Raw genomic sequence first — 60,948 nt, 5'->3', positions numbered from 1 at the left:
TACAGGTCTCTAGTCATCCAAGGCTTTCTCATTTTTCTTTTTACATTTCACTCTACGTTCCTGAAGAGGAAAAGCTGCATTATTGTACTGTCGGACTTTCATCGGGAATATTTTATAGGTATATCTAGGGTTGCACTCAGGCGTAAACGTCATCCCACGTTTCTTTTTCCATAAGACAGCCGAAAGTTCTTAGCGTTCCCTCATTAATAGTGCGATGCCAAAATGCATCTATGTCGTTGTTATTTTCTCGAGCAGGCGAGGACTCTAGGCAGAAGTATTCGTTTCGTATAACAGAGCAGAATTACCCTGGAAGGACTGTCGAAAAGAATGTTTCGAAAAATAAATGTTAAAAGTTAAAATATCCGCTTCGGTTGTCTACGTCAGTGGTTTTTTCCTCTACATTAAAATATTTTTTTGTAATCTTGAGAGCGCGAATTTAAAAAAAAAAAATACTAATAACTTTCGGCTCATGATTTATTGAGCAGGGGCAGATTTTAAGTGAGCCTAACTGAAATATGAAACTCCCTGTGCGACGCATTTGGTGTTACGCAAGGCTACGAGGGTGGGTCGAAGGATGATATTAAGCCTTACAATGTAAAATCTGAATTGTAGACAATGTCTCCAGTCTCTATAAATGTATTGTAAGTGCACCGATTCAGTTTCATTGCCGCATCGGGGTTTCTGCCGTGGGTGTCAAGCCTTGACCGGACGCAGTACAATGATTGTCCAAATGCTGCTGTATGGCTTCATTCTACTTACTGCAGCTTTCGTAAGTCGAATCAACAACTTTTATGCTGCATTCATAATGGTGTTCGAATCGCAACCGCGAAGCGGATTCACTGGTCGTCATCATCAAATGCCCGTAAATTTGTACAGCTTCTTTAAGCAACCGGGTTCGTAGCCGCTTTGCGAATGCGGCTCAGTCGCCAGTGTGAATGCGGCCTTAAAGGCGCCTCAGTAGGTCATTGTAAAGCCTTCGTGCGCGAAACGTGCTAGAAAAATTGTATTCGGTACTCGGTCAGTAGCGCCCGGAAGATATGGAGTGTGAAGGGGAGTAGCGTTTTAATATTTTTTTAATGCTTAAGATGCTAGAGCGTTGTTATACTTTAGTTATTGCGAGCATTTGGGTGCATATCATAGAGGGGAAAAAAATAAAAGTATTTGATAATCCACAACTTCAGTGGCAGACATTTTAAAATAAAATTGCATTCTTGGAATGAAGATCGTGCTGCCCTTACAAAAATCTGTAGTTAAATTCTTTTGAATTTTTGTTGAAAATTTTCTGGAGTCCTATTGAATTTCTTTTTAAACTTTTTTGATTTTTTTTAGACTTCGTTTTGACAACTTATTTAACTCCTAGTTAAAATTGGCCACTTAAATTTTTTAGAATCCCTTCTTACATACATTCTTTTGAATTCCTTCTTACATACATTCTTTTGAATTCCTTCTTACATAAATTTTGTTGAATTCCTTTTGACAAAACCGCAGATTAACGTTTAAAAAAAACACTAAATTTTTTAATACATTTTTTAATTTCGTTAGGAAATAGTGTCTTTTTGATACATACCATCCCACAAATAAGCAATGTAAACAAACACAAACACCATCAAGCACTCAACACCAGAAACACAGTCCTGTGGACAGCACCAGAGCCTTATATAGCCTACATATTGAAGGTAACCATTTGGCCGGTGACCACCTCAGCACTTACTAAGGTTCCAGGTCTCCGGTCTCCTTCTCGAAAGTCTGTCCAAGGAAAGACAGTGTTTCGAAGTTCGTGGACTCTATCTCTTACTAAAAAGCATTGGTACAACTAATAATAATTTCGTGTAGTCGCTAAAACAACATCCACAAAAACGGGTTATAGAACAAATGTTTATCGCTTCTCTGAATAGCACCACTCGGGACGAAGCCAGTCAAGGCGGTTGCTCCACTTTAATATAGTTATTTTGCTCTTCTTTACTAGTTGAATAGGGTCAATAATGCAACGATTGTCATTTACAAAGTGAGAACGGCAGGGCGTGTTTTTCGAACGCCTGCCCTCCAGCACGCGCCGCATGCCTTCCGTCGTGCTTTCACTGCGCAGTCGAGCTCGAGGGGCGCGAGACGTCGAAGAGTTGTCAAGGATAGAAGGCTCGCGCTGGAGGCAGGAGAACGGAAGCTCCTCCCTATGGTTCTCAACTTGTCAGAGACTATTGAGAAACTTAGTGACTTTTGACATTGAGTCAAGATGTATTATGTTCAATAAAAAGTCAACAGAAAGTCTGTAGCTTTTCTTTTGACACTGGCTACAGAAAGTCAACTGAATAATTTAAACACGAAGTAAATAGAACGTCTGCAGTATTTCTGATAACACATTCAACAGGAAGTCAACAAAAAAAAGATCCAACGTAGAGTTAATAGAAAGTCAATAGAAAATCATAAAAAAAGTTTCAACACAAAATCAACAAACTTTTTGTTGACCATGTCAACAGGAAGTCAGTCGAAATAAAGTAATCAGAGTGAACAAGAAGTCAACACATTTTCAATTAAAAGTAGAAAAAAAAAAACATCCGTCATATCGGACCCCGCACACGACCGCAGACCAAATAAAATAATAAAAAAATGTCTCTTTTTATAAAATATTATAAAGAAATAATGTCAATAGGTTTTCTTTTTATTTTTTAAAAAATAAGCCACAGAAAACGTTGTTACAACTTCTTTTTATTTTTTTATAAATAAGTCTACAAAGCAAAATCTATTGTTTTTCCTTTTGAATTTTTTTAGAAAATAATCTACAGAAAAACGTCTTTACAAGTTCTTTTTAATTTTTTTATAAATAAGTCTACAAAACAAAATCTATTGTTTTTCCTTTTGAATTTTTTTAGAAAATATCCTATAGAAAAACGTCTTTACAAGTTCTTTTTAATTTTTTTATAAATAAGTCTACAAAAAAATTCAATATTTTTTCTTTTGAAAGTTTTTTGACAATAGTCAAAACAAAGTGCTTTTATAAAGGAATTCAGTAGGATCGCGGAAAGTCAATAAGAAGTCTAAAAAAATTAAAAAGAATGTTGAGACCCGTTTTTGTAAGGGTGGTAGGGGTAAAATATAAAGAAGGGAAGAACATAAAATAAGTCGTCTCTGTCCTCGTTTTTTATGTTCTTCCCTTATTTAAACAAAATTGCATTCTTTTCGCACCGCTAGTTGATTTGATTTTAAACTTAAATATTCGCACAACCATAGGTTCCAATCATCTTGCCTAGGTGAATAAAATAGAACGACCCGCTTCCATTGAATCTTTCATAAGATTCCAGAATGAGACAAATATTAGACCATGAATACAATGAAGAAGACGATGCGAAGGAATGTTAAGGTATCGCGTTTTAATGTTTAATATAGGGCGACAATGAGTCCATCATGCAGTGCGCAGGAAAGGGCCGTTTCTGGTCACGGACAACGGACACTTTTCAAAAGTGTAGCGTATTCGCGTAGCTGCTTCGCTAATTGGGTCATTCTTCCGAAAAGTCAAACATTGGTGTAACTGATCTTTGGCTTTAATAATTGTTCGCTGTGATCATTTTGTATTCATTGTTGGGACAACATGACGCTCTAGGTTCATAAGAACAAATATTTTCGATTATTTCTAGTTGGCACATATTTGGAGCACATTGATTTTGGAATCTCTCCTGTGGGTAATGACGGAAATTAGGCTGAATCTGTTAACTATCACACAAGTTTCAAAGCCTTCTAATTCAGTTCTAGCAAACTGATTTCTTAGCAACCTGATTTTAAAAAAAAAGACGTAGAAATTGTGAGTCATCGTTTATGAAATGAGCACTTTGTTCAGTGTTGCCAAAGTATTTATGTTCTCATAATTAGTAACAAGAAACGGCTGCAACCGACTACAATATCAACGGTGAAACGAAGATATGAATAATATAAGCGGCTTTGTCCACGGTATTCAGAACGTAACCAAGCCCACTATTGAACCCCCTTTCATGGCGGCCTTACCAAAACCGATGATCGCTTCGGCCAAAACGTTTCGTTTTTATAGGTCAAAGACTAAGTAGGAACAATTTCATACGCTCTGAAGTTTCAGTGGTGTCACGCATAACTAATGTCCCACTTTCTTTAATTTATTGATATGAAACAAGGAGGATTGACGAAATAAATATGCCTTCCTACAGTTTTAAAACTATTCAATTGCAGCGGAGAGTTCAGTTAAACATTTTTAATTTTGCTCGAAATGTCAGTAGTGTCACGAGTCCGTCGAGTCACGAGTCACTCGCTTCACGGGTCAGTCGTGTGACGGGTCAGCCACGAGGCGTGTCAGTCGGGTTAAGGGATGATCAGTGGCACCTGCCGATGGCGCGCGCCGCCACTGCTAGTTTTAAACGACATAGTTCCGTGCGCGCTCGGAATCAATAAGCAAGGTCGTATGAGAACGGTAAGTGCTAACTGTCTTTTAAAGTGCACTATGTAATACAGAGCTGCGATTATAATTAAAGGATGGTGTAAACACTCGGGCATACTGCGCTCGGCTTTATTTCTAGAAAAAGATGCCGCTACAAATTTTTTTGTATTTTTCTCCAAAATATTTTTTTTATTTGGATTCAAAACAAAACAGAGACGAGCGAGAAGCTAAAAAAATTAATAGGGTACTTTACGAGCCTTTAAATAAAGACAGGAGTATTGTGATAAATTGAAACCTTTCAACTATAGTAAATGGTTCTAAATTGTTGCGTATAAATACAAACAAGTGCGCTTTATGCTAAGCTATACCACGCAAACAACGCACACAATCATGCTTCCGTGCTTGTACATTTATCCCCACTTGCTACCGGCGCTCTGAAGCAGACAGTATCAAACGACTCGTTAAAGCAGAGTGCATCAACAGGCACTCTGAAGCGAACAGTATTAACTAACGCTCTGAAGCAGACGTATCAACTGACGCTTTGCACTTTCAAAAAAAGGGGGTGTACTATTTTCACACCTTGGTACCATATATCGCACCCCAAAAACTACTATTCGACGTTCAGTCCACTGACGTCGATCCGACCATACTAACTTTCACGAGCGGCTTCATAGTGGAGTGATTCCACTTATTAAAAAAGTTAATGAACGCATTAAAGACTACAGAAAAACACTGCTGCAAACATTTTTGTTGACCCTGCTGCAAAAGCCCGTTTTTTTTTGTTTTTTTTTTTGCCGTTTTTGATACATGGATTAGTTGTTGGTAAGTTATATCACACTTCTCTCAAGCCGCTCCTAAATATTGGTATCGTCTCTTCTACGTCAGGGGACTGAACGTCAAAAGGTAGTTTTTGTGCGTTATATGGGACAAGAGGTGTAAATACTACACCCCCCCGCCCCTTCCCCCTCCCTTTATTTCCGAGTGTTAGGCAGACGGTATACAACCGACGCTTGAAAGCAGAGGACGTCAACCGGCGCTGTGAAGCAGAAGAGACCGACGCTCTAAAAAAAGGCATCAATCGGCGTTCTGACGCAGACAGCCTTCCTTACACTTGGTTTGACCGTCTTCTCGGGTGGATAGTGCACCTCCGTCTGGTTTTTGATAAATCCTTTCATCCGTCTGATTTCTTCACAAGGTTTACGTTTTGGTGTTCATTATTAGTCTGCGTTCACCAGTCGAGTTTTGGCCTCTCTCCTGTCAGTTTATTTATTTACTGTTTTTCACGCCTTACTTCTGTTTCCTTGTTTTATCGAATATTTAATATATTATTTTCCGTTTTGACCATAGATAGGGCCCTTCTGCTGTGTCCGTCTTCTTTGTTAACGGGGTTTGTCTTGTTCGTCAGTTTTATACTTGGCTGACTTTTATAGGCCTGTAGCTCTATAGTTTGGAGGAGCGACCCTGGCAATCAAAATCAGATTTGTTAAAGCTGTTCTTACGTTGTGCGTCAGCACGCTCAGACAAGCGGTTATAAATATTGTCACGGGTGGTGACCAAACAAAAAACAGGAAATAAACAGAAAGAAATAAACGTTTAATGTGGCGAACTTGTGCCAAAAAAAATAAAGAAGGAAACAGAAGAAAGCAGAGCGTCGCGGGCGTCGAAGTCGGCATGTCAGCAGAATCGAGCGCTAGGGCGAGACTGACTCGACAGGGACGCGGGCGGCCTCTTATCTAGAGTGCGCCGCTATCTCGAAGATTCGGCGAAAGCGGCTCGAGCGTCGCGTGATCGGGGCGAGAATGAACACGCACTTTCTAGAAAACAAAAGCAGGGAAAAATGATAGAAGTTACGTGCGGTACATGAATAAACGGGAACTTTCTGGAGGACCGTGACCGAGCGTTGCTTTCTGAGCCTTGCGCGCGGCATTACTCCCCCCTTCAAAAGTGCATCGCCCCGATGCAGTGTAAAACAAATCAAAATAAAAAAGAACGATAAACTAAAGAGTCTTTTGGAGCACAAAAGGTTCATAGTCCTATCGAGCGTAGTACGGCTTCAGGCGCACGACGTGGACGACCTCAGGTCGTGGTGGGCGGCGTGACGATGTTCGTGTTCCGTCGGGCATCACCTCGTAGTTCAGCTCGCCGAGGCGACGAAGTACCTTGTATGGTCCAAAGTACCGTTTCAGCAGTTTCTCACTGAGGCCGCGGCGACGGATGGGCGTCCATACCCACACCCTATCTCCGGGCTGGAAGTGGACGTCCCTGCGACGAAGGTTGTAGCGGCCGGCGTCGACGCGTTGCTGATCTTGAATCAGGAGTCGGGCGAGCTGGCGAACTTCTTCGGCGCGTTGAGCAACCGCCTGGGCGTCGTCGCTCTCGTTGTCAGATGGCTCATGGGGCAGCATGGCGTCCAGCATGGTCGTTACCTTCCGACCATGTACCAGCTGGAAAGGGGTGAATCCAGTGGTCTCTTGAACCGCCGTATTGTAGGCGAACGTGACGTAGGGCAGCACCTCGTCCCACGTCTTGTGCTCTACGTCGACGTACATAGAGATCATATCGGCGATTGTCTTGTTGAGTCGCTCGGTCAGTCCGTTGGTCTGCGGGTGGTATGCAGTGGTTCGACGATGGCCGGTGCCACTGAGACGAAGGATCTCTTGCGTCAGCTGGGCCATGAACGAAGATCCGCGATCTGTAATCAGAACCTCGGGAGCGCCGTGCCGGAGGACGATGTACTCGATGAAAAACTTGGCGACTTCCACAGCAGTCCCTGAAGGAAGAGCTTTCGTTTCGGCGTACCGCGTGAGATAATCTGTGGCGACGATGATCCAGCGGTTCCCCGACGTCGAAGGCGGAAAAGGACCAAGTAGATCCATTCCGATCTGCTGGAAGGGTGTAGTTGGAGGAGAAATGGGCTGCAGAAGTCCGGCCGGCCTCGTCGGCGGTTTCTTGCGTCGCTGGCACTCGTGGCATGATCGTGTGTATAGGTGGACGGTCTTGGGGAGCTTCGGCCAGTAATACTTTTCACGAATACGGGCCAGTGTCCGGCTGTAACCAAGGTGTCCGGATGTCGGGTCGTCGTGGCAGGCTTGGAAGATCTCCTCTCGAAGGTCACTCGGGATTACCAGCAACCAAGGTGTGTTGTTGTTGCCGAAGTTCTCTTTGTAGAGTACACCTTGTCGGATGGCGAAGGTCGGCAGTACTCGTGAGAAGACACGTGGCACGGTACTCCTGCCCCCTTCCAGGTGCTCGATTAATGCGCGCAGCTCAGGATCGTCCCGTTGACGTCGTGCCATATTGTCGGTGTTCACTGCTCCTAGAAAGCACTCGTCGTCATTGTCGTCGCTGCAGCCGGAGGGGGTTTCGACGGGGGCTCTGGACAGGCAGTCGGCGTCGCTGTGCTTGCGGCCTGACTTATAGACCACTGTCATGTTGAACTCTTGTAGTCGAAGACTCCATCGAGCGAGGCGTCCTGACGGGTCCTTCAGCTTCGCAAGCCAGCAGAGCGAGTGGTGGTCCGTGACTACACGGAACGGGCTGCCGTATAAGTACGGACGAAACTTCGTTATTGCCCAGACGACCGCAAGGCATTCTTTCTCAGTTGTGGAGTAATTTTTCTCCGCCTTGGACAATGTCCGACTTGCGTAGGCGATGACTCGCTCGATGCCTTCTTGCACTTGGACTAGTACTGCGCCCAGTCCCGCGTTACTTGCGTCCGTGTGAATTTCTGTTTCCGCATCCTGGTCGAAATGTCCAAGCACAGGAGGAGTCTGGAGTCGTCGTTTCAGTTCGTCGAATGCCTGCTGTTGCTCCTCGGCCCATTCGAACTTCTTGGCGTCCTTCGTGAGATTCGTAAGTGGTGCGGAAATCCTTGCGAAATCCCGAACGAAGCGTCGATAATAGGCACAAAGTCCAAGGAATCTTCGCACGGCCTTCTTATCTGTCGGCGCTGGAAATGCCGCGACGGCGCGAGTCTTCTCGGGGTCTGGGCGGACGCCTTCGTTACTAACCACGTGGCCAAGGAACTTCAGTTCGTCATAGGCGAACCGGCACTTTGACGGCTTGAGTGTGAGCCCGGCGGTCTGAATGGCTTGAAGAACAGCTCGGAGTCGTCTCAAGTGCTCGTCGAAGTCAGCTGAAAATACTACGACGTCGTCAAGGTAGACGAGACAACTCTGCCACTTCAGCCCTGCCAGTACAGTGTCCATGACACGCTGGAAAGTTGCTGGCGCTGTGCATAGTCCGAAGGGCATCACCTTGAACTCGTACAGTCCATCCGGCGTGACGAAGGCTGTCTTCTCTCGGTCCCGTTCGTCGACCTCGATTTGCCAGTAGCCGCTCTTCAGGTCCATCGATGAAAAGTATCGAGAGTGGCGCAGCCGGTCTAGAGTGTCGTCGATGCGGGGGAGTGGGTAGACGTCTTTCTTCGTAACCGTGTTGAGCTGCCGGTAGTCCACGCAGAACCGAAGAATTCCGTCCTTCTTCTTAACCAGCACGACTGGAGAGGCCCATGGACTGCTTGAAGGTTGGATTATGTCGTCATTCAGCATCTCTTGAACTTGCTGATGGATCACCTCCCTTTCCTTAGCGGAGACTCTGTACGGCGATCGATGCACAGGGCGCGCGTCGTCCTCAGTAACGATGCGGTGCTTGGCAACCGCGGTCTGGCGCACCTTCGACGACGTCGCAAAGCAGTCGCGGTATTCGGCGAGGAGGTTAACCAGCTGACGCCGTTCAGGGTCCGGAAGCTTAGGGTCAATGTCGAGCTGCGCTGGCGACGTACTGTCTTGCTGGGGCGGCGAGGATTCGTCAGTGATCGCAGTGATTTCGGCGGGGTTTCGGAGTTTCTCGACGTGGCCCACGGCTGCACCTTTCGTGAGGTGTTGCGTTTCGTTTCGGAAGTTCGTCACGAGGGCCACAGTCCGCCCATCCTGAAGTTCAGCTACTCCCCTTGCGACGCCTATGCCTCTTCCCAGGAGCAATTGGAGGCTTCCCTCGAGAAGAACTTCGCCACAGGAAGCTTCATCGATCCCGACAAGTACGAAAACACTCGACCGCGGTGGTAGGTTTACGTGGTTTGCGAGGACTCGGACCGTGGGTGACGTCGCTTCGGGTTCCTCCGCTGGTGGAGCAGGTTTTCATAGCGTCAGCCGGTTTGTTCCGAGGTCGATGACGGCGCCATACTCGCAGAGAAAGTCCATTCCGAGGATAACGTCCCTCGAACAGTCTTGCAGAACGACGAACTTGACAGGGCACGTTTCACCGTGGATCTCGACGCGAGCAGTGCATCTCCCGACTGGTGTGATGAGATGTCCTCCGGCGGTTCGTATTTGGGGTCCTTCCCACGGTGTCATGACTTTTCGAAGGCCGCGGGAGAGCCTCCCACTCAAGACTGAGTAGTCTGCTCCGGTGTCCACGAGTGCCGATGCGTCGTGACCGTCGATGACGACGTTTAGGTTGTTGGACACCGTTGCAGGGGCGTCGTAGCGATGCGTGGCGTGGGGAGAGTGGGAGCGCTCCGGCGTTCTTGGAGGCTCTTTACGTCGGTCGTCTTCGGCAACTCCACCTCCAGGGGTTGCCGCGCCTAGTTTCCCCGGCGAGGAGCGAGGGGCGACAGGCTTTCACGTCGGGGTCGGTGCATCGGCGAAGCTGGACGTCGTGGCGATGGCGACCGGAACTCTCGGCGGGACGCAGGCTCGGGGGACTCGGGTCGTCGCAGGTACTCGTCGATCTCCCGAGGGCGTTCACCACACCGGGGGCGCGGGTCGTTTGGGTGGAATCCGCGCAGCCCGAGTCGTCGGTATGGGCATCGGCGGTACACATGGTCGGCTTCCCCGCAGTGGTAGCAGAGCGGGCGTCGGTCGGCCGTTCGCCACACGTCGGTCTTCCTCGACGGAACGTCGTGGACTTGTCCTTCCTGGCGTCGAGGATACTGTGGCATCGGAGGGTCTCGTCGGGGTGGCGCCGTGGTCTGGCGGTTAGCTTGCGGCGATCTTCGGGCCATGGCGGCGTAGCTCAAAGTAGGCTCCTCTGGCGTCGTCGTTTTGATCGGAATCTCAGGTTGGAAGGCTCGGTGGACTTCCTCTCGGACGACCTCGGCGAGCGACAGAGAGGACGAGCGATCCGTAGCGGGGAGCATCTTGCGGATTTCTTCCCGGACGACTTCACGGATGATGTCACGGATGCCTGGGAGGTCGGTACCAAGGTCGTATCTGGATGTCGCCAGAGTAGTCACGCCAGGGTGCCGCTCGTAGTGTCTGGCGCGTGCTAGTAGCGCACGCTCCATATTCGTCGCCTCTGTGACGAACCCGTCGACAGTTGTCGGAGGATTGCGAATGAGACCTCCGAATATCTCGCTTTTGACACCCCTCATCAGGTGTCGCAGCTTCTTCTCCTCTGTAGCCTGAGGATCGGCGCGGGCGCTCAGGCGAAGAACATCCTCAACGAAGCTGGTGATGCTTTCATTCAGACCTTGGGTCCTTGTTCGAAGGATGTCTTCGGCCCTCTCGCGTCGGTGTTGGCTGGTAAACGTCTTCACTAGCTCTTGCTTGCACACCTCCCACGAGGTTAAAGAAGCCTCGTGGTTCTCCAGCCAGTACCGTGCAGTACCTTCCAGCGAGAAGTAAAGGTTCTGCAAGCAGTGCTCAGCTGACCACCCGTTATGTCGGGCCACACGTTCATAATGTTGCAGCCAGTCCTCGATGTCCTCGTGGGTGTCTCCGTGGAAAGGCGTCGGAGTTTTTGGTGCGACGGGCAGGTATACGACGCTGGCGGTGGACGGGTTCTGGGACGACTGGCTGTCCATCGTTGGCCTCGTTGGCTGCTTAGTCTTGGGCGGTAGAGGTCCGAATTCCGGGTGTAGACCTTGGGTGCGACGACTGAACCGGATCTCGGAAGTGCTTTCGTCGGTTCTTCGCGGGCTAGGCGTCGGACTTGCACTGTGGGCCCTCGGAGGGGTACGCGGCAGGGGCATGCGGTACCCCGCACCTCCACCAAATGTCACGGGTGGTGACCAAACAAAAAACAGGAAATAAACAGAAAGAAATAAACGTTTAATGTGGCGAACTTGTGCCAAAAAAATAAAGAAGGAAACAGAAGAAAGCAGAGCGTCGCGGGCGTCGAAGTCGGCGTGTCAGCAGAATCGAGCGCTAGGGCGAGACTGACTCGACAGGGTCGCGGGCGGCCTCTTATCTAGAGTGCGCCGCTATCTCGAAGATTCGGCGAAAGCGGTTCGAGCGTCGCGTGATCGGGGCGAGAATGAACACGCACTTTCTAGAAAACAAAAGCAGGGATAAATGATAGAAGTTACGTGCGGTACATGAATAAACGGGAACTTTCTGGAGGACCGTGACCGAGCGTTGCTTTCTCAGCCTTGCGCGCGGCAATATGAAATAAATGACCCAGAAGAAAAAAATGTTCAACAACAATATTAGCGCTTTGATGATACCGAAGTGCAATTATTCAAGTTCTCCCCGCCGCCCACGTCAATAAAAAAAATTGTAGCAGGGTTTGATAGAGATTTAAAAGAATAGTGATTGTATATCTGCTCCGGCTCTATACTACTTTTTTTAGTTTATGCAAATATATCTAACTGTGTAACATCACGTGCATGTGCTAATAAAAAAAACTTATTATTCTTAGTGAGTACATTTCTTGGTTTTCAGACACAACATTTGGCACTTTTTTCATTTGTTTGCAAAATGTCAGATCTCACCAAAATACTTCTTTGCCTCAAAACAAAACTGACTGTATATATTCAGAGCATGATATTGCAGATCTAAATCACTCCAAAATTTTCAATATTTATCTTGTCATAAGCGCGAGAGAAAATATAATATTTTAGAATGCCCTTATTTATTTTAGTGGGGTACATTCTGCAATATACTGTTTATTAATAAAAAAATATGAAACATCTGGGAGCACAGCCATGTTTTTTTATCAAGATTACAAATGGTTCACCTAATAATCAACAAAATATTAATATCTAAAATAATGTCGGAGCATAATCCTTTTTTCGGACCCAAAGTTTGCTCGGGAGAATGACCCGATTCTTCGAGACAGCCATTATTTAGGCACGTATGCTGAGCACGCATTCAACATGATGGTTCCATTATCGTTTGGCGTTGACTCAGCTCTAACCGTATCGAGAACGAGTGCTGAGTCAGTGTTTGGCGAAGACTCGGATTCAGTTCCATGTTTCGTGCCCAAGTAATGGCGACAGTCAATGTTGCCTGGTGGCCTTTTGAAAAAGGCTCTGTTTGGTCGAGGAAGTAAACAAAACAAACATGGAGAACCGACGCCTTGCAACATTCATTTCACAACGCACATTCCTGGTCTTTCAAAACCATTATTTCACAAAATAGTTACAAAAACATTGATCAAATCGAATATGACAAATCGAATATGACAATATGACGAATACTTTAACATCAACTTGGCAAATACATTGCACGTGTGTTACGGTAGGCACCATTTATTTAAAAAAATAAAGCATTCCACATATTTTTGTTAAGTTTATTATCACAAAGAAAGCTTATATTCTGGATATATCACTTATATGGGCGCATGATTACTCGCAGAAACGTTAAATTTCTGCCATGTGTGTAAAATATAATATATATTATTCAGTTGCCACTACACTATCTTTTTTTATCAATTTCAGGCTTGGAAAGGTGAAGGTGAGTTATTTTTTTTTTCAATATTATTATTATAATCTATTTACATATTGCCACGCGCGTCGCAGAGTGAGCGCGTGCGCTGCCGAATTGTTACCATGCTTGGCTATCGCGCGCAGGCGCAAGGTTCGATTCCAAGGAACGGACTCCTCTTTTATTTATTCTTTCAACTTGACGTTCTCGTAAGCTCGCAAACCTTGCGCTCGATCGTGCTACTCCGGCGACCTTCGACGCCTGCGACGCTACCTCTTCGTATTTTTGTTTTCGGAACAAGTTCGGCCAAATTAAACGTTTAGTTTCTGTTCATTCGTCGCCTCATCAGCTGTTATTCGTGACAGTTGATGAGGCGATGATTCCGCCCAGATAATGTTCAACCGCAATGAAACTGCGATTTTTTATGCGTGTAAAGAGTTGAAGCAATATACGTAACGACACACCTTCGACTATTTCAGTCAAGAAAAATAATGAAAATCTCGCGCAAACTTTATTATGCGGAAAATTTAACACGTTAGACACTGACAGTCTAAACAACGCTGGGCGTGACCTATAATGTTTACGCGTTTTGATACGTGATTCTTCCTCCATCGTTCTTATATTCTAATGCCGCAACCTCATGGGCTGCTGAGCAATTACGATACTCTAAGAACCCGCTACGCCCTTTGTTTCTTAAGGTGTCAGTAACATATAGCTTGACTACTAGCTTCATCACATCCTAAGGAGTGTCATTTTTTTTTTTTTTTGGGGGGGGGGGGGGGGGGGGTTAGAGTGGACGCCTGTACCCGAAGACGATGGAAGTTCGCATCACCTTGCTGCTGTCGGAAAAGAGCTTCAAAGTTTCTTGGCAATTTTAAAATACCAAACAAGATTCTTTACAGTGAAGCTGTATATAACACGTTAATCGTTTTTTTTTTTTTTTTTTTTTTTTGTCCGTTGACGGTATGGCTGGCAGAAAACCATCGCCCGCGTTTTATCACCGTTCTAGCGCTCCTTATCATCTATCATTGACACTTTTTTTTCAATAAGCAAACCACAAAACAAGTGTGAAATGCACATGATAGATCATGAAGGCGCACGCGAACGATGACAAACACGTATCGCTTCCCGCATGCTTTTCTCGGGAAACAACGCGGTTGCATAAGCTTCCGTGGCAACGACAGAGGACAAAGTCGGGGTGACGTCACTAGCCCCGCTAACAACGTTAAGCACGTAGTGCTCCCCACATACGCTTCTCGGTAAAAAATGCGGTTGCATAAGCTGCCGCGGTAACGGCAGCGTACCAAGTCTTTCAGATATAAAAAAAAAATGTTTTGGTGCAGTGCATTTACTTTTCTTTCTTCAATCATTTGGCATAGACCCTTTTACTGTTTAAAAACGTGAACTGCCGCTTGCGTCCCAAGCGACTTCCGGTCGCGCCGTCTTTGCAAGCCTATTGAGCTTCCTTACGTCACCAGTGCTAGAAAGCATAAATGATACACGGACAACAAAGTTCGAGATTGAACGAGGGCTTTCGACTATACAATATTACATCTTGGAGGACGCGAGTTGTTTTACAAGAATATCCGGAACATTTTAGCAGATCTCGCACTCCTTCGTTCTTTTGGCGTTCAACTGGAGAATGGGTGGTTAAAGGTTTCATCTACATTTCAAGCAGCGGTGTTAAGGTGGCCTCTGCCCAGTCTTCTTCTGAACTGGTAGTTCTCTGGGACGTCAGAGACTGTAGCACCACCTGGTGGCGTTTGCAATAAAAAGGGTCTGCAGTGCAGTGGGCAATCGTTGCAGGGGATACCACAGCTTTGCTCTCCAACCACTTTCACAGCGTGTATTTGAGCCTAAACTTTTCTAATATTTTTTTTTTATTTAGATAAATCATGAATTCTTGTAAACATATTAAGATTCAGGTGGGTGTGACATTACGTTACTCAGCCCCGATTAATACATAACGTAATGTTAAACGAGCTTGCTTAAATGGTACGCTTTGTTTCAGCGTATGTCAGAGCAAAGTCAAAGCACATGTGATACAGATTTATTTATTTATTTACTCTAAAGGGCCCAAACGGGCATTACGTAGGGGGGGGGGGGGGGGGAGCGATAGTACAAAGTTTAATACAATTGGGTAAGTGACAATCAATAAACAATATAAATAAGAAGAACACTAGATGAAAACATGACACAAACCAACACTATATAAGTTGGTCCATATTACTTAAAGAACTAATGAACATATGGGGTGAAGTGATTAACGCGATTTCTCTGGGCAGGCTGTTCTATTCGGAGATGGCAAGAACCAGAGGGGAACTCTCGAACAAGTTAGTGCGGGCAAAGATGGGCGATACTTTAAAGTAATGATCAACGCGAGACGAAACACGATGAGCGGGCTGAATGAATGAGGTCCTGTACGGAGATGATCCATGATAGAGCTCGTGGAAAAATGACATGGGAGCAATACATCTTCTGTACTGCAGTTGGGTTAGGTTGAGGTTACGTTTTATGTTAGACACACTGGAAGTACGGGAGAAGTCGCGGGTTATAAATCTTGCAGCTTTATTTTGAAGTGCCTCAATATGGTTGGTTAAGTAAAGCTGATGAGGGTGCCACATGATGGATGCATATTGCAACTGTGACCTGACGAGGGTAGTATAGGCGAGGAGTTTGGTTTCTTTGTTAGCTTGAAATAAAGAGCTTTTAAGAAAACCAAGAGTTCTGGAAGCTTTGCGGATTACACGTTCAATATGAAGGTTCCATGATAAGTTAGCTGTTGGGTGGACGCCGAGGTATTTAATCGACGTAACGTTTTCAATGCGGTCCTCTCCAATCATGTACGCGCGATGAGTGGTTTGTAATTTCATTGTAAAACTGACAGCTTTAGTTTTGTTAGTGTTTATTTGCATTAACCATGCGGTACACCATCGCTGGACAATGTCTAGGTCCCGTTGGAGTATGCGAAAATCCAGGGGGTTAGAAATGACCCGATAAATGACCCAATCGTCCGCGAAGAGACGTATGGTAGATTGAATGTTTGGGTGAAGGTCATATATATATATAAAAGAAACAATACCGGACCGAGGACAGAGCCCTGAGGGACGCCAGACTTCACCGGCAAAGGGGAGGAGACACACTTGTTAATTAAAGCAGATTGAAAGCTGTTTGTTAAAAAAGCAGTTATCCATTGAATAACGAAAGCGTTTATATTCATAGTTTCTGATTTGTATATTAGTCTGTTATGGGGAACCCGATCAAAATCTTTAGCAACATCAATAAAAATAGCATCGGTATTACGAGAGGAGTGAACAGCAATGTGAAGGTCAGTAATCAATTCAAATAGTTCTGTTTCGCAGGAATGACCGCGTTGAAACCCATGATGATTTGAAAAAATAAGGCTGTTTGAAGATAAGTAGGTCATAATCTGTGATGAAAGTATATGTTCTAAGATTTTATATGAAACGGAAGTGAGCGATATGGGTCTGTAGTTATTGAAATTATTTTTATCTCCGGCTTTGAAAATTGGAATGACATGAGCGAGTTTCCAGTCATCAGGTAGTTGACCACTGGAGAGGGATCGTTGGAACAGCCTGCGCAGTAGAACTCCAGATGTGTGTTTGGTTAATTTTAAAAGCTTAGTTGATATTCCGTCGGGACCTGGGCTAGAGTTAGTTGGCAAGCGAACAATGGCACACTCAACTCCGTAACTAGAAATGACAATATCGTTCACTATATTTTCGGTAAGTGAGGAAATAAAAGTAGGATGTGGAAACACGTTTTCCTCAGTAAAAACACTGCTAAAAAAGTATTAAAACTAACAGCTAATTGATGTGAAGTTTGTACTGATCCGTCGTCACAAATAATACAAGGTAATACTGGAGTTGGCTTTGGATTTATTACGTTCAAGTGCTTTTTTGCGCCAGATCGAAGCATGTTTGAGACAGCGTCATCGAAAAAACGTTGCTTGGCATTTTTTATTATGTTTTTGTAGAATACTTAGTGAGCATGATAAATGGTTCAATTGTGCTGACTGTGTGAAAGCACGGCACAAATATACAGACGTTCCTTTCCTTTTTTTTTGTAGATAGCGTTTAATTCTCGTCGTAAACCACGGCTTGTGCAGGCTAGGGGCGATTTTTATAGTGGGTGCACATACAGCCTGCGCCTCCAGTTACTTATCCCAAAAGGATCCAATTGTCGTTTAGACACCGTTCATCAAACCCACTCAGGAATGTACGAGAAAATTCACTTAGTACAGAATACAAAGTTTCCGTGTCAACTCTCTTATAATCCAAAATTTCTTTGTTAATGTGGTCCCGTTTGTTTACAGTCAGGACAAAAGCGCAGTGGATAATACAATGATAACTAATTTTGTCGATGACGCGTACAGATGCATGCACGGGATGGGTGGTGAAAATTAAGTCTACAACTGCATCTTCAAGAGTAGGCGTGGTAATCATTTGCTGCATATTAAATTAGTCGGCCATTTCCAACAATTTCCGGCACTCATTTTAGGGAGGGGCATTCATCGGACACTGCACATGCAGCCCAATCAATACCGGGGTAGTTAAAATCGCCAGCTAATATGAGAGGGCAGTGAGGGAATTTAGAATGAACTTCGTTCATAACTGTATTTATATTTTCAATAAAGTCGGCTGGAGGAGCTAGGGGGCCTGTAACACACCCCGATTAAACACGTCTGAAAAGATAGTTAAACGGCAATCCATAAAATTTCGAGAGAGCTATGAAAGGAAAGCAAAGAGGATGGAATGGTGTTTCTGACAGCTGCCATATCTCCGCCTCCCTTGGTACCAGTTCGATCTTTGCGATAAATAGTAAACGAGTTAGCGAGAGACAGCTCTGATTTCGGAATTATCGAAGTAAGCCAGGTTTCTGTTCCCAAAACAACATCAACAAAACAAGAGTCAATACAAGCCATCAAGTCATCTTGCTTCGGCAATAGACTGCGGAAGTTGGCTACCAGGAAAGAGAGCGGGCCAATCTGCGTAGTGGGGCAAGAGTTTGTTTTATACTTATTTTGAGGTCATGGGCGGTGGTCTATCCTATTGCCTCGGGAAATTGAGATAACCTTATCACTGTTTGCATCGTAGGAGTAAGCAACATCGTTCAATGTAAGCTCATCGTATGATAGTCGGAATCTATTTGAACCTCGGTTTTCTTTGCATCGTCACGAAGTTTCTTGCGGGCATGCTGCACACTGGGGCGGAAAATCCTCTTCAATCCAGAATTTAGGGGAAATCAGGTTTTTCAACCTGGGAGCATTGCTTAAAGGGAAGCTACGGAGCTTCTTGGAAAAAATGAGTTAGAAGTGAATTCTAGTGTATTTTTACCCCGTGAACCCGAATACCCAAACCATTTGCTGCGTAAGTATTGTTAAACGCGAGAAAAACGCGAAAGACAGTCGCTGTCCGTGACGTCATCGACGGCTCTTTTGGCTGCCCAAGGCTAGGGGGGCGGGGCTTCAGCCCTATATTGAAATTGCTCTTGTGGCTCTCCGGCGCGTCGCATTGAAATATAATTTTGATATCTGTTATTCTAAAGGCCAAATGAACGTAATTCAAGCGTTTTTTCTCAAATGTAGAAGTGCCCCATCTTCCCTTTAAGACCTTGCACTTGCATTTGTAACTCAGAAATTTTATAACTCTCGGCCTATTTGTCCCAGCCCTAGGCCGCCCAATCCGGTACGCGCGCTCGATTTCACCGGAGGTGATGTTTAGATGGGTTGAGAAGAACACGTGAACGTTTTTCTCTGAGTCGTTCCAGGTTTCGTGTTCTTGTTCAGGTAGGTCTTTCGTTATTAGGTTATTTCTACGAAGACGATTGTTCAAGTCGTGAACGACACCAATTACATGTTCCATTCTGTGTTGCCTGGTGGTGTTGCCTTTGATCTCTGTTTTGAGCTTAGAAACCGTCAGATTCAGAGATTTCACTTCCGCTTTTAAGTGAGTAACCTCGCGAAGAGATTCTTCAAGATACGACACATGCCGTGATATGTCTGTAATTCCTGCGTTAATGCCCGCTAGTGTAGCTGTAGTTTCTCTCTGGTCCCTTTCGTTCGAAGAAATGCCACCCTGAAAGGACTCTAGGACCAGATCCTTCTTGTCAGATCCCGGATTAGCCTCAACATCTCCCGCGCAAAGCAACAGTTGCGCAATGCATAATGACAGAAGCAGGATTTTCGCGCTGGGACACACTGATTTGACGTTCAAAACATGGCGCTGCGAACTAAAGGGACGATTACTTTTTCGCGGAACAAAACATCCAATACCAACTCTGTACGTGCCCTAATCAACCCCCACGACAGTACAAAGGAATCACAGATATTCACACGGATTTGCAGGGATTTTCGGACACAAAAACTTGAAGAATATTTTGAAACAAAAGGAAGATTTAAGTTCTGTTCACTCAAAGGAACAAGCCAACATAGTAGGGTGTACACCTGGCCGCTAATCCCTCGTCTGTGAAGGACGACAGTCCTCTTGAGCACTGAGACGTCTTGTCCACCAGATGTAACTTCTTGTGTGATTCTAAAGTCGACAAACCGGAGCCAGGCACGAGCCGAGCTTGACGAATGGTGGAAAGGGCGACGGCACGAGGCAGATCAAGATGAGTTGACGCTATAACGAAGGAACAAGCCAGCTTAGTAGGACTTGGCCGCCAAATCCCCACACATCCTTACCCTTCACAGAAGAGTAAGAAAAAGCACATGGCCAAAGCACATTCACGGCGCTTTATTAGTTTGGCGGGGATTAACATGTACCGACAAGAAAGACAAACACCGTGACATTGAGTTTTAGGTCCGTCTTGATTGGACTCGGTCTCGTAGTATAGGCTGCACTTTCACCTACGGCGAAATGCAGTGCAGTATTTAGAAATGTTCATACGCCAGGCGCGAATAAAAAAGTAAAAAAGAAAAAGAGACAGAACGAATTGTCCGCTGGCAACTCAAAGTTTATTCTGAAAAAAAGAAAGAGATACAAACACGGCACTTCTATTCCGGATGAGCGTGCACATTCCTAAGGTCCTTGTCAACGAAGGCATGACTTGGCGAGTGCAGAACACGTTAACGTCGCTTTCCAACCAATAAGATTTGCGACGCTAGCTGATAAGAACGCGGAAGAACGAATCAAGGGGCAAGCAGTCACGCCGTGCATTTTTTTAAGCTGTCGCCGAATAGTACATGGTATAATGACATTATTATGTAATTCTCATTTCCGAACTCGAGGCCACGCTAACAAAATAAGCACCGGAAACAAAATGACAAAAAAAAAATCAAAATGCAAAACAAAAAAAATGCCAGCTCGTTTTTTAGCAGAAGTATTGAAGGTTGGCTTACACAAAGGGACTCCTTCTACTTTTATACCGGGTGATATTTCTTTTTAATCCAAACAGTCTTTTTTCAAAAAAGAAAAAAAAAAAACGAGGTGTATTTACTGCTACGTTATACGTTCACTATACGTTTTCTAAGCTCGGCGGACGTTCGAGGGGAAACAACCGTCACTGTCTGGAGAGCAACTAACTAAAATGCGTTAATTATCTTTTAATTAGTGCAACTATAGTTATGGTTTCGATTACAAACTTACTGAGGTCATCAAAAACCACTGAATCAACTCTTTTTGGAACGACTTGAAGCTCGTGGGATAGTCGGGGGCGAGCCAAAGTTACCACTCGGGAAGCAGGCGCAAAGCTAGCAGTGGCAGAACGCAGATGATTAGTTCGTTATCGCGTTCCGCCACTGCTTGCTTTGCCCCTGCTGCACGAGTGATAATTTTGGCGCACCCCCGACTTTCCCACGAGCTTCAAGTCGTTTTAAAAAGAGTTGATTCTGTGGTTTTCAATAACGCTCATTAAGTTTGTAATTGGAACCATAAGTTTATTTGCACCAATTAAGAAGTAAATTAACGAGCTTAGTTAGTTACTCACCAACCTGTGACGGTTGTTCGCCCCTCGAGTATCCGCCAAGCTCAGGAAACCTATAGCGAAAACGGCATTCAGGTAGCAGTAAAGACGCTTTTTTAAAAAAAAAATCTGTTTCGAATAAAAATTATAACCCGGTGTATTATGCGTCAACTAGCCTTCTTGATGGAGGGTCTATTTCAAATGTAGAGCCGTGTCGCTTGCTCCTGCCCTTTGTATCCCTTTGTCCTCGTTTTTGTTCGCGTTGTCTTTATTTAGCATGGGCGTTCACCAACCTGACCAACATTATTTTCTGGTGTGAATATCGAGTTTCATTTTTTTTTCTTTAGTTGATACTTGAGTTTTTATATTAAGATACATTTGTGAGCAATTTAAACCTGACCACCTCAACCTGCTTAATCGCTTTGCTTCTCTCTGCAGAGAACACACCGGAGGTCTTCAATCTCGAGGATGCGTTGAAGAAGTTCGTTGGCGTTTTTAGAAGAGTCTACAAAACTCAAGTGAAGTGGACTGATTTGTGGTCGAAGCGCCAGGAAATGAAAGATCTCTTCGCAACTCCAAAGTAACTGAAACTCAGGCTTAACTTTCGCACAATTGGAAGTATATTACGAAATTTTTATTCTACATAATGTATTTTAATGCGAAAGCATTAACTGTTCTATGGAGCGAACCGACGTCATCAGCTTTGAAACCACGCCTAACGTTGGCCAAACGGCGCCTAAAATCCATTTTCCCGATTGAAGTCCATTTCTGATGGACTATGCTCCCATTGGCAGGCGCGCGTCATCAAGGAACGAGGCCCCCATTGGCTCTCGTGCGGCGTAAGCTTAAAAAAGAATCCACCAGAGAAGCCCTTTCTATTGCGGCGCAGCGCTCGCAGCGGCGCGGCCGCCGGTAAAGGCTCTGTTATACTCCGACGTAACGCGTGCGCGCGCGCGTGCGCGTCATAGCGACGTCACGTCGGCGAAAACCCGACGCTCTATACTCCGGCGTCGTGGCGTAACCGACGCGATCGGCGGCGTTCGACGCAGCCTGACCACCTCGACGCCAAAATGGAGCATGCCGTATTCCGCGCCGGCCGCGCCGGCGACGCCGGACCAGGATGCATCACGCGCTGGCTCTCGGCAGCCCTCGCGCGGGAAGCGCGGCGAATACGAGCAATAGCAGACGACGGGAGCACTTCGTGTGGCGCCATGTTCGAAGAATCGGACTCGGTCGGGGGTCGAGATGCTGATCGAGGGAATTCGTCCTCACCTGTGTTTCTACGACACGAGGAAGCTTGAGTACCGTAGACCGTGCGCTTGTCAAAGATGTAGCGTATAAACATTTACCACCTACGCTTGCGGCGGAGGCGGTGCACCAACAGTGCAAGCGCGAGTTTTCGTCGGGCAAGGTACGTCCACGCCATCGCTCGAACTTGGCGCTCAAGAAGCGCGAGAATTCTCGTCTGCTATTCGAAATGAAAAAGAACCGGAAATGGCGCACTCTCGCAGGAAGCACGCCGCCCTCGTGGCCAGATTCTGCGCATGCGCCGCGCTGACGACCCACCGACGCACAGCCGCGGGAGTCGCCACGGCCGCCGGAGTATAAAGAGGGCGAATTTTTGACGCACGCGGCGTGACTGACGTGACGTAGCCGACTTCGGCCAGCGTTCGCCTGCGCGCGCGTTACGTCGGAGTATAACAGACCCTTAAAGGGAGGGAGCGGTGGCGGCGGAGCCAGAGCCCGCCCGGGCAGACTCCGTAGAGGTCGCACGGCCGAGCTCTTCCTAAACGTGGCCGTCTACGCCAATGCGCCGCAGACGAACTAAGAGAGCGGAAGAATGATTTTATTTATTTATTTATTTATTTATTTTCATACTCTCAATGCCCGGAGGCTCTACAGAGAGGAGTGGGTGGTACAGATGTAATCGTTGGCAAGCTTCTTGAAGTATGTGACGTCCTGGATGGACACGATGGAGGCAGGGAGGTGGTTCCATTCGCTAGATGTTCTTGGAATAAAAGAGTCAAAATAGATGTTCGTATGACATGTCGCGTGCCAACCTTACACTGGTGATCGTGACGAGGTGACACATATGACGGATGAAAAAGTAGTTGATCTTTTAGAATTGGATTAGAATAATACACTTTATGGAAAAGACAAAGACGAAAGTATTTACGGCGTAAAGCAAGGTCAGGTAAGTCCAAAGTTGTCTTCATTGATGAAACACTAGCAGTACGAGAATAATTAGAAAGGATAAAACGGGCTGCTCGGTTCTGGACTGATTCGAGAATGTGTGATAATGTTACATGACCCGGATCCCAAACGGAACAGGCGTATTCGAGTTTTGGCCTGACTAAGGCTTTATATAATTGCAGTTTGACGGGAAGATTAGCGGAACGAAAATGGCGCCGCAAAAACCCAAGCATACGATTAGCATTATTAGAGACATAGTCAACGTGCATGTTCCAGGAAAGGTTATGAGTTATGTGAATACCAAGATACTTGTATGAAGCAACAGCATCTAATGGTATATCATTAAGGATGTATATGGCAGGGTCAGTGTTTTTAGAGAGTCGCGAAACACGCATGCTTTTACATTTAGTAACGTTAAGCTTCATTAGGGATTCAGCGCACCAAGAAGAAACTACGTCAAGGTCTGACTGTAGTATAGCACACTCTTGGGCATTAGTAATTACGCGATAAAGTACACAGTCATCCGCGAACAATTTAATAGAGGAGACAATTTGCGATGGGAGGTCGTTAATGTAGACTAAAAACAAGAGAGGCCCTAGGACAGATCCCTGTGGTACCCCGGACGTTACAGGAGTAGTAGAAGAATTATGCCCATTGACAGAAACATATTGTGAGCGGTTAGATAAAAAAACATTTAATCCAGCCCAAGATGTTAGGATCGATATTAAGTTTACTCAGTTTCAAGAGAAGTAGGTCGTGCGAGACAGAATCGAAAGCCTTAGCAAAATCTAAGAAAATGCAGTCAACTATTAGCCCGGCATCAATGGCAACCATCAGGTCATTAGTAAACGATACGAGCTGTGTTTCACAAGAAAAAAATTTTCGGAACCCGTGTTGACAATTAGTAAAAAAAGAATTGGACTCGAGAAAGGCAACAAGGTGAGAGTAAATGATATGTTCAAGCAATTTACACGGCACACTAGTCAATGATATGGGCCTGTAGTTAAGTGGGGAGTGAGCAGTACCTGATTTATGCAAAGGAACCACCTTCCCTACCTTCCAATCGTTGGGTAACGTGCAACACTGCAAAGACTGTGAAAAAATTTCGGAAAGAATCAAAGATGAATAGGTGGCGGTGCTCTTCAGGAATTTTGAGTTGATTCCGTCAATCCCAGCACACGCAGAAATTTTAAGCTTCTGGATTAAACAGTCGACACCAAATGAATCAATACTAACAGGAAACATAGGACTATAATTAGGGCTGAAAACAATGGAGTAACAGGTAGGAGTCGTGTGGGAAAAATAAGAAGCAAACACATTATTCAGGATATTGCAACAATCGTTTAGATCTACAGGAACATTATTCGCATCACAAAGCTCAACCGCACTGGATCTACTACCGCTGACCACGCTCCAAAACTTTCGTGGGTTATCTTTTAAAAGAGAAAAAAGTGTACACTGATAAAACTCCTGCTTTGATTGTGCGACAGCTTGTTTATATTCCGTATCAGCAGCTTCGTAAGCGTCCCAGCGCTCAGCACTTTTTGTTAATTTTGCGCGCCGAAATACCCGTTTCTTTTTATTTCGCAGACGCTTAAGGCGTGCGTTAAACCAAGGTGCCTGTGAATTAGAGCGGATGCGCTTCAGAGGGATGTACTGGTCAGTTAGGTCACTCACTTTTTGCTTGAAGAGAGACCAATTTTCTTCAACCGTTCGCGTATGAAAACGTGAGATGTAATCAGTTAGAAACGTGTCTAATTCATTATTAATTAAAACAAAATCGGCATTTTTGTAGTCACGAATAATCTTAAATGCTTTATATGAGGAAGCAGATGCCTGCAGGTCGAACTGAATAACACAATGGTCACTTAAACCTGGTAAGTATGTTAAGGGAGACACAAGCTCAGGGGTTGTGGTGAGAATGAGGTCTAATACATTGGAAGAATGAGATGAACATCGTGTAGGCTCTTGTACAAGTTGCTTTAAATTAAAATCAAGACAAAGGCTTAGAAACGAAAGAACCTGCAATGAGTGATCACTTACTGTGGGGGTGTCACTTTTCCAGTTAATCGTGGGAAAATTAAAATCCCCCAGAAGAAGCAAAGACGAAGAAAGAAAACGTACTACCAATCTATTTAAGACATCGTGAAGCTCAGAGCAAAATGTACTAGACGAAGCGGGGGGTCGATAGCAGGCGCAAAAAATAAAATCCTTGTTTCTGACATGTACACGGGCACACACGAACTCTATATATAATGATAGGTTAAGTGGTATAACGCTCGATATTATAGAATCACGAACAGCGATAAGAACACCGCCACCTGAGCGCGAGTCACGATTGAAACGATAAAATTTGTACATACCTTCACACTCAAAAATTTCACTGTCAGCAATTTTACTAGAAAGCCACGTTTCGGTCAGGATAACAATATCAGCTGTACACGTGTCGATAAGAGATGACAAAGCGTCGCGTTTGTTGCACACGCTTCGCACGTTGGAATACAATATTGAGATAGCGTTAGTCGCCGGGCCTTTACATAGTTATGTTGATGACGCGTGTGAATTATAATTGCTTGGACCAGGTGCGGAAACTGCGTTATCGGTGCCCGGTTGCGGAGCGGAAACTATTATTGGCACCCGGAGGGAGAGACGCGGCGTTGTTAGCTTCACGAGCGTGACTAGGAGTCACTTCGCAAACACAATCTGTTACAGGGCAGTAAGTATACACCTTTTGATTAACGTGCAGCCTGTTTAGTTTGAGCGAGAACCTCTGACCGGTGCCTTTACCGAAATCGATTAACTTTTTACGTAACTGCCGCGTAGCCGGACAGAAATCCTCGCTGACTGAAATTCCTGTTCCTTTCAACTTAAAACGCTGAGAAAACACATTCGCCTTGAATTTAGAGGAAGAGAATTTAACAATTATTGGCCGGCATTTATTAGTTGAGTATGAGCCTAATCTATGAGCACGGGATATTGCCTCGCCAGGTAGATCTAGTCCTAATATTGTGGAAAGATTATCGCGGATATGAGATTCTGACTGCAACCAGTCTTCGGAAAGGGTGTCGGCGATACCGTAGAAAAGTAAATTGTCACGACGGGATCTATCTTCAAGCTCATTAAGTCTTGAATTCAGAACGGTAGTTTCGCCTCGGACGGCCTCACTAACAACATTAGACAGTTCAGTAGGATGCTTTGGCACATCTAGTAATTCTACAAGTGATTCGACTGCTGCAAGTCTTGAATTGATGTCTAACACTTTTAGTTCTAGCTGATGCTGGTTATCCTTGACCTGATTTAGCATGTCAACCATTTCGGTATGACGCGCATCGTTTTTAGAAGACTGTTCAGCAATGGCAGCCAGAATATCAGCGTTAGTGATAGGGCCGGGGTTTAATTCAACGTCCCCAGACAACAAAAGTAACTTAAAAACGTGAACACACATATAAGCAATTCTAACAAAAACCAGGGGGCACTGGAGGAGCAGCAGAAAGCCATTACAGGGTCGTTTAACGTGAAAAGATGGGTATTTACGAACCTGCAGAATGAAGCAGAAGGGATTTTGAAGCGACCGCATAGCCGCCGCTCCTCTGTGCCCACTGAAAGCGTCCTGCGGTGACCAGGCGCTTAAATTCGCAGAGAATCCTGCTGTCGTTGACGATGATGCTGGCTTGGTGAAGGGGAGGGACGAAACTGTGGCATCGAACACGGGCGCGATGTCGTCACCGATAGCCGCCAGGAATACAGTGCATGATGACGGTGCAGAGATGGTGGCTGGCTGTCGAGGAGGAGGTAGCCCTGTCCCAAGGAAGGCCAAAATCTGCAGAATGAAGCAGAAGGGATTTGGAAGCGACCGCATAGCCGCCGCTCCTCTGTGCCCACTCTCATGCTTTCGCATTCACAGCTCATAACAAATTCATGCTTAGGTGGCCTCGAACCTTTTTCATTTTTTTTTTTTATTCTGGTTTTGCAACACGGTGTTATGAACATAGCGAAACAGCAGTCGGGTTTTTCCTATATGATATTCAGATCGAGTGATTCGGCCACAACATCGAAGCACCTGATTTTTGTTTTCCACTGAAACCAACAACAAAAACAAACATGTTAAAGCTCCCTAATATGAGGCGAGCTAACATTTTACCGGAAAAAAAAAAAAGCCCACTGGAATGGAGAAACTCAGCAGGAAGAGACAGATCTGTAACTCAGAGAACGTTTGACTGTTGTAGACTTAAAAATGTAACATATACCGATAAAACAATTTGCGTGCCGATATTCCTACGGCGTAAGGAACACTAGTTTTGTCTTGCCTCCCCCCCCCCCCGCGTATTGCCAGAGAGTGTGATATTGCCGTGCGCGCTTCCCTCTTGGCCAGCTAATCGCGCGATTACTGATCGACGGTTTATTGATGGCTGCTTTAGTTTAAAAATGTATTTGGTCACCGACAAAGTGAAAATAGCAGGGCGCGTCTTCCGAATGCGCGCGGCCTCCAGTAAGCGCCTCACGCCTTTCACCGTGCTTTGACTGCGTGCGCGTGCTCGAGGTGCACGAAAATCCGAAGCATAGTCGAGGGTAGGAAGCTCGCACTGGAGGCGGGACAACTGAAGCTCTCTCTCCTACTCTAGCTAACACAGTTCCTTAGGCCAAAATTACGTTTTTGTCTGGACAACTTGGGCTTTACAAGCGCAAAGTAGTATAAGAAGAGCCAAACTTCACCTTCTCTGGCTAGAGTCTGGATTTCTTGGCCCTAAATCTCCAAACAAGTGCACAAGTTGTGCTTTACTGTCGGTAATTTGGCTGTCATCTGACATCTTTGGCTCTAAATCGCCAAACAATTGGCAGGCGTATAGGATTCACTTCTTGTTATTCGCTCTTTATCTGGCAACTTTGGGCCTAAATATTCAAATAAATGCTAGAATTTTGACTTCGATTCATATGTGCACATCGTTTGGCTCAGGTCTGGTGCTTGGGTAGCAATTATATGGCAAGCAAAAAAAAAAGCCATAGAAACTTCAAAGGAAATTGGTCAGGCGTTAACTAACGCCTTCAACTATAACCGTACAAGGCCGAAACTATAGGCCCCTAAGATTGCCACGCTTGTGCCAAGTTCTGCGTTTCTCTGACGTGCTACATGGGGCCGTTTTTACCTTGTCAATGACTGTAATTGAATTGTTTTAAATATGTCTTTTGTTTCAAAGATTTCAAATAAGTGTCCAAAGCGGCCCGATAACAATTGGTGAGCTAAAAGCAAAGGAGAAGATCAGCACTCTTCTGTACGCAAACCTCTATGACAATGAAGCGAATGCAAGTCAAACGTATACCGTCACGCATTCTACCAGTCGCAAAGAAAAATCATCTTACACGGTTAAACTAGGATTCAACCTCGGCCTTGTGTTGTCGGGAGGTCTGACATTCGAAGAAACACTAGGAGTGAGTGGCAGCGTCGGAATTAAGACCGAAAGAGAAACTGCCAAGACAGACTCTAAAACGACGCTCAAGACGTTTTCGGTCGCCACGGGTGTCACCGTTCCTCCTAACAGGACCGTTCAAGTGGAGTGGTACGCCACCACCACCCAAAAAGTACGTGATTTGCGATTTCTATCCATGGTGCCACTGCCAACTTTCTATTTTCGGGGAAAGTAGAAATGCACGTTCTGCCTCATAAATGTTGACGATATCCATTAGTTGCACTAAACATTCTGAGTTGTTTTGTAGGTTGTTGTTTTGTTTCATCATAGCCGCTTTGTTTTACCCCTCTTATATGTTTGTCTGATCAACTTTGTTGAGCCCCTTATTATCAGTTTTCCCTTTGTGATACTTTCCTGTATAGAAGTCTAATATGTTTTAATCAAAGCGAATAATTGTTGTTGACGCTATCTGTGCGAAACGCGATTTAGCTGCTCTGGGTAATATTTCACAATAAAAATTTGTTTCCAGTTGTTTGTAAGAGAGGTAACGCGTGATCAATATGAATGTTGTGAGGCAAGCGTTTGAAGCAGTTTTAATTGAAAAACTAATATTTCGAAATAGGTAAGCTCTTGTTTGCTATGTCTTGGAAAAAATGTAACGATATTATCACTGCGTGTGTTGCTATGCCATTGCATATTTTGACTAAGACTGGAAGACCTCCAGTACACCAAGTATTTTTATAAAATTAAGAAGCTCATATTTGATGTACCTCACTTTTACGGGAAAAACCTCCTTGAGCATTACTGTAACACCCAACGCCGGTTGAAAATGGCCAGGTTCTTTTCGAGATACCGACGTATTTTGTAATGACGCGACCAACTGATTATTCATGCTTTATTGACTGCTCTTGTTATTTTGTTACGCTGCTCTTGTTATTTTCAGGATTATGTGTGGCGCCGTAAAGTGACCATCAGTGGATATTTTGCTATGGGGCTCGCGACCCCCTTGAAAGACACCAGCGTGTTTGTCATTCCAGTGACTTACCTCGCCCTTGTCAACCCCGCAATGACAGTAGTAGGCGACAGGCACGTGCAATTTGAGGCTTCTGGCATATTAAGAAAAATCACCGTGCCGGAATCTGACATCTACACAACGGATGTGACGGGCACTTTAAAGGACAAAATAACGACGATTTCTGGAAGGTCTCGGATTGTTGGGTAAATGTTAGAAGCAGGCGGGCGCTTTCGACATATTAAAGCGGTGCTCCCAAGTCCGCAACGACAATACTGGTGGCTTCTGTGCTCAACATCGCGACGAAGATATGCCGTTTAGGCGTGTGTCAAGATTCTTATTTTTTCTTTACTTTTTTTTCAATAAAAAAAAAAAAAATGTGTGCGTGTGTGCATAATGCAATATTTATCTCGCAAAATGTAGCTTGCAACAAAGAAAACATAAAGTGTAAGTTTGGGAATTATTAAAATCATGGTTCTACGCAATCTTGGCTTCTGAAGTTTTTTTCAATCAAGTGGCATTCTCCATTTATAGAAGGAAGAAGGAAATGTTTAATTTTGTGTTCACGTCTTCTCTTTCAAATTGGTGCATGCATATTTTGCCATATTTATTGAAATAGTGTTTTTTTATGAAAAGGCAAAGTGTTGTAACTCGTGTTTCGCGTGGTAACTCAGCAACAAAGTTATAAAACAGATTCCCGTAGACCTAAAAGTTCAACAAAAACTAACACCAGGGCTCAATGCCAGGCGCTACTTCATAAAAAGTATGTTTGTACAATAAAAAAGATTAGAATTCGCATTTCACGAGATTTACGTTAATTTCTAGTTTAAACGATAAAACTATTTTATGTTTTAAATATTTTATGGAGTACCAAGTTGTTCAATGTTATGAAAACCTGCGTTCGGGTTAAAGTAAAAACTTATCTCCGGGCGATTATTAAATAATGTTTCAATCAATCTCCATTTGCGTAAGGACTCAAGTGGGATTCATTCGATTAAGTATCTTCGTTTTCCACAAGAGTCGGATGTGTGCATCTTTGATTTCAAAATTAGGCGAACCTATCGTTGAGCGTGAAATTGAAGCTCGCGTGGCAGAGACGGTTCGCGCTCGAGAGCCGCGGCTCGCTACATCTTTTATTTCGCGGAGATCTGCCCTAGCAAACTTGCCCCGTCAATTGCGAAGCATTACGGCACTTCAGGAAGCCAGTGGAAGAGGAAACGTATTGACAGATACGATACGATACGATATGAGTTTATTTTTCACCACAGATACATGTGGTGAATGGGAGGGCGGAGACTAAGCACCGGTTCCCCCTTCAGCAGCTACGACAGAGCACAGGAAAATCTATATACAAAGTGTGTGAGCATTACATATAATGGACAACGTGCAACGCTAAATGAACAGTTCAAGGATAGTGTTTTTGGATAGATGTAAAACATCAATATTTCTATCAAAGTAGCTATTGAATAAAACAGGCAAAGTGTAACTTATTCTCTGGTTACCCTAATTGGTACTACACTTCGGATTCTGCCAAGGCTGGTGACGTCTACATGAATAAAAGTCAGATTTCTTTTTTAAATCAGAAAGTATAAGAACAATATCTGAGAACCCAAAAGCCGCATATTTATACGCCATAGTTAATCGACAATCATAAACCTGTTGCATATTCAGAATTTTGTATGATTTAAACAATGACTGTGTTGAGTGTATGTAGGGGACATTTGCAATTATTCTAATCACCTTTTTCTGCAGTAAATGTAATGTGTTTAAATTCGAGAAAAATGTATTTCCCCAGACAAGATTACAATAACACATATGATAATAAAGTAACGAAATATATAAAGCCTCTTTACATTTGTTGGAAAAATATGTCTGTGTTTATTAATAATTCCTACGATTTTTCCAGTTTAGCGCAGAGATATTTAACATGATTAGTCCAAAGCACCGTGGTCCAAAGCATATTTTCCGAAAAAACAATAGCTGAACACAGGCAACATAGAGGTTGTGTTGCCCTTTAAAAGCATGCAAACGACACCCGAACCGGAAGTGTTCTCGGCTCCCTGTCATGGCGGCCCGAAGTGGCCCGAATAGAATGTATACTTTATTTCCCCCTTGTATGTCCTAGCGTATCCTGCAATGCGAGCCGAGGGGCCAAAAAACCAGCGCCAAACGTGCATCGTCTCGGCGGTCGCGGTCTCTCTGCGAACGGTATCTCCGGTTCAAATAATCATGAGCAGAAAAGAAGGCAGGACCACGGTGCATTTACTGCGCGTCTTTGGTTTAGCCGCTGACAGGTAAACTTTAAAAAAATGACGGGCGCCGTGACTATGCATTTGTGGCACTGCTTGATTGGCTACATTAGATCGCAGCGACGGCTGTGCTCGGACTTAGTGTGAAAAGGAGAACAGCGAACTTTCCTTCTTTTCAATGCCCACGTTCACTTTAATTTGTCCGTTCACTTTAATTTGCGAACGACGAAAGTCGCGGCTTTTGACTGCATTCAAGTTGATCGAAAAGCGATTTCTCTGCCCGTGAAGCATCACTTCCAGCTGAGTGAATATCCGCTCTAGAGAGAGCAATTCAAGACCGCAATAGCAGCCGTGCGCAAACAGCACAAATAGAAAAACAAACACTACAATAGAAACACAGGCTACGACGCGCCGTGCGGGGAAACAAACTCATGGCTTCGAACCGTATTGGAGCGGCTTGATTTATTGGCTTTCAAATAATTACGGCATGATCGAGCGTTTACTTTTTAATAGGAGATTCATCCCCTGAGCCATTGAAAATACTCTCAGAGGTATGACATTGCTGGAAAAAAATCAACATGCTGGGAATATTTTTTATTGCTTAGCCAGTCACCGAGAAATTCCGAGCGTTCAAAATGACCAGTATAAAAGACGGAAACGCAAAGTTCGTCTGTAGTGTTCGAGTTAGTGTGCCGTTGCATCCATGTTTTTATGTGCCATGTATGTGTATGCGCTCAATGTATGTTCACCTAATGCTTGTAGTATGCGTAATGTGTCTACATGCGTGTATACAGAGGATCCCGAAGTGCAATGGTGGCGGAAAAAAATTAAATAATTTTTGTAGTACATGAATTGGGCGGTACCTAGCGCCACCTAGTCTAGCTACTTTGAATTACTCTGCTTGAGTTGAGCGGCTTAGAGTTTGTTCTTTTGAGAGCGGCTTTTTGTTTCGCGGATTGGTTTTCCATTCCTCCGTGATGTGCGGTCGACGATGGAATTTTGACTCGGGGAACAGCAAAAGTAAGACGTAAAGGGCGCGAAGTAACTGGCTATCGGTTGTCTCCGTTTAACATCGTAGTGCTGACGACGAGAAGACTGAGTAACTGCCTTCGAAACGCAAGTTTCTGTACCTGCGAGGGGAATCTGGCTTCGGAAATAAACACAGTTCGCGGAAAGCTCGTGTTACGCTTTTATTTGCTGCTCTTCTCGTCTCTTACAAGAGACGTAGCGTCCTGGTTAAGCCTTATTGAGCTCGATTTGCTCGATTCAGGGCCGCCATAATGAGCTGCAGGCGACGGAGGAACTATTTGCTCCCCTGCTTCAGGGACGAAAGTTTCTCCCTTTCTAAAGGAACATAGGTTACAAGACCGTTCCTCCACTTAGGGAGGACTATCGATACACTTTTTATGTGTACCTCATTACATCCTGCCCCATGCCTGGCCACGTTGCAATTTGGGATAGCTTTTCGTGAGGTTTCCTCCCACTGCTCTGGCCTGCCAAGGAGGGATCATGCATATATAATAAATGACTTTCGCAGTTTACGAGGTATTACAGTCCGGAATGGCGGGCCGCAGGACCCATCATCCGCCTCTTGTATGTGCCGCTGCAGGATACCGTCGCTGCTCAACTTGTATGAGTCCGAGTATCTGGGACTCCCGGCGGCGGGAGCGCTTTCTAGTGCCAGCTGGTGCATCACGTTTTGACAAAGTGCACTGGGCAGCTGGACCGCCCGGAGCCCTTCTCTGCTCTCCAGGGTTCCCCATCACAAATTTGGTATGATAAGCGCAGCATAGGCCAGTGCCACAAAGTCGGGATCTACTGGCATTTTATGACTGAGAAGTGGAGCACAAGACAACGCATCTGCAACGTGGTTAGCCACTCCGCGCTTGTACTCGATTGTGTACCTGTAGCGCTGGACCGAAAGGGTCCATGGAACGAGTCGTCCTGCTGGTTTTTGAGGCCCTTTGAGCCACGAGAGAGCCATGCGGTCTATTTTAATGTAAAACGAAACGCAGTCAAGGTACATCTCAAACTTCTAACGCGCGAAAATAGTCGACAGACACTCTTTTCTGGTTGTTGATTAGTTTCACTCCGCTCCGGTTAGCGTATGACTGGAGACCAGTACGGCACGAAGAACGCTGTCATGTTCCTGCAGAAGAACTGCTCCTAGTCCGTAATGGTTTGCGCCGGTCTGCAAGATGAACGGACAATTCAAGTCGGGCAGATTTAGACACGCCTATCAGTCGGAGCCCTTGAAAGACACGCAAATGTGGTTTGCTTCTGTTGACCCCAACAACACTTCGTTTTTTGTTGTTGTTGTTGTTTTTTACCTTCTTTTTTTTTTTTTGCAAAGAAATTGGTTCAAATGTTTCGTTATCCCGGCGCATTGCAGAAAAAAATCTCTATAGAACGCAATCATCCCGAGATACCTCAGTAGACTTGACGTCGTGAAGGGATGGGTACCCCGTTATAGCGAGCAACTTATCTTTAATCGGGCGCAGCGTGCCGTTTTCTACATCTTATGCTCTTCATGGCTCGCGTAAGAACAACGTACCGTGGAGCAGTGAACCATTTTTACCGCGAGTATAGCACGGCTACCACGTTTAGAAGGGCTCTCGATGCAGCTGAACGAACTACGACCGGCACCGGAAGAAATGGAAGCGTCAAGTCACGTGACGCTTCGTTTCAGATGACGAAACTTCCGGCTCAAACGCCGGTAACCTATTCCCGGAGCCAGAAGGAAGCGAGAAAGGCAACGCCAAGGCGTCCGTTGCTTGCAATGGGAGGCGAGAGGAGGAAAGGCGCATGGGGCTGCAGAGTTGCAACAGAGCAGGCGTCTACACTCGTGCAGGCAACACTGGCTCTTATCCTTTCCCAATCCTCTTCCTCAGTCGCCGCCATTAAATTGCGAACGCTCTCCAAGATGTGAGTTGGGCCCAGCCTAACTACAGCCTCCCTACATCTGGTTCCGACCTCTACCGGGGCCCCCTTTGGCGAAGAATTAGGGTTCGGCGATGCGTACTTTATTTTTGCGGTGGAAAAAACCCTGTAATTGTTTTCCCGGAACATCCTGTAGATCGATATGTTTTTCTGGACCAAATGGTGCCAAGAAAAAGCAACGCTTCTCATTCCATTTGGCCTCCGTGGCGATAATTCTGTGGCCCCACCTTACGGTCCAGTGGAAACTTGCGTACACGTCAGGCCACGTCTCACACCCGTTTTTCGTGCACCGAAGAGCGGGTGTGAGAACAGCATCGCTTTGTCGACTGCGCGGTGTCGCCGTGAGTGTCCCCCCCCCCCCCCCCCCCCCCCCCCCCCGAGCTGGTCAAAGCAAAACTACTCTACGCCTGTCGGACGTGGTTGAAGGAGGGTGGGAAGGATTGTGCCACTCGTGCTGGATCATGCCCCGTGAAAAGCGAGCGGTGCGTTTTCGACGAGCAGTAAAGTAACCGTTATTGGGACAAAGCCGTCGCAGTGTGTAGTACCCTTGCGCCGCTCGTTTCCCTTAAAAATCAAGCGGCACGTTTTCGACGACGAGTGGAGCTATTGTGATTGTGACAACGTCGACCTACCGCAGCGATCCCGCGAACCATATTCAAGTGAATACAGGTGCAGACGAGGACGTTAAAGGCTATTTTAGATTCTATAGAACTCAGGCGATAAGGTAAGAAAACTAGTTTCGCGTCCCACTTTTTACGATCAGGCGACACTCCTGGGGAAATATCGCATTTGGTCGAACTGTTCTGTTTGGGCAGACACAGGCAAATGCTGTTGTGTTTGACGACTTGGGTCAAATGAAATCAAAAGGATGGTGCTCATGCTGCTTCACGTCTTGCTTTATTTGTGTCACGCACAAACGCTTTATTACGTCGTTAAAGAATAAATTGCTCTCGAGCTTTGAAACTTTACCAGTTTGAAATTAAAATGAAGCCGTACCCGAGGTTCGGTTCCAAGCAAGAAGATCCCTCCCATTGTGAAATTCTCCGCTAACGCAAACTCTCAAAATTTACGTTTCTTTTTTTTCTTCTTTTTTTTTTTTGCAGTTTGTTCGTGAGGTTTTGTTTGAGTTTGTTCAGGACTCCCACATAAACCGTCTGTCCACAAGCTCGCATGCGCACGAAAATTAACGTCAGCAAGAGATTCTGCTCCCAGATTTAAAAAAACAACAAAAAAGCTACTATTTTATGTGTTAAATATTTTAAGCAGTACCAAGTTCGTTTGTGTTATGAAAACCTACGTTGAGGCTAAAATAAAAAGTTATATCTGAGCGAATATTAATTTAAATTTCATTCAATATGCATTTGCATAAGAACTCAAGTGTGATTCGTTCGATTAAGTATCTTCGTTGTCCACAAGAGTCGGATGAGTGCATCTTTGATTTCAAAATAAAGCGATCCTAGCGTTGAGCGTCAAATTGAATCTCGCGTGGCAGAGGCTGTTCGCATTCGACGTCCGCGGCTCGCTGCATCTTTTATTTTGCGGAGGTCTGCTGCACCAAAGTTGCCCAGTCAATTGCGATGCATTACGGCACTTCAAGCTAGCGGAAGCGGAAACGTAACAAAAGACTCCCTATCACGGCGGCCGGAAGTGGCCCGTGAGTTGGGTTACTTGTGTATGGTGGTAAATACAAAAACAAAAAAGAAGTGGGACGGAGATAGAAGTATATAAGACGAGGCGTAACTTGCAACTGAACTTTACTGGAGGAAACATATAAAAAGAAGAATAAAACCGCCCATGCGCAAAGAGGATGGACTTTCATTGACCACCTGGAAAGCCTGCCGTCACTCTTGAGTGAGCGTTGCTTGACCGATAAAAGCCTGCTCCTTATTGGAGGGGGTGTGCGGCAAGCGTCAGTCCACCAAGTTTCGGCAATGTGCCTTAGGGGTTACCTACGAGGTCCCCCTGTCTTGCCGTAGGATTTTTGTTGCCAGGCGAAGACGTGCAGTAATGATAGAATCGGAGAACACTCTGTCGCCACCAGGCAATCCCTGTCTGGCCACTTAGCTGCATATTGTGATATGTGAGAGTACCAGGCCGAGTTCAAGAGCACCAAGATTGTGGGAACATTCAAATTAAAAATTGGAACGCGAGACACATGAGGCATTCATGGTAAGTGCCCAGGCACGAATGTGTGTATCAGTGCTCCTTCTGTTGCCCTATCCGTTAAGGAGCAGGCTTTTATCGGTCAAGCTACGCTCACCCAACAGTGACGGCAGGCTTTCCAAGTGTTCAATGAAAGTTCATCATCTTGGCGCCAGTGCGGTTTTATGCTTATTTTTATATATTTCCTTCAGTAAACTTACTTACGCATCGCCCTGTGTACTTCTTTCTCTGTCCCTGTGTTTTCCTGGCGTATTTAGCACCATACGAGGTATACACATCTTTTTTCCTAACGTATCCTATGATGCGAGCCAAGGGGCCATGAAGCAGCGCCAAAATCGCATCGTCACGGCGGTCGTCGTCTCTCCGCGAAAGTTCACGCCGGTTAAACTAATCATGAACAGAATAGAGCGCAGGATCACGGAGCATTCACTGTGCGTGCTTGGTTTAGCCGCTGGAAGCAAACTTAAAAACAACGGACGCCCTGACCACGCATTTTTGGCACTGCTTGATTGGATACATTAGATCGCAGTAACGGCTCTGCCAGGACTTAGTGTGAAATGGAGAATAGCGAGCTTTCCTTTTTTTTAAATTCCCATGGTCACGAGCGTATAATATAGTGTAATTCGTTCACTTTAATTTGCGAACGGCGGAAGGGTTGAAAACTTTCAATATAGGTAGAATACCAACTCGCCCAACAATCAGAACTCGTAGTAAAGGCTTCGTTTCTAGGAGAAGTCAGATTGAAATATATTCATTTTATTCCGTTAGATTCAATCGACCGATATTTGCATGTTCGTTGCCGAATCCAAAAAGGGGCCTGGCAATCTGCAGCTGTTCCAAGTCATTCTTCATAGCGCCTAGCCCCTGGAATTAATTCTCTTTTTTTCGCGTTGTGTTAAACGTATTTCCTAAACGTACATGCCTAAAATTGAGAGCGCAAACTGAGATTCTCGAAGAGTCTATTTTTCAGAACTCAACCCGCAGGTGGTGAAATACAAACATCGAGCGAAAACGACGGCCTTGCCTATTCTATCCAAGTGTTCGTCGTGTGCGCACTGGTTTGCGAGCTTGCTTCCAGCTGGTCACCGTTCTTATTTTTTTTATTCTAACTTAACGCGATTATCCTGCTCTTCGTCAGCCTCTCTACTACGGCGTTATAATTTTTTTTTACCTTCAGCAAGCCACTGGAGGTGTTCATTGTTTCGCGCAATGTCACTCAGGAACATATGCATGCATCGAGATTGCCGCCCCAAGCCCAGGGACTGCCCTTGTTAGGCGGCTTCAACGTGTGTGCGTGCTTCCGCAAGCCGAGCGTGAAGAGAGCAGTTACTTTCAGGCGTAAATGTCAAGGTTCCATTCTGCGGAGCATAAAGAATTTGAAAACAAGCTTCACTTCGCGCTGACACTTCAATTGACTTCCAAGTGATTAAACGTCGGTCTGAAAACGAACACCACGATCGACAACGGTTTTGAGATATCCAAAAGACACTACGAGATTGGATTTCAAGACGCGAGTTTATAATGGATAGACAAGTACAAACATATCAAGCCTGGTGTTCATCAATAGCTCTGTTAAAAAAGGGAACCCAGAACTGATTTTTAAACAATGCCTCGGATCTCGCCAAACTCCTGCGAACCGAGTACGTTGAAAGATGTCTAAGTGTCCCCTAACAACGTGGCTTAACGTCTCATGGTAGATTATACTGCTAAATTTAGTGGGGAACAGATAACGTCCCTCACGTCAGACAGATCTGTAAGTGAGGTTACATCTCTCTTTAGAATCACCCCCCAGGGTGTAACCATTTTGTGAAATGAAGTGTTCTGTATAATATTTAATAAAGGAAAATTAATGGTTTAAATCTAAACAAAAGGGATAGGTGATCGAGTGGGCTACCGCACACCAGCTCGGAGCACGTGGAGCGAAAGCTCCTGCTGCAGAACTGAGGGATCCTGGGTTGAATCCCTATTCCTGGCCGTTTCTATGTGGATGAGCGTCTTACCGGCAGGATTTCGTGCATCACTACAGCGTGGTGCATGTTAAAGACTCTAAGCTAGCGGCCGTACTGCACTGCCTAAACTAGTCAGCTACAGTTGAGAGTGAAGTCGCCCGTTGAAGCAAACTAACTTTAGGCTCTTTAAAGATACACACAACACAATTCGTTTTTCTAATCACCCCCGAACCAAGAAATAACAAACGTATATGTGACGTTTACGGATAAGGACCACGCGTAGAACAAAACCAGTAAGTAAAAATACTGTCGGTTGACTGCGATGAAGAGCAATGTAGCTTATGCGTACTTAGTTTATTGTTGGCAATGGTTCTCTTCATTAAAAAGAAGCTCACGCAATTTGTTTTATTTGACATTTCATCTTGTTCGTGATTGCAAACAATCATAAAAATGTAAAGACACTCCTTCTGCTATCGGAGCATATCATTACAAGGTATCGTGAATTTAAGAAAAAAGGAACTGTAAATCGTTATATTTTCGACAAATATTGATCGTTTTAATGCACTGTCTTTAGCTTGGTTTGATCTGTGCTTCTAATGCAATACGAGTTTGTGTGTTAGTTTTATCTTTGATGAAGGAACGTTAGTTTTATATCTGAGCTCATTTCTAACTAGCGATTTAAGGAAACAAAAATGTTCATACAGTTACAAATTATTAAGGTAATAAACAAGTTCTGACAATTGAATTGAAAAAGAAAGGGACAAGAATTAATAATTGCACACTACGACAAATATTACGTCGGCTCCAAGAAGGAGGATTACATGCTGACCATCGGCGAGTACAGTGGGTATCTGACCTGTCGCCATTACACTCGCGCTGCCTATAGCGCTCCGTTCGTGGGTGGTTGCCGGGACATTTGCAAGACGCTGTTTATAAGTTAGAAATAATCTCTAGAAATTAAATACTCCATCAGTGTCTGGTGACCCTCCCCACGGTTATTTGTGATCGACCCGAGCGTGCACCCTACTCACCCTGGTGTGAAGCAGCGTTACTAAACCAAAGAAGAACGTTGGCTTGAATCGTGTCTGTCACGTGCCAGAGAGAAACTAAAGTAGCAACTTTTGAAACTGTATCGATCACGATAAACCCAACATTCTTCTTAAACGGAAAACCAAAATAGTTTGAATTCATTTTCATAATTTCACAACACACATCAAGTTTTCGGCTTCCGATAGCTGATGGTCAACGGTACTGAGCCCAAAACTATGTCACTGAACTGGTAACCATAAAACATAGTACCAAAGGCAGTGGCGAATAAAACATGGCGCGTAAACAAAAATCTGACTGACGATGCGATAGAAAAATAAAGTCAGAAATCAAACATATGTCCCCTTAGCTCTTACCGCGTTTAAGTGCAGTGGATCGAGCCATGCCCGACCGTGGTCGGTTTCGCTTCGATCCCATCCTGCAATCACTGACAAGCATCTCCTTATCACTCCGCAGCCACTGAGATTGCAGCATATCAGACGATAAGGACGCTGTACAAAGACTCCCGAAGCAAAAGGCCTGAATAATGGGCTCATCCTGACACCAAAAGTGTATTTTGGGTGGATGATTTTACCAAGGAATATTATTTATTTATTTATTTATTCATTTATTTATTTCAGAAGCCCTAAAGGACCAAGGGCCATTGCACAGGAGGTATTGCTGAAAAATCAGTCAAACAGGAAATCCAAAACAAAACAACAATACAATACAAAAACTGTCAAAACACTCTATGACCATCACCGAAACATGTTCAGAAACAAAAAAAGTCAGTTGAAAAGAGAGGTACTTTGATACATTCAAAGAAACAGAAAGTCGGCGTACTTCTGCTCCTGAAAAAATAGAAAAAGAGAACAACCTCCACATTTTCGCCCCCCCCCCCCCCCCCCTCCCTCCCCTTCCCCAATGCAGACTGCCAACGTAACTGAGAATTGTGCTGGTAATGCCATCTCGCAATAGTTACAGCAAGCACTCAAGTCCAAACCCGACGACGCCGTCGTCTGCTTCTTGAACCTCTCTAGAGATGGAGCCCCAATCGCCCCTCTACTAAAGTACTGGATATAATGCATTCTACCAAGTACCGCCATTGATTGATCGTGCCGCGCGCGTTCCGATTGGCCACAGCCGACACGCCGCCATTTCTGGCTCAGAAAACATTGTAGCAGACGACGCTCCGCTCTGGCTCAAGGGGCGGAGTGTCGTCGCCAAGGAAAATACAGAGCAACTATACACTCCGTGCAAGTCCGGTCTCAGGGCGCCGCCATCTTCCTCAGTGGGGTGCGCTCTTTGGAGCGGCCAGCGGCCATAATCCGATTACGACGCCTTAGCAAGGCTCCGTAATCGGATTATGACTCGTCCAAGCGCACCCCAGCGAAGCAAAATGGCAGCGCCCTGAAGCCGGACTTGCAAACCTGTATAGGGGGCGCTTTGAAAAACGCGCGCAGCGCCGCTAGCGGAGGAGCTGGCGTTCGACAGTGAGGCGCGCTCAGCAGCCTGCGGCGCCTTTTCGCATGCCAAGCTGTGGCGGCGGAAGCGCGCACGGACGAAATTTTTGCTTTTTAAGCCGATACGTTGATGGTGGCGTTGCATGAGTGCTGGGGCAAACCTAAGAAGGGCATCTAGCTGTTCTCCACTTCTTATATATTGAGTCTGGGTCGTTTTTAGGGGTAATTTCTCTAGTTGCGGCCGAAAAAGGAGTTGGAGCAATTTTCCGAAAAGCAGGACGGCCGCCACCATAATTGCTCTGAGTAGCAAATTTATTTCGCTCGTCGCTGTAAACGTAGGACTGCTGGAACAATAATATTAAGACAGCAGGTGTGAAAGTTAGGTTTCTAAAGAATAAAGAAATAAAGCTGTACGGGATATCCAATATTGGACCCAAATAGACTACTTCCATAAAGCCCTGCATGCAACACGGCGCGCGTTGCACTCTGGGAACTAGTTGGCCAGGGAGGAGGGTGGCATGGTTTCGGTTTCGATCGACACGTCGACAAGAGATTGTTTTCTGGTCCCGAGAGCGTCATTTGTGGTCTCTAAACTAACCTAAATGGTCATACCTCGGAGCTTTAGCACAATCCCGAGACGTATAGCTTGTCTTAACACATGCTTGTTGTATTTTTGTACTTGAGCCTTCCTGTTAGCGTTCCAATCGAGGTATGTAGACGAGCCAGCGCTGGGAGTCTCGACGCTGCGAAGCTCGGGTGCTCGGGGATTTTGCTTGTGTACGAATCAACAAGCTGTAGCAAACAATATGTATGCATACATCGAGCTCGCGCCTTTAAATTAGTGTTGTTGATCAGGAAGTTTGTTTGCTTCGTGCGTCCATAGACGAAATATTACTCTTTGCAAATACTGTTTTTTTTTAATGTGCCTGAGTATGCGAGGTAAAACTTGGAAGTGCCATTGAAAAGCTCAATTTTAACACACTTATCTCTTATCTGTACTGACCCGCAGCACTGCACGAAGTGAAGTCCCCACCCGCTTGCATTCCACTAATATTCAACATCGCGTATGCGCATAAAGTTATCCTGCTATCATATAGGCAAATTCGCGCATACAGACCGTTTTAAGAATGCAAAAGTCGAGCACTTGTGTGAAGAATGTCGCACCGTTCGCTGGAAGTGCGTCAGACGGGCATGAACCCCTATGCGCACCACATTGGGGTTCATGCCCGTCCGGCGCACGGTGCGACATATTCTTCACACAAGTGCTCGAACGAATTCAAAGCGCATTTGACGGTTGCTAATGGCCATAATATTTGTTATGTGTTTGCTTTCTTCCTGCCTGAGTATGCCCAGATAATTTCAGACACACCGTTCAGGCACAGATCTAGGGCGTCAGTAAAAGCTCGTCCAAAAAGGCTTAGCCAGGAGTAGGGGACGCGTGTTAGGGCCTCCGTCGTAGCTAGCCGATCTCAGCGTTTGCGAAAAGTTAATCTTCTATCAGCATAAAATTTGAGTGGGAGATATATGATGACACGAGGAAGACATCATAGTAACTTTTGTGCAGTAGTGAGGTCGAATTTATTGCGTTTAAAAGTTCATGAGTAAACGCTGGCCTCAACTTTGATACCCTGTGAGGATGCGGCTTGCTTTTCGCCCAATGAAGTAACAAGAAGCGGACGTTTGGCAAACAAAATGCGTGTAAGGCTCCAGACGAACATATTTCAGTTGTAGTTCACTGGTACTAGACGGGATTACTGACATTGAGCTCAAAGATGCACTCGTGGGGTGAGGTGACTAAGCCGCGACTTACTACGTTCGCATACGCACGCACAATATCCGGTGTTTCGGGAACCAAGGAAAGTGCCCCGGTCTTCGTTTTGTATCGCTCGAGAGTGAGTGTATTGTACGTTCGTGAAAAGTCAGATAATCGAAAACGCAAGCAGCGCGTTCGGTCGCGGCGTGATAGCATGAGATGAAGCTGCTCAGTCGAAACCGAAACTGAGTGGCCAACTAGTTCCCAGAGTGCACTGCGTGGTATTTCGCCGCGATGCGGCGCGTCGGTTTTGGAAGAAGTCCATTGTTGTGTTATAGCAGGCTGTGCAAAGTGCAGATTTGGGCACGCAGGTGCTTCGACTTGACAGTAACATGAAACAGCACTTATTGTACAAAAAAAACGGGGCATGGGGAAACCAGGTGAACATTCGGTTTGGTCGGCGTAACTCAATGGGGACCGGTTTTGACCATGAAAAGGCTGTCAAGAGAATACCACTGGTCGTGGGAGGTGGAGACTTTAGAGGTAGGAAGGGACTAGTAGACTGTATTTCCAATTGAAACGACTTTACAAAAGGTGGTTACAAAGCCGAGAAAACAAACTTGTCGGCCAACACACGGTTTGGCCGTCAAGGGCTTTTGCGGTGAGCTGTTGTGTAATAACCCGCTGTGCGAGGTACTGATTTTCGGCGCACAGGTACACTGTTAGCGAAAATGTAATATTTCGCCCGTTTACACCCCATTTTCACTCGCTAGCATATTTTTACACGCTTTGCTAGTGATAAATCGTCAAAAAATTACTTGGGGTAGTAAAAATTGGTGTTTCGATTTCGGTTTACACGACTAGGCGTGTAAGCAACACTGAAAACACCCCAGCCCAACACCCCAAAACGTCGAGCGCCATGTTGCTTCTGCCTCGAAGCGGTACGGCGGACGTAGCAGTCGAAGGTGAGTGTTTGATTTTTTTTATCAAGTTTGTATAGAATGCAGCACGTCTCAGATTTTTATTACGTGCCGTTCAAGAACGTTAGATTTGCTTTGAGCAAGCCGGCTCAGGCGTTAAGCCCGATTCACACAACCGGCGTTTAGCCACCCCGTCGATTGGAAACAACTCGACTGCTCGCCGGTTCTTTTGCGCGAGCTTTCGCTCGGGCGCTGTGAACCCTATGAACTGTGGTGCTCAAAGCTAGCACAATTAGGCACGGCTAGCGTCCCGGTGAAAGCTGCAGAGAGCGGAAACCGAAGACACCGTCGCATAAGAGTGGCGAAGCCGCGATCTTGCGCTGATCGTTGTCCCGCCGCTCTCTCCGGCAATATCGACACTTCGCTGCTGGGTGTCTCGTATTTCGACGTTGTAGAGAAAATTGGCAAGCGCGAGGAGTCTCTATATCGTTTTCTCCGTCGCCTGCGTGGAGGAAACACGGTGGCGATAGAAACATATGCTCATGCAGTCAGTCAGTCAACTTGGACAATCCCCCTGTTGTCCCTCAATCCTATCGCATTCTTTGACTGCGTTTGTGACAGCAACAACGTTTCCCCAGTGTGAAAGCTTTCAGACACAACGGGCTACAAACTGTGTTGTGCATTGCATGTAGCCCTGAGGGAATTCTTTGCCGGAGACACTAGCACATTAGTTTCATTGGTAAGGTGACCGGCCATTAACGTGTTTGGCAAATGAAGCGATCACGGGTAAGTAGAAATGCAAACAATGTTGAATGAATATTAAGGTGGTTGTAGCCAGAGCCTGCCAGTTGAAATTTATAAACAGCAACCTTTAACAGTATAGTCTGCGGTAACTTCTTTCACTTGGGATTGCAATTTTGAACACAAATCCACTCCACATAGCTGTCGAAAATCGTGTAAACAACAGCAGTCATCGTCCCCAGTTCGGATGAGCGAAGCCTTAGCTTGATGAAAAGAATGGCGGTCTATACTTCTTGGTTGTTTCAATCACAACCTCGCACAGCTGAACACACAAACAAATCAAGGAAATATATCCCGCACTGGCTTGCAAATCACAGCACACAAGCAGGGTACATAGCAGAGCAGAAAACACTGGCAATGAGCACACGGAGGCATGCAGCTTCCTTTCTTTTTCCCTCGGTGAATGATTGGTTTGGTGCAGCATTCCGTAAGCACGTCGACATTCAAAAGTTGAGCCTGATCTGTCTTGCAGTGCCTTGCGGAACGGCAAATATCGCCCACCATTCCACAAGGCACTGCAGGACTCGCAAATGTGTGAACAGTGCTTTGCAATAAAGGCCATGATCGGGCATCAGGTGCCCATCTAAAGACATTTAATATTGATTGGCATTGAACTAAGCTTTGGGCTTCATCACGTAGCAAGCATGGGTGAGGTGTAATTCAAGAACATTTAATGTTCAACGAGTTTAATACTTTGTGGTGCTTCCCCATCTGTTTCGGTGTCACGGAGTGGGGTTCAAATTAATAAAAATAATTCAATGATCCACTCTGAGGATAAACGAGAAATTACAAGAAAAGAACAAAAGACCTAAGTTCGACCAGTGACTAGCGCCTGGTGTATAATCAGTAGAGAAAGACGATGACACAGGGATGATAAGCGAACAAAAGATTAGATTTAATAAAGTGAACAACTAAGCTGTACACGGCAATAGAGCACTCAACACAAACCATGCTCCAGCTCAAAGCTATGGAGCCCCGCGAGCCAGAAACTAATACTAAAAAGACTCGACGCTCATAAAACCGGAATAAGCCAACAAAACAGTGACGAAAACCCGACACTAACAACGAGAGCAAACCGAGATGGAACTCGAACGTTGCCGTTACACACATGGGATAATCCCCCAAAACAGTCGTGACAGAAAGTAGCACTGCGTAAAAATCTTCCCTATGTTGAACAGTTCATACTTCAGAGCCAGAGGATGAAGTAGACAAGTCGTAGAAAACCAGGCTTAGCTTTCCGGTAGGTGCTGAGTCCAGAGTAGTCCGTAGTCTGGAGTTGTCAGCCGAAGAACGACGTCTCGGAGTCTGGCGGTCCGGTTAGAAGCTTGATGAGGTCGACACCGCGCACCACACAGCCACGCGAGCTTCAGCACAACAAATTCGAACACTTGCCCGACAGACAGGGCAAAAGCCAAAAATTACACATTCCAAGACTCATCTGCAGGGAGTAACCGCGTCGAGCAACGACCCGGCCAGCTCCGGGGTTCGACTACCTCCTTTGTTCCCGAACCCCCTTTTATAGGCTCGTCTACCGACCAACCTCCCGTTTCCCCGCCTTTCAAGTCAGTCAACTTCCCAGAAAAACAAAGCTGCCCGGCATCGACCCAAATGGCAAAACCTATTACATTTTTCCAACAACCAAACATACGTGCCCATCCATTCCCTCGTATGAGTCCAAAAACATCAATTATCGCCGATACGTAGAACACGACAACCACGACAGGTGACAGACTGGGCAAAGCCGCTGCCTTCAAAAAGCACGCTAGCCAGCGTAAACATATTTGTATCCCAGCGGCACCCCCGCATGTCAAATCGGCACCATATGCGAGCCAGCATACGCACCCCTCCGTCCGTGATGTCAAAGCCACAAACTATGCGCCGGGATGATCCGCATTGCCCGTCAACAAAAACCCATCCCGCAAACGAGCAAACCTGTTAGGGACTTAGAAAGGAACTACGACGTGACGAACTGAGATTAAAAGTGGCAGCTGACCGTACCGACACTTAGAGTGGTCCAAAAAAAAAAAGATCATAAAAGTATTTAAAAAAAAATAAAGAGAAGCCTGAATTTGTGACACCCGGTTTCTCCATCCTGTGTTTTTTTTTTTTTGTGCTTTTTCTATTACGAAGCAAGACATTATTCCAGCCGTAGGCACCAGATGTAATTCCCGTCTGCGATCATAAGATTATAGGATCCTAACTGCCGGCAGCTAAGTGTCAATTACATCCGGCTTGTGCACACAGTGCAACATCTTTTGCTATTCAACCGATCATCACTTTACAGCCTAGGTATCTGTTCTTGTAAACAACAGTAGTGCTACATGTTAAACGGCTCTAAAGCGATAGAGTAAACTCACATCTCATTATCTTTTAGCTGAATAAACTGTTTGTTTGGTTATGCTCGTTATCCAATCTTTGTTTTAAATTTAATTTTCTCATATAAACACCTTACATTATAGAAAAAAAAAAAAATTTTATAGTATGGAGGTGTCCATATTAAGAAGACGTGACTGTATCATCTTTGAAACTAGTTTGCCACAGCCAGTGTTATAATATGTATTGATTTTTTATGCAGTGCCTGCCTTTCCTTGCCCCTTGTGAGGACGACTGAGAAAGCAACTTTGCGCCACAACGAGGGATGGCAAGTATCCCAAGTGTCGTCACCTATAGTGGTCATGTGCTATGTGTTTGCAGCATTGTAGGCCGACCGTGGAGCACTTTCAAAAGGGAACTTTCGCCGTGTGCACAGTATGACCGTGTACAATACGGGGCAGGTATAGTCAGAAGAATTATGAGAGGGAACATGCGGGCACGTGTCACTTGGTACAGGCAGAGCAGCCTAGCAAGTGTCATGCTTGTGCACTGAGGGGCCCCGGTTTGAAGAGCCAAGGCAGAAGTTTCAGCGGCGGTGTCACCGCCCTGGCGGCTTGTCGCCGAAGCAGAAACTAGGTTAGCTAGCTTTACTCGTGGCTGGCTTGGTGTAGTGTGTGTAGACCGGGAACGAAGGCTTATGAACTTCGGCAACAAGAATACTATGCGGCTTTGGTGTTTTGGTTTGAGCAACAAACCTGACACTATCTGCTACAACTAGCTACGACCACCCACCGCAGCGGTGAAGGCATCGAAGAAGCAGAACCTGTGTATTACGCCGTTGCCGTAACCCAACAGTGCTCATTTGTCATGGAGGGCTTTCCGCCCAGAGACTTTGCTCGTCACAGAGTGTTATTTCCCGTGTTTCTCTTTGTATGCTCAGTGGCTGGACGGGCCTCATACAGCAGTTCTTCGGGCTCAAAGGTGACTAAAAGTTGAGGGTGGATGGACTTGCAGCAATCTCCTCGTTTGGTGCGTGTGACAGAACCTTTGTACGGCATCATCGGGAGGACACTGTTGTAAGTTAGCAAGTTGTCCAATTGTATGTTCATTATGCTAATATTTGAAAAATCTTGTTTAAAAGGATGCTGGACCAAAATTTGGATTTCATAAAATAAGGCCGCGGAAGCTTTCAATGGGAGCTCTACAAACTCCGAAACATCACTCGTACATTAATATCTCAAACGGATGGCCGTATTCTTGGAAAGGAAAGGGCACAATCAAACAAAAAATGTGACGTCATACTTCTCCTGGTACACTTTAGAATGAAAGGAAGCGGCCTCGCTTCTCTCATTCCCGCTTCGGTTCACCTGCTTAAGGGGATGAAGCCTAGAGGAGAGGGAATGAGAATCGCGACATCACATGTCTCGTCGGCCTTGTTGAATCCCACATGTTTCCAAAAATACAGCCATCCGTTAGAAATAATGCTCTATGTGTGATGTTTTGGGAATTTTGCAGCGTCCCACCTACCACCCCAGTGTTGCTTTGCAAGCTTCGAATTTCGGTTAAGCATACCTTTTAATATGTATAATTGTGTCATCAGAATGTTAGAACATGTCAGTTCTACACAGCTACTCTCAAACATTTTCGAGTGGCCTCGCCTGCCAGATTCAAAGGGGGGGGCAACATGTACATGTTTTTATGTCTACAGCACAAATAGTTCCTATCATGCACTGTAAATAGCTGTCAATTGACAGACTGGGTAAAAGAGTGAGCACAAACAAGTCCAACTACCAACAATGCCGTCCATGGCGAATCTTGGACACCATGTCTTACGTTATGTGGCCTCAGCGGTCTTTGTGTAGATCTTTTCATTGTTGCCGGTAGAGCAGCTACCGATAGGGGGGGTTGCGAGGACATCAACTTTGGAATGCAGTTTCTTCACATAATGTTTGCATTTTGGGAAGTTTCTACACATATACCTTGAAGTCGCTATTGTACAGATGAAACAACTTTGTAAAAGTGTCTATGAAAACTTTGGCAGGGTTCTCTTTAACGTGCCTGACTTACAACAAGGCTGTCCAACTTGAGAAATTTCACTGGTGGGGAGCCTATTTTCATATAAGAATGGTGTACTTCTTCACAGCGCTGTATGCATGCAACAGAAACTCCAAATGTGTTCAATAAAAGTAGCATTTGCTAATATTGTGTTTTCTGTGTATCTGATGCACTAGGTTGTATTTGTTTTGAACGCTTGCTACGTTTAGGCTATCAAAAATAGTCTAAATGTTATGAGCATTCAAAACCAGTTCAATTTAAATCCGACAAGCTTATTGAAAAAGAAGTGTTCGGTCTGAATAAAAGATTCCAGAAATTACTCTAAAATAAATTGCTACTTGGGGTAGCAAAAATGGTGTTTTACAGTCGACTCTCATTATTCCAAACTCCAGGGTCCGTTTGCTCGAAGTGCTAACCGCGGCTAAAGTTAGCCGCAGTACCTAAGAGAGGGATTTTCAAATCACGTGACTGGCTCGGTAGGGATGCGGGGAAGCGTGGCGGTGCCCCAGTGAGTGAGCGCCGCGCGCTTTGAAACTAACATGTCGTTTTAGCTGCAATATCGGGCGCGTTAGTCAGCAACGAATGGTGCAGGAGGCTTTCGCTTTGCCTTACCTCACTTCATCACAAAGCATGAGCAAGGCTCTCGCCGTATTTTTTAGAGTCTTTCGACTCTGGCCATTCCTAAGCCTAAATGAATGCGGTAATTGTCGGCTTGGCAACATCTTTGGAAAGCGGATTGTCTTGACTCAATCGGTCGGGTATTGATTGCACACAAAAGCAGACAGCATCCCTATAGACCTTTTTCTAAATTACCCAAGCATCGAGAAGAACGCTGGAAGTATAATTCTGCGGTCCGCGCGCACTGACCTTCCTCTTATAAAAGATTCGAAGTAAATAATCATAATAAAAATTTGACCAACGCACGTGCAAGACAAAATTTGTTTTAGACTTTTTGCTTTAAAACAGTTACTACTTCAGACGCCAGCACGTGCAACGCGTGTAACTAAACTTGTAGCATGCACCTCGGTGCTTGGGAAATTTAGAGAAAGGTCTATTATGGTCTATTGGGACGCTGTCTGCTTTTGTGTGCTATTAATACCCGGCCGATTGAGTCAAGGCAATCCACTTTCCAAAGACGTTGCCATGCTAACATTTATCGCGTTCATTTAGACTTAGGAATGGCCAGAATCGAAAGACTATCTAAAAAATGCGGCGAGGTCATATGCTCATGCTTTGCGATTTAAATGAGGTAAGGCAAAGCGAAAGCCTCTGGCACCATTCATTGCTGACTAACGCGCCCAATAGTGCAGCTACAACGACATATTAGTTTCAAAGCGAGCGGTGCTCACTCACTGGGGCACCGCCATGTTTCCCTGCATCCCTGCCGAGCCAGTCACGTGATTTCAAAATCCCTCTCCTAGGTACTGCGGCTAACTTTAGCCGCGGTTAGCGCTTGAGCAAACGGGCCCTGGAAGCCACACACTTTAGTTTGAAATATCAGAAGATTGAATTATCAAAATTCATCTAAATATTGTCACGAATAAAAACATACTTATTTATTAAACTTAAAATCGGTGTGTAACGCGCCAAACTTGTGCTGAGAAATATAAATTAACAAAGACCTTTGATGGTGTCGGAAGGACAACTGCCTCAAGCAGCCATGCGAAGGTACTTTTGTAAGTGCGTGGGTATCTAGAAGTTTCTGAGCTCGAACAAAAAAAAATTTAGAGTCATCTCATCATTCCAGTCACGCAAACAAAAGAAAGAAGGACATGCGCTGGTGGGGTCAGCGGCATGACAGTCGATCACGCTGCTGACTCGGCTATTTGCACGTGGCATTACTCCCCTCTTGTGAAAGACTCATCGTCTCTATGCAACACAAAATTAAATTAACAGCTTAAACAAGACTAGGTCAAAATACAGATTCACGTAAATAGATTTTCACAGTCCTACCGAGCATACCTAGTTCAGTTGAGTCGGAAGACGTGAATCGCCTTCGGGTCGCAGAGGGCAGCGTGACAATGTTGATGTGCCATTGGCCAACGACTTACAACTAGGGCTCCGTGTTTTCGGATAAATCCGAAAAACTCCGTAAAACACCCGCCGGTAAATATTTCGTCAATTCGGATTTATCCGATAAACTCCGAATGTTTTTGTGCCAATGCCACCCCTCCCCCCCCCCCCCCCCCCCCAAACAAAAAAAACAAAAAAAAACTTTTTTTTTTCTTTTTTTAACAATTTGTTTAGCACGGAGTCAATGGTCCTGTGAAAATGGCACCATAACTATCTTCCAAATCTCAGACCGTTGTCAAAAAAGGTCTTGCCGCTTGTCTCGTCAAGGTTGATTCAGGGCAACAGGTCATTCATTGTACAATCGGGTCACGTCAAAAGCCACTCTTTTGGTTTCCAGTTGGAGCCATCCGATTTGTGATTTGAACAAAGGAGAAGTTATGTTTTTGTAACAGTGAAAGCTAGGGACCATAGAGATTGTATAAAATAAGAAAGAGGGGCAGTTGAAACTTCTCTGTTACATCCTTAACCACCCCACCTCGCGCGGCTGCGGGATAGATTGGTGGGATGACTACGAGCTTCCTTGCGGCTACCTCCGGCAGTTTATTGATTTTAAGTTATCGAAGTTTATCGAAGCCACACTTGTGTGCGACTTTTGTCGTGGCACAAATTAATAGTGACACGAACGTCAAATTCAACTGAAGAAATTGTAATCGATACAAGCGCGTGTTATTTTTTATTTGGCATACGTTTACATCCGGTTATTATTTACATATTTATTTTCAATAGGAAACACTGTGAAATTAAACTCCGAATTTCGGAGAATTGGCAATCAAACAAATGTAAACTCCGATAAACTCTGAATCTTCGGCAAAAAATAAACTCCGAAAAACACCCTCCGATTTTGACGAAAAATAAACTCCGAAAACACGGAGCCCTACTTACAACTTAGGTCTCATGTAGCGAATAACCTTGAGGTCAAAGCACCACTTTAACAGTTTCTTGCTGCGACGATGAATTTGTGTTTAGAATCAAAGTGGGTAGCCAGGCTGAAACTGGGCGTCGTGGCGACAAAGATTGTAGCAGTCACCGTCGGGAAGTTGTGGCTTGCATCAAAATGCGACCAAGCTGGCAAACTTCCTCCGTTCGTTGAGTGACATACCAGGCGTCATCGTCCTGTTCGTCTTCGTGGCAGATACCACACTTGCCGTAGATATCGTCATCGGGTTCATCATCAAGGTCGCCGTCAAGTTTGTAGTCGTGGTTCTCGTTAAAGGGCAATTCCGGACCATACTTTCAATTTTGGGATCCCTGAATTGCAAGGTGTAATTTTTTCCTCGTTATTGTGCGTAGTTTTAAAGATATGGACGCCTCAAAGTTTTGTTTGGGGCACGGCCAACAAAACCGAAACTAGCCGCTCGAGGCCCTGGCAGCACTAGAAATCAGCCGCTATGTGAACGTGACGTCAGGATCGTTCTCGTTCAACGAGTATGCAGGCCGAGCAGCAGCTACTTCTGTTGCGCTAGCCGTCTAAAGGTAGGAGGTAAGCTGATTTTATTTTAAATCTGTATACGTTGTAGTTATCCAGCATATGTAGGAAGAGTTAGTGCGTATACCCAAAAGCTAGCGACTGGAAAACCTGTAAACTCGTACAGTGCCGTACTCGGCGGCCGCTGCCTCCGTGCATGCGCCATGCCGTACTTGTCGCTAGTATACCCAAAAGGTAGCGACTGGTAAACGAGTGAACTCGTTCAGTACCGTACTCAGCGGCTGTCGTCGTGTGTGCGGTCTTCCGTACTCTGTCACTAGGCCTAAATTGTCATCGGGGCTCCGTGGATGGAGCGGCGTTGCTCTACGACGCGCTGCCAGTGAAGTACAGTACTGGGGGCCCTCTCGCTTTCGCGCTGCGGGTCACTAACAGACACAAAGTTTTGAGGCTTTCCGGCACGGGCTGCTGCGTTAGGGCTGTACATGTCTGTTTTTGCGTTCTTTTTTCCTTGGGCGCGTAAAAGCCAAAGTCCACTCGTCGAACAGCGTTTACCCACACCTTCTTCAATTCTGGTACGTTGGAAACTTGTGAAAAAGCACCTCCGGGTTGTGCAGCGGGTTGTTTGAGCAGCCCACAGCACTACAAGTTGTACTCGGCATCCTTCGAGGAACAGCTGGGCAGTCTTGGGCGCTACGAGTTGCTCGCTAAAACCAGTCTTTGAGTCCTCACAAGCAAATAAACAAAAGACTATACCGAAGCTACACGGGCTACAGATAAAAGCAACGGCTAAACATGACAATCACAAGTCCAAGTAGCAGTGGTAGCGGCTCAAAGAAGCGCACTCCGCATAACGCTCGGACTGGAGGAAAAAAGAGAACGATACTGACGTCACGGCCCAATGTTGCTTTAGTGATCGGCAACCCGCTAGCCGCCCGCTAAGGCGCAGCGGCTCGCGGCGGGTCACATTTTTATTATTGCCATTAGTTGAGAATGCGGCATCCCACGGACGTAATATTTTGGCTGGGGTCGTATTTTGTGTCACTACAGCGATACCAGTAATTTCTTTAATTTCGAGTTTTGGCCGGAGTTGCCCTTTAAAGTCATCGTCCGGATTGTCCTTGGGTAACTGTCAAAGCCGTAGTCGAGATTGTCTTCCATGAAATTGTTTGAGTCTTCGCCTGGGTCATCATTAGTGTCGTCATCAGTCTCGTCATCACGGTTGAAGACTGTTTGTCATCGAGGCCGTTGTCAGGTTGGTTGTTGACATTGTAGCTGGGTTTGGTCTTTGGAGTTGTCGTCCGTTTCATGATCAGCGTAGAAGTCGTCATGATGTTTTCGTCTAAGTGTGGTAGCCAGGGGCTTTGTCAAGTTCATTGTCCGGGTCGCTTCCGAGGCCATAGTTGAAGTCGTCATTGATGTCACAGTTGGAGTCGTCCTCGGATGATTTCAAGGACGTCGCCTTCACGATCGTCGTCTTCAGAGTTATCGTGTTCAGAGATGGTACGCTTTATGGGCATAGACTGCGTTACCCTGCACATCCACCAATATGTCATGAACAAAAACAAACTTGATTAATAAAACTTCAGATCAATGTTAAATGCAGCGAACTTGTGCCGAGAAACATAAAGTAACAAAGACCGCACATACTTTGACAGCGACAAAAGGACGACTGACTCGAGCAGCCATGCGAAGCTCTTTTTGTAAGCCCGTAGGCATCTAGAAAGTTCCGAGCTCGAACAAACAAGATTCTCGAGTCATCTCAAACATTCTAGGCATGCAAACAAACGAAAGATTCCCCATTCCACCCAACTCCATTCCAGAGAATTAGAATTTTCTAATACTAATTCCATTCCTTTGAACTCCTGGAAAGGAAAAACTGGGCCCATCCCCACTCCTGGAATGGCTGAACTGCTGCATTCCATTCCTCTCAATCCCTCCCAATTGTGAAAATGGCACTTGATAGCTAGTACTAAGTTACCGGAAAATAACGTCAGCGTAAAGCTGGCGTTGTGAAATGCGTAGACAACTGCAAAATTCAAAACCCTACCCGCAATCATTGATTTTACTAAGTTGAGCGTTGGTCGCACATAGCGCTAGTGGCAATTGGTATGGGGGCACTGCAGATATCAATCGCACCACCAGGCGTAAAAGCCTCATAACAGAGAGGAAAACTAAGTCACCCATCTTTTCCACAAAAGAACCGCATATGTCCTCCACTTTTACGAGATACATAATAAGTGAGGAGTCACGTGTTTTAACGAAATGCGGGCGGCGTGACATTGTCCCTGCCTGGTGGCCTGCAACTGGTGCTGTAATCACACATGGTCCCAACAGCCTTATGGTTGCATCTCGCAGCGCCAGGAACGACACTTTGGCTGTGTTCCAAATCTTACCCAAATGGATCCGAGTTACTCCGGTGGGTCATGTCACGTGACAACACAGATTGAAAAGTGCTGGGCACGGGTAGGTTTTGGAACGCCGAGGTACAAAACCCTTACCCTGGAGTAAGATCGAGTAAATTGCCCTTGTCCCGCCTACAAATCTACAGTTTGGGTTGCTTCACTGGGTTGCCACTTTCATCCTCGAAGGAACATAAGCAGTCAGATAACCAAACCGTCAGTTACCTAAGTGCAATAAGGCCGTTTCGAAAGCCCCTTTGACGGCATCGACGCAGCTCGCATTACAACAAAGCCTATTCCATTCCTACTCTATTCTGGGCAAAATGTAACTACTAATTTCATTCCCATTCCATTCCAGTGCTGCCACCATTTTATTTGCATTCGATTCCAGGGTTGTGGAAGTGCGGAATCGTTCCAACTCTGGTGTGGCAACTCCTCAACACTGGTGATAGTCACCAAGGCACCCAGTTCAGTGCGAATGCTGTCCTCACAGCCCATCCAAAGCTGTTATTACTGTAACAGACTCCAGTACGACGAAGTAGTTGAATTCGGAAGCCTGTTGTGCAGATTTGTACCTTGCATTGTTTCCGGTATTTTTTATTTCTTTTGCATTTTATAATGGACAACTCTTCTTCGTTAAGAGGGTAACAAGCGTTGTAATCTCGGTATTGTTGCCAAACCTGAAGGTTTTATCATCGGTGCACTTTTAAATAAATATATGCCACAGCCGCAGCTCAGCGATGAGCTCTTACACTGCGACTTAGGTGTTTTGTAAGTATTCATTTTGATTGCGCGATAATGATGTTTGTCTTCTGTTAGAATTAAAAAAACCAAAACAATATTCAACATGATGGATAATTTTGGACACCCGCAGCATGTGTGATCTGAGCATTTGTTCTTTTCATCTGAAGTATGTCTCTTTTGCTTATTACCTATAGAGTATACGATGTTGTGGACGGAAAAGATGCTGCGACCGACTCCGAGCAATAAAAACATTCTGTTTATTCTCATGTCGTTGAGCTCGTGGCAACGAGTATGAGTAGCATTGTCATCTTTGGCGATGCCAAGGCTGAACCGATAGACTGCCGCAGAGCTATCGCCATCAGCTCTGCACTGTGAGGAATGGCACAATTTTGTTGAAGTGATTGCGGCTCCAGAGAGGTGTCGTTGCTGTTGACATGTACCGCAAGCAAGATGACATACTAGAGAGCAGGAAAGAGAGCGTTCGGAAGCCGTGCATGGTAGTCGACGCCGAGGTCAGGAAATGAGGCAGCAGACGGGGGAAATCGACCCTGTCGTGCTTTCAGTCCGGCTCGATCAGTTTGGAGTGTACAGCCTCGGACTGAAAGGGGGATGCTGGCCGACTGCGGGGCCGATGCAACATCCCCTAAGATGAGGAACCGAACTGAGAGCGAATGCCTAACGTGGCAACGATGAGGAGACCCTGGTCGGCTAGCAACATGCCTTGTGAACAGTGTGAAAATGTCGATGAATATTCACTTGCCGAGCCGGTGGGGCAAGCAAGGTGGTCGCAGCCCATTGCTGGGAGATGCCGGCGCTAGATGCGACTGAGCAGAGGCGGTTGCGGAGGCGCTGCAGATGTGGAGGCTGAGAAAGTTGATTATGTGCCTACTGCATTTTCGTCCGAAAAGGCAGAGCCGTTGCCGTGCCCTTGGCCACGAAGAACATTCCCCTGGATAGCAGGTGCTCGGAGTCAATCATCATGTGCAGGTCACCAATTTGTAGCACTTTCGATCTTGAGGACGGAAGAGACGGTGCAACAGACTCTGAGTTTAACTGTGAAAACATTCTCTTTATTCTCGTACCGTCAAGCTCGTTCCGACGAGTAGCTTGCTTTTATAGACTGCAGTCATTAGCATTATAGTTGACCTAAGTATTTTGCAACACTATTAATACGGCAGATTGGGCGAGTTGGTACAGCATAATTACGAACCAGCGCACAGGTAGACAGTTACTCAAAATCCAAATACGCAAAAATATACACTCGCACAGCGCTGATGTGAGTTTTTTGTGTTTGGATTTTGGGTAACTGTCTACCTGTGCACTGGTTCGTAATATTGCAACACTGCCGTCTTTAGGCGGTGTGGAGGCTGAACCGATGGACCACCAGAGGCCCATATCTGTATCTGTTTCATATACTGAATGCCTTTTGCACGGCTCTGTGTTTACCTTTGTCTTCCAGATTTTACTGCTCACTTGTTTTTGTAATTTTATTTAGAGGATACTACAGGCCATTGAAGGCCCAAGTAGGAGTGGGGTACAACATATGCATTCACACACCTACAACAACAAACAAATAACACGACATTAAGAGGTTTGCAACAATTAACCAGCAAATATACAGGATATATATATTTAAAGGGGGGGGGGGGGGGGGGGGGCAGCGCAGCACGCATCAAGCAGCATGTAATTCAATCATTTGTAATAATAGATGTGAAATTTAAAACTCATATTTAGGATTGAACATTATCAAACAAATGTGAATTTAATTAAGCTATAAATTTTATATAGACTGTTACTTTTTATACAATTTTGTCTTGGTTTGTCAGGATACAATCTGCAAGTACACATAAAGTAACTGGAAAGTTGAAAGAAGCAAATTAGAGATTGCAAAACCTACTTCTCAATAGATATTTTTTTCCCAAAGTATTTACGTGATAGTGCAGCTGAATTAAGGCTCCTTTTTCAGTTTTTTTATTTGAAACACCTTAAAAATACATTGTTTTCTAAGATTTTTTTATTATTATGTTTGGAAAATTAAGTTACCGATTGTGTTCAGTTTATTCTAAACTATTTATATGAAATGCCAGAGTGCTTTTGTGCATAACAGTGGCTAGATAAGGTTTTTATAATTTCTGATAAAACAAACTGACTAGTTTCTCTTTAGTGACCGTTTCGCCAAGGTGACAGCAGAACAAGTAACGGATCCCGACGTCAAACTGCAGGAATTTGAGATATATGCTTTCTTAGCGAATGCACGCCCACTGTTGTGACATATTTGAATATCCTTATCGCTTGCTTGGGCTCAGCGGGTAATGCAGGTAGGCACTAGCGTGAGTATAAAGGCTGAACTGCATAAAGCGATTTAGCGAGCGACGGCGACAGCGACGAGTCAGCGACGTATTACGAAGATTTCTTACTATCGCTCGTCGCGTCACTCGGTTTTTGGATTTCTAGAAACAGCGTTCCGCTTTCATGCGGCTTGCGTCGTCGCGCGAGTGACCGAGCGCCAGCGAAGCGGGTCGCCGTCGCTTTTCTCGTCGCTCGCAAAATCGTTTACATTCGGTTTATACTCGAGCGCGCATAATTTCATTTCCACGGGAGCGCGTGTAAATCAAACCCTAAACCAAGACGGGGGCTGCAGCCAGCAGCTTTGAGAGCGTCATACAATGGATTATAGTTTGACAGAAGCAAGCACACACTTCGCTAGCGCATTCCAGCCTTGAGCGCTCGAACTTCCGAAAACGAAACCAGATTTTGCTACATTTTGGCTAGCTCGAAACATTTTTTAAAAAATATAGGGTGTCTTTTAGCCATAATCTAGACTAAGAGAAATGTGTACTTTCCCAAATTATATTTATGTCACCCTACTATATAAGTAATAATTGTGTAGTATCGTTACGTTCATGTAAAATACGGTGGGGGTCACCGGACCTTCGTCTGAAACAAAAAGTCTGCTATATATACCGAGCGGGTTACTAATGGAATTGAGTAGGAGTGTCGGGTTGTTAGTGCCTCTGTTTGATGTTCGTGCATGTATGTGTGTGTGTATGTTGATCTTGTGGCATGTGCTGTGATGTATGTGGTGTGATGTATGTGTTGGTATGCGCCGTCCGTGTTCCGGCATGTCACATCCAAAAATGCTCTTTCATTTTTGTACTTTTCCGCATACTCACTAGATGGCGCAAGCAGCCGCCCAATTTTATTTTAGCTTTGTTCGTACGTAGTCCATTTAGTGTGTAAGGAACTATACCACATAGCTACAGTCTAGTAGAAAAGTAACCGGGTGTTAAAACGGCGCATGGCGCCGGCTTTAGTTCGTCTTCGTACGCAGGCCGTTTCGGTAGCAGATTCGTACCCGCAAAGCCGCAAAATTTGCGTACACACGAGGTACGAGTGGATACGTCGAAACGTCGCGTACAACTTTGCTCGCGGTAAAGAGGTGAGCGGGACGTCGGTAACGCCGGTCGGGTCGGTGTCGGAGCTATTCGTCGTCGCTCACGGCAAACGGGCTTTTTCAATAAAGTTCATGTCTGTGGTCGCGAAAAGATAACTCCTGTGGAAATTACCCGGCGTCGGTGACAATGCAACCGGCTTGAGGCCTCGGCGATCGGCTGAACCGCCACGCGAACGGGACCTGCTCGATGGGGAAACACGCTGCTGGATGCAGTCGATGGTCGCTCCCACTGTCGCGTAATCGCCGTAATGGATACGGCGTCGGCGCTTGGGGGTGAATGCCTGCGGTACTTCAGCACGTATGGACGATTACGAACGAACACGTGCAAACTACGCTTTCGCTGCGGCGAAAAGCCGTGTAAAGCGCTGGGCCTCGTTCGTAGAACCCGTCTTACGTCAAATGGCCGCCATTGTGAAAAAACACCCCTAGACGTGTGACCGCAGAAGGAAGTACACGTTCAAAGATGTTCATTTTACACGAGACCTCGGGTGCAAACGAAATACACCGAGCCTCGCGTGTAAAACGAACACCATTTGGGGAGTCCGCCCTGGGACAACGGTTTACACGTCCAGGGGTGTACTTTTTCGCTGTGTGTGTACTTTGACATGACTGTAACTTGACACAACACTTATTGTACCAAAAAGAGTTGGCATAGCGAAACCAGGTGGAAATTTAGTTTGGGCGGCGTAACTAAATGGGAACTGGCTTTGATCGTCAAAGGCTGTCAAGATAATACCACTCATCGTGGGAGGTGCACACTTTACAGGTAGGAAGGGACCAGCGGACGGTACCTCCAGTTCGAACCACTTTGCAATAGGTGGCTCTAAAGCCGAGAAAAAAAATGTTGTCGACAGAACTCGGGGTGTGAGCGTTTCCACATCCAAAAGGAGGCTGATCAAGAAAGAAAGCTCACCACATAAACTTCCATACTCAAACATCGATTCGTTAGTGATTTCGAGTTTCATTGTTGTTTTCTTTAGATTAATATTTGTCACTTTTTTTACCGTTCGAATCTTTCTTCGTGAAGTAGAGATTGCGTGCCATACTTGTCCGAAAATATCGACACGTACGATGGGGACGAAACTCCTTTGGAGGGCATTCCTCCAACGAAATTGGCACTGCATAACCAGCATAACCGCGAGTGTGGGATGGCATTTCAGTTCGTCCCATCGGCGCTGACACATGTAGGTGTTACTGGTACGAAAACAAATGCAGAGCGCGCAAAGCGGCAGTGTAAAATATGTCAGCCGTGCACCGACACAGTGGCAGACATGATCGGGAGACCAAATTTCTCGCGTCGTACGGCACGGCTCCATCGTTGTCGCTGTCCCACAAAACATCGGCGAGGTGAAAAACTGTGAAACTTTGTCCGCACAAGATACGACGCATAACTATTGAAGCACTTAATGGCGCAGCACAGGCAGCACTTCATTCTGTGAACCCAGCGCAACCGCACCGCTCCGACGGTGCGGTTGCTCTACTGTAAAGGGCTTCACCCTATGCCTACCGAAGACAACATAGATTTAATAAAGTCATTGGGTTTTAGAGACAGCGAAGGGAGAGTGGATTTCAAGACTGTAGAGATTACCAAGCAAAGATTAAGTGAATGGTGGCAGAAATCGAGAAAAAACTAGGTATTT

General features: G+C 45.4%; 1 protein-coding gene across 1 annotated transcript; it reads left to right on the top strand.

Annotated features, from left to right (window-relative positions):
- The first annotated feature begins 663 nt into the window (after positions 1–663).
- LOC120843051 lies at positions 664–29,931 on the top strand. Its single transcript, XM_040214258.2, has 5 exons — positions 664–769; positions 13,059–13,074; positions 21,409–21,550; positions 28,359–28,740; positions 29,512–29,931. Exons 1-5 carry the CDS (start codon positions 719–721, stop codon positions 29,788–29,790), a joined length of 870 nt encoding a protein of 289 aa, XP_040070192.1. The 5' UTR covers positions 664–718; the 3' UTR covers positions 29,791–29,931.
- Positions 29,932–60,948: the final 31,017 nt, after the last annotated feature.

Source organism: Ixodes scapularis, unplaced genomic scaffold (assembly GCF_016920785.2).
Source record: "Ixodes scapularis isolate PalLabHiFi unplaced genomic scaffold, ASM1692078v2 PGA_scaffold13__105_contigs__length_92229423, whole genome shotgun sequence".
NCBI lineage: Eukaryota > Metazoa > Arthropoda > Arachnida > Ixodida > Ixodidae > Ixodes > Ixodes scapularis.
This window is presented reverse-complemented; position numbering and strand designations above follow the sequence as displayed.

What these genes read in the sequence shown, in the direction of transcription:
- LOC120843051 (XM_040214258.2), top strand. Translation starts at nt 719, where the DNA reads ATGATTGTCCAAATGCTGCTGTATGGCTTCATTCTACTTACTGCAGCT. An exon ending in GATCTCTTCGCAACTCCAAA is followed by an intron (nt 21,551 to 28,358) that starts GTAACTGAAACT and finishes TTTGTTTCAAAG; the next exon opens with ATTTCAAATAAGTGTCCAAA. An exon ending in ACGCCACCACCACCCAAAAA is followed by an intron (nt 28,741 to 29,511) that starts GTACGTGATTTG and finishes TGTTATTTTCAG; the next exon opens with GATTATGTGTGGCGCCGTAA.